This window comes from Oryza glaberrima, chromosome 8 (genome assembly GCF_000147395.1).
Source record: "Oryza glaberrima chromosome 8, OglaRS2, whole genome shotgun sequence".
Classification (NCBI taxonomy): domain Eukaryota; kingdom Viridiplantae; phylum Streptophyta; class Magnoliopsida; order Poales; family Poaceae; genus Oryza; species Oryza glaberrima.
Genome location: NC_068333.1, coordinates 9362854 through 9434942, shown reverse-complemented (window position 1 = coordinate 9434942; position 72089 = coordinate 9362854). Strand labels below are relative to the sequence as shown.

Genomic DNA, 72089 nt, shown 5'->3' with positions numbered 1-72089 from the left:
TGGTCAAAGTTTTTGGCGTATTTATGATTACGCCCATTTCACATTATGCAATACTTTTTTCTTTTTTCACCTATTCTTACTATGCAATTCGCCTTTTGCCCTTTTTGCACTGTCTACTAGGGTGTTCGCCGAAAGTTGTGCATTCGGCCCCCTTCTGGGAGTTGGCGAAACCAAAACGAGAAATTTGTGCCATTAAAGGATTTGCCGAAGGTGCGATGCCCATTTCGGCCTATTTATCGTGAAATGGTGATAAACGGACGCAGCTATAAGGTTTTTTAGGTTGCCGGGTGGCTTCGGGTGCACCCTGGGCGAACCTTAGAAGACTACGATCTTGTTCATTCAAGACGTTCGGAGGACATGGCTCGCTTTTGGCGAAACCATCAGAAGACTGATCGGCGGGAGGCGATCTCCCAGCGTCGTTACAGTCTAGTCTGTATTTCGCCCCCTTCTCCTCTTAGGGTTGTGTATGATATTAGTAGTAATGACAAACCTAGTTCGCCCGATCACTCCTTAGAGAGAGAGAGAGAGATCGCAGGGCGAAGATGTAATTTATCTGTAAGCCGGGCTGTGACGTCATTGCTCCTTTCTCTTCACTTGTACCATTGTGATGTATTCTTCGATACATTTTTATTTAAAATCAATAAAGGTGCGTTTTATTTCCTTTTCACTATTTTTGCATTGTCACTTCGCGTGCTTTTCGTTGGGTCGAACGTGTCGGCCCCTTTGCATATATTAGTGAAATAGGTTTTGACTTTTTAGCTTTTGGCTTTCGTTTTTGATCCGTTTTGTTCTACGTTGTAGGAAGCACTCGTGCTTTCCTTTCGATCGAGTGTAACGGTGTTCGGCTAATTGTTCTCCGAAACAAGCTGTTGCGGTTTCAATCGTTCGGCGAGCAATGCTTCGGCCGATTCGTTTCGCCCCCTGGCCTTTTTCGCTGATCTGGCGTTTGCTTTGGGGTTTTTTTCGCAAATTATCAATCGCACAAACATATAAAAAGAAGGCAGAGGACACAAAGATTTTATACTGGTTCGGGCCTCCATGGTGGATAATAGCTCTACATCCAGTTTTTTTGTCTTTTTTCATTTTCCTCTTTTTTTTGGCGAAAGGCTTACATAGTGCCGAAGGGCTTACATAACGATATATACATTTTTACAAGTTGACGATTTGGGTGCCACCCGTTCTAGACATAGAAACGCTTGAGAAAGGCAGCGTTCCAGGAATGGTCGAACTCTTCGCCTTCCAGTGTCGCCAGTCGAAAGGATCCTATCCTGGACTTGTGCTTGATGAGGTACGGTCCTTCCCACTTCAATTCAAGCTTGCCAACGGCTATCGGGTTCACCTTTTTCCTTAGGACAAGATGACCAGGCAACAGCTCCGTCGGTCGATCTTTTTTGTTGTAAGTTGCCGAAGTGCCTGTGGCATACTTTCGCATGTGCTCGAGTGCTTCGACTCTTACCCCCTCCAAGAGTTCGAGTGACAACTCGCGCCCCTCTTCGCCCCCAGAGAATGTCATCCTTGGTGAGTTAGCCCCTAGCTCTGTTGTGGTGATTGCCTCATCGCCATAGAGAAGTATGAACGGGCTGAACTTAGTTGGTCTTGTGGGGGTCGTCCGAAGGGCCCAGAGAACAGATAGCATTTCCTCTGGCCATTTGCCCTTCGCTGCCCCCCTCAAGCCTTTTCTTTAGTGCTTCTAGGATTTTACCATTTGTACGTTCGGCCGCTCCGTTTGACTGCGGGTGCGCGACCGATGCGATACAATGACCTAAGAGGCTAAGGACATACAATTGGGTTTTAATATAGCATATCCATCAAATAAAGGTAAGATGGGTGTGTCATCTTTTTCACTTAATCTTCATGTGTGAACAATGCGTAGCTTTAACAGAGAACCATTAGAAAAGATCCATATGAGTGCCCAAAAATAAGTACTGCCAGTAATAGGTCATGACAGAAGAAAAGGGATCTTGAATAGATGCATAGCATGTAAGTATCTGACATTGTATGAAAATGCTACCTGGCAGATGCGCTAAACTTTTATTATGTACTCCCTCCGTTTCACAATGTAATTCATTCTAGCATTTCCCACATTCATACAATGTAATTCATTCTAGCATTTCCCACATTCATATTGATGTTAATGAACTTCATTAACATCAATATGAATGTGGGAAATGCTAGAATGAATTACATTGTGAAACGGAGGAAGTAATCTATTATAGGCAATTAGCTATATTGCTTCCGAGAACAGAACAAAGGTAGTGGCACCGTAAAATCACAGGAAATAATAAATTGAATAGCATATCACCTGCTGGAGAGAATGACAAACGCTAAGTACTTGTTGCTTTTTCCATCACCTGCACAAGCAACACTTGCATTTAATCAGGAGCAAAGAACAGTGACCACCTCATGGTAGCTCATAGCCACCTACTAACGTGAGAGCTTATTTTAAGAAAACGCAATACTATGGTCACCAACAAAAACTATTAAACCCAAATCAAAAGCAGACATAATATGTTGGAAAAATAAAAAGAACCACCTTAGGTTCTTCTTGCTAGGTTGTTGCCAACTATCATTTCAGTGGGTTTCCTTGGTATCTCATTCTGAATGGATAAATTAACGGATGCTTTGTGCGGTCTCCTTTCCCTGCATGGACAAACGAAGCAACATGATGGAATCGCTATGGATGCAGATGTGTTATTGAACTGGCAACCATCTTAAACATAAAAGAGGATAGTAAAATAGTAGGCGCAGCTTATGTTAAGAAGGTGTTACTGATGCTATGCATGTCAGCCCCCAAAACAAGCAGGCCAAAAAAAAAAATCAGAAATAGCTTCTATGGGTTGAGATGAGAAGGCAGCCACACAACTCAGGTTCTAGCAGGAACACATAAAAAAACAGACGGGATTCTCAAGCATACTCACGAGAGAATGAACAACAGACTGGTTTCTCAAGCATACTCACGAGAGAACGAACAACTCTGAACTAAAGGGGCAAAATGCAATCAGGGCAACAAACTCGATGGAGAAAATCCTAGATCCTTTGCATTCTGAGAGTTTTTTCTAGATGATCTGTGAGGTTTTCCATGTGGTTCTGATGCCTAACGTGATCAGCAACAGGCCCTTGATCATTCCTGGCCTTTGTTTCCTGCTGGAAGAAGTAGGAGAAGAATTAGTTGGATTCGATTTCAGCAGTGTGAGCAGCAGATTGCTTGCTCCCTTTTTTCAAACAAAAATTTTACTAAGAAAAAAATCCTATCTTTCTGTCATGGGAGGACTCCAAAGAACAGAAATTACCATCAAATAAGCTGGTAGAAGGATTCATTACCTGAAAGCTCGCCATATCCAGATTCTTAGTCGAAGAGCAAAACACTGAACAAGAACTCCAGGTCAGCTCAATGATTTCCCAGAATCTGGGTTTTCGCCAACAAATCAAGAACCGCATCTTAGCTGAATTAATGCGGTTGCCGGCGGCATGACCACAGGTCTGAAGCACACCCCCAACAATCAAAGAAATGAATAGTCTTTATTACCTGGAAGCAAGACATAATGGGAGGAGCCATGTAAGCTATGCAACAGGTCCAGCGAGCAAGTTGCTTCATGAGCATGAAGAAAAACCATGTAAATGGAATCTGCGGGAATAAAAACAGAAGGAACTCTGTAGAGCTGACCCACAACAGAATAGAGTTATCTTTTAGAACATTATTCTTTTATTTAGAGGCAACAACAAAAATTATATTGAACTATCTTTCTGAATTTCGTCACACATCTTACCATACTCCCCATATTAAGCATCTAGGATGCTCATCTAGCCAACATAACAAGATAATAGAATTTGCCCAAAGCATTGCATGTGGATGTTCTTAAAGAAAGTAATAGCATTGCATAGTTGTTTCACTGGGGGAACAAAAGCTATCACTGCTGTTGAACAGCCAAGAAGATTGAATGTAAAAAGGAATTTTACCGCCAACGGTTGAATATCAACTAATCAGGTTCAATTCATACGACAACAACCCAAAGGTTATGCAAGCAGAGCAGTGACGGGCCAAAGGTTATGCTGAATGACAGCATAAATCATTTCATTAAACACCACGTTTTCTCAATACTGTAACAATACTTTTTTGTACAGAAACATGCATGTCCGGTGGTCTTTTCACAGCTTCTTACTTTAACAGCTATAATTGGCTTTGTTTCCCCAAATCTCCAAAAATGTAAAATGTAAAGTAACAACCATACATTTGTAAGGCCTACTGTGGCAAGCAAATATAATCCCATGGCATGTAAGTTTCTGGACATTGTATGTCTAGCAACCTCATAAACCAGTGCCGCCACCCCTCAAAAAAAATTTAGTCTAGCAGTTGCAATTCTCTCTGCTGGAAGTAACACTGCAATCTCGCTATATTCAGCAAAGAAATAAACTCAGATAAATTGGTTGTGCTGATCAATAGCATGTTCTATACAAAACAGTTCTCTTGTTTCATGTTGGACTTCATAGTGCTCAGAAGTGAGAACATAAGAGGCAGCTAGCAGCATCCCATACCTTAGAGTAGCAATCAAGCTCAACATAAGAGACCATATATAATGCGTGGTCCTATGTAAGAACTATCTGCTGCGCTACTTGATCCCCTAAAACCTACTTTTATTGGTAGAAAATACTCAAATCTGGATACTACACAGAGTAAACTGTGGTTGAAGTACAAAATTTATAGGAAACCCATACAACATCCACATCGCTAGTCGCAATAATCCTTCACCATGTCATCCATAGTCAACTATCGAAATTTACTTTCTTTCGCATCGCACTGTAATAGTCCATACATATATAAACATGTATCGTATAAATCAAGCAAATTTGACAGAACCAAATTTAGCGGATAATGTTGTGTATGATACCTCATAATTGTCTTGTCCAGCTGCTTTTCGCAACAACTTTCGCAGAGGAAACACTGGAACCTCTTTCTCAGATTAGTCCCAAATGTTATTCAAACCGCTTACATCCCTGCAATCCTCCAACCAAAATATATCTTCCTTCGCCTAATCAACCACACTTCAATGTCATGCTAACAGTGGGAATGTTGTATTGCCTCCGGCCGCATCGCCACCGAGATCCTCGTCTCCACCCAGAGGCCTCGTCATTGTTCCTGTAGACAATCATCGGCGGCGAGATCAGTGAGAGACAGAGGACGGCGGGAGGAGGATAAGGGCGAGGGATAGAGGAGTTGAGTAAGGAGTGACAAGGGGGGACGCTGACCTTTGGTGTCGACGATGGTGCCGAGGACGAGGGGACTGCCTGGCGCTGAGACGAAGAAGAGGACGAGGTGCCTCCATATCTAGCGGAGTGGGCGACGCGGGAGCTACTGTGCGTCATCGCCGTCACCGATGAAGCCAGCAGTGGGGGATTTTTTGGGAGGAGGATGGGGAGGCCAGGACAAAGGGGAGGACGTTGCCGCTACCGCTGAGCAAGGAGAGACCAGATCCAGCCATGACGATGGCCTTCCCCTCCTCCTCTCTTCTTGAAAACAAACAAACAAAAATACACTCAAACCACCAGAAACCGCAGTGAAATTAACCTCCGCGAGACCCCTAATCGATCTACCGAACAAGCCAACCATGGGTTCCGCCTCGGCATCGTCGTCGAACTCGTCGGCGTTGAGGCCGCACCGCTCTAGGAAGCGAGGGCGCTCCGTCGCCGACGCCGCCGCGCCCGAAGGAGCCGCGGAGGACGCCACGGGGAGATGGCGAGTGGGGAGGCGGAGGGAGGGAGACGGCCTGAGGGTTTGGTGGAGAGGGGCGGGAGAAAGGGGAAGGAAGCAAGCGGTCGGGGAGAGGGGGAGTCGGGGGGAGCGAGCGGCGTGAGGATGAGGAAGGGGAAGAGATGAGCGGGCGACGTGGAGGGCTCGGCGCCAAGCGATCCCACGACGTGGTAAGCACGGGCGATAGGGAAAAACGGATGGATAGATGTGGCCCATGTGCAGGATCGAACGGTCCACAGGAAAGGCATCTAAAACACAACCATAATCAATCCATATTAGCGAGGTGTTTCAAGCGGATTAGTCAATAGGAGCCAAATCGCTCTGGTAGCGGCAAACACATGCACTTTAAGATATCTAGTACTAGTATTGGAAGAAGCGACAGAAGTTTGATCTTTTACTTTCACTACTACGCAAATGATTTTCCTGGACAGAGTTGCGTGCGGACGGTAACTCGTTCCGCACAGAAAAATCGGTTCATTTTCCTGTGCGGTCCATTTAAGAGGATCGCACGGAAAAATCGATTTTCCATGCGGTCCTCTTAAGTGAACTGCACGTAAAAATAAGTTTATTTTCGCAGGCGGACGTCTTAATTGAACCGCACACAAAAAAGGCCATTCCCTCCCACACACTTCAAAATTTTCACCTACTCTCTCTACCTTTTTCCTTTTAATATTCACTCCTCACTCTCTCTCTCAGTGAAACTTCTCTCTCTGCCTTTCAACCCTCCTCTCCACTCCTTTCTCTGAGCGCGCAGGCGGGAGGCGGCCGGCTCGCCGCCGCCGCTGCCGATGAGGCGGTGGCCGAGCTGCTGGCGGCCGAGGCACGGGAGGCTGGTGCGGCTGCTTCCGGAGGCATCGCGGTGGCGGCCGCCATCGCCGACGACGAGGAGGAGGAAGCGGCGGTCAGGAGCGGCACCGCCGCCGCGCGCCGACGAGGAGGCGCCCATCGTGGCTGCTGGCGGAGGTGACGCGGCGGCCGCCGCCGACGTCGAGGAGGAGGAGGCGGCAGCCGGGAGCGGCGCTGCCACCAACGAAGAGGAGGAGGAGGAGGCTCCCGGGAGCGGCACCACCCTCCCCTCCTCATGCGGCCGCCAACGACGAGGAAGAGAAGACGGCTGGGAGCGGCGCCATCCTCCCCACCTCATGTGGCCGACGCCGACAACGAGGACGAGATGGTCAGGATCTAGCGGCCGGGAGCGGCGCCTCGCTCCCCACGCCAGGATCCAGCGGTGGCGGCTGCCCTCCGCTCAGATCTGGCGGCTGCGCAGTCCCCCGCCCGGATCCGGCAGCAGTGGTGGCGGCGGGGAGTGGCAGATCTAGGGTTAGGGTTCGGTACTTTGTGAATATTATTTTTTTTGGATTATTATTTTTCCGTACGGGCGACATAAGCAACCGCACGGAAAAATCTGATTTTCGCGTGCGAAGGCGCCACCCGCACGCAAAATTCATGATTTTCGCAGACGAAGTGTTGAGTGCGGGCCATTCATCCGCATGTGAAAATTTTGTTGACCGTACGGAAAAACCAATCCCGTACTAGTGTTTTCTTGTATAACAATCATATATAATTTTGCTAGTGGCTACACATATGGAGAAATTTTCCTAACCCAACCATGGGCCAGGCCTAGACTTGTTGAGATATGGGCCTGTTTGAGACACAGCCCTAAGCTACTGATATATATTATTAGTTTACTTAAAACGCCGTGGGAATACTTAAACGTCGTGGGAATGGATGAGGATTAGCGCGCCACGTCATCGATTTTTGCAAAAAAATCCCTGCTCTTTCGGTTAATTACGGGGCGGTTCCTGCTAACGTACTCCGTCCGATCTCACGATAGGCTCGATCTGACCGTCCACGTGCCCCGCGCTGTCGGCCCTTCCGCACCCGTGGCATCGTTGGATCCGTAACGGACGGTGTAGATTTCACTAGCCCTCACCAAACCCTAGCCGCCTCACCCAGCCCCTCCTCCGCGACCCTCCCCCTCCTCACCTCCCCTCGCGCGTGTCGGCGCCGCCGCCGCCGCCGTCGCATCTGCCAGCGGCGGCCCTAGCCTCCTCCCCGACGGATCTGCCGACTCGAAGGAGAGAGAAGCGAGTCACCGCCGCCTCTTCTTCTCTTTCATAGTTTTATCTCCGCCTCACCACCGCCTCACCGCCTCTTCCCTCACGCATGCCGCCGTCGCAATCTCACACTCCTCCAACCCTCAACGAAGCGCTTCCGCCACAGCCCTCAATTTTCGTCGCCGCATCTGCTAGCAAAGATCCAGGCGCCTGGAGAAGAGGAACACGAGCTACCACCACCTTCTTCCCTTCATCTGCCAGTGAGGATGGTCGCATCTTGGTGAGGATGGCGGCAACGCGCCGGCGCGTGAGTCCCCCACAGCGTCCTCCAACTTTTTTTCTCTATAGCGGTGCGCTCCCTCCCCCTCGCATCAGTAATTTTCTTTTTCTATGGCAATGTATGCATGGAAAATCTCATCACATTTACAACAGGTAACTTTCCCCATCTAATTTTCTCTCATCTTGCTGGATTTTATTTTTTTGGATCGATCCCCCTATTTTTGTTGCAGCAATACTGGTTCGAAGCAAGCTCAACTATTTAATGGCAATATATTTGTCGGTACTCCACTATATAGGTTGCTTCGATTTTATTTCTACAAGATGCAGGTAATAAGTGCGTGTGTTTCTGCTTTTGTTAGTTCAGGCGTACTGCCCATGTTCATCCGATTGTTGTCCTAATCGTTCGTGCATTCATTATAGTAATCAAACAGTTGGAGTTAGCATGTATGTGTTAATCTGCTCAAGAAACTTCTTGCAACCCCCAAGTTTTCCCCCAAATCGAAGTCTGCAGTTGACTGCATACAATTTAGATTCTCTATTTCTATTTCATCGACTTATACATCCATCAACATTTTGTTTGTTAGAATGCCCTCTTGAAGTACTGCCCATGTTCATCCGATTGATGTCCTAATCGTTCGTGCATTCATTATAGTAATCAAATAGTTGGAGTTAGCATGTATGTCTTAATCTGCTCAAGAAACTTCTTGCAACCCCCAAGTTTTCCCCCAAATCAAAGTCTGCAGTTGACTGCATACAATTCAGATTCTCTATTTCTATTTCATGGACTTATACATCCATCAACATTTTGTTTGTTAGAATGCCCTCTTGATGTTTTGATATGGAGGAGTTTTCAGACGGAGAAGAACAAGCTGCTTGGCAGCCCATACGCATGTGTGGCTGTGCAAATGCAGCCTGCGATGGAGTGCCACAACGAGCTCCGCTAAGTTACTTTGCTAGGCCATCCTTGCGATGGCAGCTTGGCGCGGCCAGGGATTCCAGCAGCCCATGGTACAGAGTACTTCTCATTATAACTAGCCATATGATTATCTCACTGTATCTTATTTGACTTCGCATAATTATTAAGAGTTTAGCTTCTAATATATTGAAGGTCCCTTGCCTACACCTTTGATACAATGTAAAACCCATCAAGTTCTCATGTTATTGTTTACTGAGTCTAATGTGAATTCTTTTCTACTAATTTGCCTCTGCAGCCATGCTGTAAGAGATGAGCATACCTTAGGTACCTAGGTCCTACCTGTTCTTGAGAGCAATCCTTACCTGAATTAGCTCCACAAACCAATTGTTCTTGCTGCTATAAAATTTTCTCCAAGTTAGAGCTTCCTTTGTTTTTGCAAGACAATTCTTGGTGCTAGAAGATTTGCTCCATGTTAGAGCATCCTTCCACGTTAGAGCAAACCAATTGTTTTTACATGTCCAAATTACAAGTATGAAGCAAGTTGTGTTCAGTTTTTCTTCTTAATTTTATGGGGAAAGTCTAGATGTGCCTCTTTGTTCTTTGCTCGGTAGTCTATATAGGTTAGTTTTACCTGTTTACACATGAATGCTTGCAGTACTAAGTTGAACCGTTCCCATCGACTCCCCATATTCTCATTGTATGGCGCACAGATTATGTCACCAGAATAACCTAATCTCTAAACATACAAATTTTATATCCAACTGTAATAGCAATTATTCAGTTTTTACTTTTTCGAGAGGAAGTTACTAAAATTGTTCTTTGATAATATAACATGGCAGGACTATTTTGAATAATCCAGAAGTTCTCTAGACCTCTAGGGCCATGGCCTCCTAAGTCATGCTTTCTATAAATACTTTTACGTAACTTTCCAAACCATTAGGAAATTGTTATTCTGAAACTATAACGGGATTGTCGTATTGTTTAGTTCATGAACTGTATAGTACATCTTAATGCATAGAAAGTCTAAATTTAATCTTTACATCCAACTCTAGGAGATAAATTTACCATGTTTGTGAGAATATGTTAAAGTTCAGCAATATATCTATTCATCATTAGTAAAACTTAAAACATTAATTTAAGAGTTATTGGATTAGGTTTTTCTTGGTTGCATGACCAATTAGCTGAGGAGTAGTTCCATTTTCAATATTGGATCATCAATAGTTTGGTAATATTTGATGAGCAGAATGTTTGTATTTTGCTGCCCCTTAAGTTGATACTAGAATAATTAGTACGCTTCTTTTCAGCTCATTCTTTGTGGTTTACATGAGAACTTTAGTTTACTCATTTTGATTTATACTAACACACGTACTATCCAATCTTTATTATGATGTTTTATGTGGTCCTTTTGACCTTCTATTGTGGACATTGTCTTAGTTGTGTCATGGATTGCTTCTTTTTGTTGTAGGTGGTGTTCAAAATGAGCAGATGGTTCATCTCTACCACTTGCAGTCTGATTCTACAGTATTTCCTAACCATGGCTATGAATGTTTTTTTATGAAGAAAAAATCCCATGTCAAACATACCTCAAATCTCAAGTTACATATGATCAGTGTTGATGTCATACTGACTCTCAAGTCGATTTTGACACATCTTGAATTGAATCAATCCAAACAAATAGATTTATTTTTACCTTTCTGCTTTGTCATGATTTGGTCGACATATTCAGTCCAGATATTACAGTGATATCTCTGTTCTTCAGCAAAGCGAGAGAAATCTGCAGCATGTCTGAATTGTAATAATTGTATGTACATGAAAGATGCAAGTTTAAATTTATTTAGTTTTTATATAAGGCGGTCATTTTAGATCAATGTTCTTAGATTGCAGTAGCATCTTCTAGGTCATTTGGTCAACATATATGCATTTGCTACATTCGCAGTGAAATATTTTGACTATGCACTGCTCTGTGCATCTTTGCACATAAAAGCGTAACAGAATACTTTGCATTGGCGTATGGTTTTTACAATCATCATCGCACGCAGCGTAGCGCGTGTTTCTTTCTAGTTAAATTTAAAGGGGACCGATATTTTACTCGGGTGGTTAGCGTCGCGGTGGGCACACTGTCTGCGAGCATCGAACTCTCATGCTCACCCAGGGGTTTTTTTTCCTCTCTTTCCCATGTATAAAGGACACACATGCGCGTTGAGTGGTATATGTTAGGGACGTGGACATGTGTGTGTACATGTGTTGTGGTGTGAGTGTGGTGTCTGTTTGTGCGTGTCCTTAATTGTACCCTTAAAAAAGAAGATATTAAATTTAAAGAATAATATATATGTCTGCTAAATAATTATTTCATTCGACGTCTGTTATTGCTCTCTTCTGTGGTTAATACTACAAGCTTAGGTGGAAAAACATCGAACTGGTTGAGTGTAGTGATACAAGAATTCTAAGGTTTGAGGTGTGTTTGATCCAGATCCGCATGCACTTCTTAATAGGTAGCATGACAAATTTCTTCTTTGAAAACACAATACTGATACAAGTGCTCACATACACGCTTAAACTCCTCTTATCCACACGCAAATCCTACCGCTATATATAAGCACCTTAGAAGACTGAGTTGACATGTTTTGAGATAGATGAAGTCACCACAATCATCTTATTATTATCGATATCACTTAAAAATAACTAGCCATAAATACGACCAACTGTATTAAGTTTAGGACTTGAAATTGGGTGGGCAAGTTCCACCACAAGAGAAAGACACATTTATGCGCTCAGATTGCATTTATCTCTACTATTATAAAAATTGAAGATGTTTTTGTCGGTATTTTGGTACGTCATCCGTGTTTGAGTAGGTTTTTAATTTCGTTTGCTTTTGGAAATACCTATCCGTATTTGAGTCGGTTTTTAAGTTATTTGCTTTTGGAAATCCATAAGAAGTCATATAAGAAATCTCTTTATAAAAAAAACATGCATGCTAACTTGAGACGATCATGAAGCTCATGGTTTTTTTTAAAAAATATATATATCCAAGCGAATTCTCATATTGAATTTTACTTTAACTAAATCATATAACACTAATAAGATTAAATAGCCTTCACCTGTTCCAACGTATGTGTATTTTTTTTCTAGTAAAAAAAAAAAAAGGAACTGTCATGACAAATGCCTGTGTTTCTGGAGGATGCGTTGGTACCGGCCGGATTGGTGCTTGCATGATCTGCTGGCAGATGGGCCGGAGATGACGTACGGTTGCTGATCAAGGAATTGCAGCTGATCACCAGGTTAATTTGTCCTCATCCCCCTTAGAAAGACAGAAGATCTATTGTCACGACCGGAAATAACCCAACGGGCGTTCCTTACGTGCGTGTATTATTCCTTGTCCCAGGAGGCAAGGTACACCAGGAGTTGATACAATTCAGAATTTAATAAGCGGAAGCGTAAATAGTTAATTATTACATGGGCAGCGACGGCCCAGCACACTCAAAGACAACGAAAAACAGCGGAAGACTAAGGCGACGACCACAGGCGCTTGACGGCAGGCACGAGCTAGACACCAAAGCCTTCATCATCCAGGGGCTCCTCTTCTGGGTTTGGGAAAAATTGAGCAAGACTGAGTACAACCACCGTACTCAACAAGACACACCCACAAGTGCAGCATAAATGCAAAGGAGTACAATGGAGTTATAGTATAGGGGTTAGGTTTTGCAATAAACAGCATTTAAAAGACCCTTAGTTGCTCAAAGCTAAATTTAAAACATGATCCTAGAACTATTTAATATTATTAAACAAGGCCGTGAACCCACACGAACCTGCCTTAACCCAAGGCCTATGATGATTCAGACCGAACTGGCAACCCGACCCTGGGTCCCAGCTCGTCCCAAGCCAACCCAGGCCAACCATTCCACATTTTAGTTATTAAGCAGGTTTTAAGAATTAAAAACACTAACTTGGGTACATTGCTAGGCTTGCCCATAACCGAGGGCGCGGCTATTCGAATAGGTTTTACTCTGATCAGAGGTGTACATCTTTACCCACAAGACACGTCTTCCTCACGTGCAACCACGTGCCACATACCACCACGGCATATGGACGGAAGACATGACATAGTTTCCAACCCATCATAGCCATAGACAAGAGTACCGACCCAACCCACCTACGGCCGGAACCCCCGGACAGGCAGGCAGAATTGAGCCCCTAGCAGCAGGACACCCACCCTGTGCTATGACATCTCGACTACCGGGCCGTAGCCCGTGTAGCCTTCATTTGTCCTAGAGATGTCCATCGACCCCCGACTTCGTCCATCTCCATCCGTGTACTTTTGTTTATAACCAGACTGAGCCACAAATTAAGCCTTACCCACTAGACATGTGGAAGTACGGTAGTGCTTTGCAACAGAGGCCCGAAGACCGGTCCTTATGTGGCCGAGGTGCTACTATCAAAACCATGCACCCCGAGCCCAGCCTAAAACCATTTTGGGGGTTTTGAATAGAGGGGGAGGTGTGCATCCAATTCCACAATAATCCAACCATTCCATTATGTCCAGGTGATATGAATATTCCCAAAGTCTAAGTTATAAAACCACCTAATGTTGCCTAATTAATTAGCGAAGCATCTACCTAAATTCTTACTAGTGGAACCATGAATATTGTGCCCACTAGTTGGGGTTTTGTTTATTCTATGGTGAACAAGGTAATAATAACAATAACAACAATAATAAGGTCATAACAAAGGTAAATAGGCATGGCTAAATAAAACAGTGATAACGCGGGAATTTAAATAAAGCGATAATGCAATAATTTAAATCAAAGTAATTTCACAAAGTGGGATCCAATATGTTCAAAGAATGATGTGACTTGCCTTGCTCGCTTTCCTAAACGTCGGCTTCAACCTCCACGAAGAGCGGATCTTCCGAAGCTGCAGCGTCTACACGACCAACGGAAAAGAAAAGGGCTTTTACTCTAATAAACTCCATATAACAAGCAGAAAAAAAGCACAAAAATGGGTTCTTGACTTCTTAAGGAAAAATTAGAGACTTGAACGGTCCAATTCCGAGTTCCAATGGCCAAGTTATGGCCATTTGAAGTTTATATGCTCTTTAAATGAATATTTACGAATTTCTTCATTTAAATTTTAATTTAAAAATATATTTATTGCGTCAGCCGGGAGAGAAGGCGCGCGGACCGGGTCCACGGGAGTGGGACCCACGCGGCAGCCTCACGGTCCACGGTGGACCGGGTGCACCCGGCTCACACCGGCCGGCGCCGTGGGCCCCACGCGTCAGCCGCACCCGAGGGCGCGGGCGGCTGACGGCCGGGCCCCACGCGGCAGCCGCTAGGCGCGCCCGGAGGCGGCCACGTCGGCGCGGCCGGCGGGAGGCGGCGCGCCCGCGCCCCTATGGTCGCCGTCGGCTGCCATAGGCACGGCGGAGCGGCGGCCGAGAGAGGGGAGGGAAAGGGGGAAACGAAGCAGCGGTCCATGGCTCACCCCGGGTCGACGGCGACGACGGAAACGGCGACCGGAGCGGAGGGAGGCGGCGGCGCGGCTCGGGTGGACGGGGTCGACGGCGCTCCGGCGGTCGGCGAGCGAAACGGAGGGGTGGACGAGGTCGGCGAGGATGTGGCGAAGTCGAAGGAGGCGGCGCCGAGGTGGGAGGTGGTCCGGGGCGACGACGGCGGCGGACCGGAGCTCGGCGGCGACGGCGGAGAGAGAGAGCGATGGCGCGAGCTCGATTCCGGCGAGGAGAGAGGGCGGTGAGTGGCGGAAACGGTGGTGGGGAGCTCGGGGAGGGTTTATATAGGGTTGGGAGTGAGAGAGGGCGGCCGGAGGAGGGGGAAATGGGCGCGGGAGACCCGGCCACCATTAATGGCGCCGGCGAGGTTAGGGGAGAGGTTTCCAAACGAATCCGAGGGAGAGAGGGAGGGAAAAATGGGGGAAAAGGGGGAGGGGATCCCGGGGAATAATCCCCCCCCCCACTTTAATGCACGCGGGGATGGCGGGATACGGCGGAATCGGCGGCGGCGGCGGCGCTTGGCGCAGGCGGGGCGGCGGGAGCGGCGGGAGGAAGGGGATGACGGGTGGGCCCCACCCGTCAGCGAGGGTGGCGGGCGGGCCCGCCCGTCAGCGGCGCGCGCGCGGGGAGGGCCGAGTGGGCCGCGGGGGAGAGGAGAGAGGGGGAGGGAGATGGGCCGAATTCGGCCCATTAGAGGGGAGAGGGTGATTTTTAGGGTTTTCTTTTTATAAAACCTTTTTAACTTTGTTTATTTCTTAATAATTATTATTTGTGCTCTGAAAATTCCACTAAAATTTATTTACACATTTTAGGCTTTTAGGAAATATACAAAAATCCTCCAAGCCCTATTTGACTTTTAACTTTGCACATTTTAATTTTTGAAGGCTTTCACAAGCATTTTAATTATTCTAGGCATAATTTAGAGGATGTATTTTAGGGTCGATTTGGGACGCGACATCTATCGATGCTATCTTAGCCTTCTCTGGATTAAAGTTGGCTGGCGTTTGGGACCTCTTTTTTATGTTTTTATGCAACGGTAACCATACTGGGTTCATCGTTCAGGTTTAGCGTAGACTGTCCGTGCAATCCTGTGAAACAGGATTGCAGTCACTGCTTCTTAGATTTGATAACGAGCTTCTTAGATTTGATAACGAGCTCCATAAAAATCAATTGTTGAGTCAGGTGAAGCTTACACCAAAATTAAAATCTATGAGTCAACAACAAACCTTCATCTTGTGCTATTCCGTAGAGGCAAACTAAGGGTATTACAGGGTTATCAAGCGGAGTACACGTCAATAAAGGTCCATGGATATTTTTGTCACGGCATCGCCGCTACTCCGCGAGTCCGTGTTGATCTCATCTATTACTGTTGTATAGCTACATCTTAAATTTGTTGTTCTTACTTCAGTTGGTCTTATCTCTTGAAATGATTGTTATGTATTGTATGACCGATCTGTACTGGGGATTATTTCCCTAATCTCTATCTTTGCTATATAATGAAATGAGTAATTTTCAAAAACAAAAAACGTAAAGAGTTCAGGTGTTAGGTGTATATATAATAAGAAGTGGAGCGAGGATTTTACGATTGTTACGCTGTTAGGGTTCCTTTTGTTATCCAGCCCTATTTTCACGTTTTTTTTAAGCAGCAACTAAACAAGTCTATCGAAAATTAGTCGAAACAAAAAACTTTAAAAAATTTAAATCGCTCTGTATCATGGTCCTCAATGGAACCAATCGAGCAGATACCATGTACACCCTCCATCCCAAAATAAGTTTAGGTTTGTGTCTAACATAAGACTGTACTTCTTGTTTGAATTTTTTTTATAATTAGTATTTTTGTCATTATTACTTATTATATAATAAAACATGAATAGCATTTTACACATGACTTATTTTTTTCATAAAATTTTCAAATAAGGCAAACGGGCAAACGTTGGAGACAGATGGTGTAATATATTAACAACTATTACATCAAACAATATTACACTACTACTATACCATTTTCGCATACACCCGCGGTCCCTTCTTTTTTATAAGCGGCCTAAAATAAGGTCTTCCAGTACATAATTCCCCATTTAAGGCCTAACCTTAAAAGGCTCGTCAATAAAAATACAGGTTTTTTCATAGACGGTCTTCTTATGGGTCCGTTGGTGAATACGATGATTTTTACTAGTAAATACCTGTGAAGACCAGTCTATAAAAATACCCATGTTTTACACAGAGTTCTCCTAGTGGTGACTGCCTTTGGTATAATAAAAAAATCAGTAGAGAGAAGCAGCAAGCACTACTCCATAGTCTCCACTCTTCTGGCTCTCCCTCACCAAGCGCCCCCCTCCGATACCTCTCCTATCGTAGCTGCCCTAACTCCTTGCCCCCTGCCTGCCACTGCCTTCAACCCTCCCTCCCCAGTGCTGTGGCACGGCGACGATGGTCGGGCCTTGCGGGAGCACCAAATCTGGAAGATTCACGGCTCGGGAGCACCGGATCTGGCTGTTGTAGGCTGTGTACAAGGTTGGTGACAAGGCGCTCAACGACCACAACGGCAACGGGCAGATCTAGGCGAAGTGAGGCAAGGTCATCCGTGGCACTGGTGTGCAGAATGGAGGTCGTCCATGTGCCGACATGTGGATCTAGGCAAGCCAAGGATGTCCACGGCCTTGGATTCGGCAACGGCAATGGTGCAGCAGGGAGAGCCTTAATGCAGCAATAATATCGAAGCACGTTTTCATCGGCCTCAACTTTGGTGGTGGAGCTAGGGAGGCCGGACCAGTCCCCATCATCAGACATGGAGGTCGGTGCTGCACGTGGCCCATTCCCCCTTCATCAACGATGGGCTAGTTTTCCTTCCCCTTCCCGATGATGGCATCTAGGGCCGATGAATCGGGCTTTGTTGGGAAAATTTTTTGAATGTGAATTTTGGTGTGTATTCAAGCTGATTGGAGATGTTTTTCTTTTCAAAAATATCTTTGCCCAAAAACTACCAAAATTTTGATAATTTGAGCCTTTTGAAAAACTTATTTAAAGAATAGACCACGCCAAAAACTTATTATAAAAATGAACCAAAACCTCAACGCCATGGGCTCTGATGCTGAGGCCCAACATCGCCTTGGCGCTGACTCCCACCCTCATCACCAATGCGCATGGCGCTGAGTTATATGCTCTTTAAAAATGTTCAGAGTTCTTCTTTTCCATAAGTACTGCGTGGCCTAGTGGTAAATTGACTTTCCTTGAGACTTGGTGATTATGTTTTCCACTCCCTCCCCCCTTCATCATTTAATTTTTTTTCCTTTTCATGTCGTAGCGAATAAAAAATTAGAAAGGCACGATTTTTTCCCTTAGCCATTTTTTTGGGGCAAATAATTTTTTTTGGGTGAAGTCGAATAACAAAATAGGAACAATTTTTTTCTAGGGTGAATAAAAATAGAAAGTAATAAAAAGTTGCAATTGATGGGTTTCGAACCCAAATCACTGGGTGGTTCCAACGGGTGAGCCCCCTACTCCTACTAACCTTATCCTCTTCTCCACACCTCGTTTTATGTGTCCACATCGGTGGCCGGGCGATGGGAGGGGGAGTTTGACATGCTGGTGATGGGAGCAATGACCAGCCTCTCCGGCGAACTCCCCCTGCTCCTCCTCCCGCAAAATCCAAACACAGGTTAGATTCAATTTCCCACCTTCTCCACCGCCACCACCAAACTGTGCCAGCATAAAAAAGGAGTCAACATGTTAGCTGGGCCTCGCCTAGCTAGCATCCGTCCCATCTCCTTCGCTGACCTTTACCCCCACTAGCAATCGACCCTGAGTCTCCGGCAGCAGCACCGCTGCGTTGCTTCCCGCCCTTGTCCGCCACCTCGCAGGCCATCACTCTAAGCCCAATATGCCACTACCACCTCCCCAGCTACCCCCTCTGGCCCTCCCCCTTCCACCCCTTAACCCTAACCCAAACCCTAACATCTTGTCGTTATGCATCAGAAAGTGTTCGTGAGAAGCCGGTGGTGGGAGTTCCCAATTGTCACACCCTAAAAATTTCAAATATATAAATTGTTGTTTAATTGGAATTATTAGAATTGATTTTAAAAGCCTAGAAGAGAAGATCTAATTTTAAATAATAAATTCCAATATAAAATGGGGCTAGATAAAATTTTATTAAATACTTTGCTTAATTCTATAATTCCTAGATTTTTCTGGGATTTATTTGAGCTAAGGAAGTATTTTTAATAAATGGAATTGCATTTCATGAATAATTTAAATGGAAAAAGGTTTTTAAAAGTCTCTTTTGGCTTTGGGCCGAAAGTCGGCCCAAAACCTTTTCTCTCTCCTCCTCGGCCCAAGTTGGCCCAGTCCGCAGCCGCAGCCGTCGCTCGCGCGCGCGTCCGCCCGCTGACAGGTGGGGCCCGCCTGTCAGACTCGTCGTCTTCCTCGCGCCGCCGCCGCCCGAAACCCTAGCGCCGCGCCGCCGCCGTCTCTTTCCAAATCTGGCCGATCCTTTCCGTTTCCGGTGAAATCAATAGAGGGGAAATGATCTTCTCGATCTCCTCTACCTTTTCCCTTTTGGAACTTCGGCTAAAATCGTTTGGAAAGCGGAGGATTCGATCTCGAATCGGATCGGTCTCTCTCCTCCGAACCCTAGACTTTCCTTCTCGTCGCCGGCCGCCGTGGGCCTTCGCCGCCGTGTTCTTGCCCCTATAAAAGGATCCCCGGTGTCTCCGCTACCCGTCGCCACCCTCGCCTTCGCCTCTCGTCGTCCGTAGAGCCCTAGCGCCGTGAGTCCTCGCGCCGCCGTCGTCGCCGCCGCTCCAGCCGTGCGCCGCCGTCGCTCCAGTCGTCGCCGTCGCTCGGGAAGGCCGCCGTCGTGGTCGCCGTCGCGTCGCCGTCCTCGTCCGCCCCTCCGTCGTCGCTGTCGACCGCCGGAACTCTGTCGCCGTCGTCAAGCTGAAGGTTGCCGCCGCTTCTTCCTCGTCGCCGACGTCGTCCGGTCATCGTCCGCCGTCGCTTTGGTCGTCGGTGAGTTCGCCGTGCCGTCCGCAACCCGTAGAGGCTTTCCGTTCGCGCCGCCGCGCCGTCGTTCGCCGGCGAGCTCGCGCGGTTCGGTCGCCGCCGGAGATGACGTCATCGCCGACGTCATCGATGCCGTCCGCCGTGGTCCGGCCGTGGACCGGTCGATCTCGGCCGTTCGTTTTGGATGGATCGATCTCGGCCGTCCGTTCCCGTGAACCGTCGCCGTGCACCCGGTCCACCGCTAACCCTAGCCGCTGACGCAATAAATCCTCTTTTCCTTTTCAAAAATAATTCATTATTGCGTCATAATTCAATTAAAATCCATATAAGTGTTTTAATCCGATTTAATCTTTAAAAATTCATAACTAATTCATCTTAGCTCGGATTTAGTTGTTTCAAGTCTCTAAATTTTTCTAAAATTGAGATCTACATGTTAAAAATATCCACATGTACTGTTCATGCTTGTTTATATGCTGTTTTGGTGTTTTGCTCTTTTCTGTTTAGATTCCGACGTTTCCGGAGAGTCCGTTTTCGCAGGAGAAGAATTTGAAGAGTTCCAAGGCCAGCAAGGCAAGTCACACAGATCCCAAACAACCCCTTTGAGCATGTTGATCCCGTTTAAAGCTATTGTTTCTATTCAACTATTACATTTATTTTCGAATGTCATTGGGTGGAATTAACCTATTGTTTGTTATAGCCCTTTTGTTCTTGATTACTTTATTCCTTGATACCTTGGGTTCTTATAAATTGACTAGTTGAGCTTTATATATTGGTTCAGCTAGATATTAGATGTGATTGCTTAGCCATGCTTAGAAACATTAGCACACTATTGGGATAACTTATGACTCCCTATTATTCAATGATGGCTTAATGATAACTCATGATGGTTAATCATGATTGGTTAATTAATTAATTTGCCTACTAAAACCTGTTAATGGTGGGTTGTGAGCACATGGTTTTGATGGTCGTGCTCATGACAATTAAGGACCGGTTCACGAGTTTTGGTTGTGAAACATTAACCATGCCAACCACAAGCCAGCGTGGGCAACGGCTTTACCTTTTGTATAGCATAGTTCATTGCGGGGCACCAGACTGAGAAGTGGCGGAGATAAGCCCACGGGGGTCGCTGGGGAGTCCATGCCTTGTTTATAAGGGGGTGATTATGATCCAGGAACGGTGCGCTGTGCTGGATTGTGTTGTGCGAGGGGTACTGTCACAGCTCCTTTCTGAGGTACCGTGGTGGTATCAAGGCGCATGGTGACATGTCGTGGGGCTGTGTCTTGTGGGTACAGTGGTACACCTCTGGTCAGAGTAAAACTATTCGAATAGCCGTGCCCGCGGTTATGGGCGGGTTTAACAATGTCTTTCGTGATTAGTCTCATACCTCTCATCATAATAAAAGATACTATGACTGGTAATAATTTGATTAGCTCCTGGTTTGGAATGGTTTATTCCTGGTTTGGAGATAGAACTGTGCAGCCGGGATTGGTTGTTCAGAATGGTTGGGCCTATGCAACAGGGTATGTTGTATAGCGTTGGAATAATATTGTTTAATTATTACTCAACTGTTTTACTAAATTCTGAAATGTTTATTAAATGCTGTTTATGCAAATGAAACCCTATTATGCCATCCTTTGTTATCCTGTGCACTTGCATATTTGCTGCGTGGCTTGCTGAGTATGTCATATACTCACCTTGCAATCATTCATCAGAGGAGGAGTTCTACAGTGATGCTGATGGTGTGGAGGATTAGGTGTAGCCCTGGTCAAGCTGCCTGTGGAGTGGAATCGTCTGCGCCGTTTATCTTATTTTCCGCTGCTTAGATCTTTATTGATTGAGAGGAACTATCTACCTCTGTAATGACATTTTATTCGCTTATTAATTAGAGTAATAATTGTACTCTATTATCAATTTGTTATTGTGTGCCTCGGCTGATTCCTGGACGAGGGTTCGCGCACATGTAAGCGTTTGGAATTTTGGATAGAAATTCCGGGCGTGACACCAATGCACACGCATTGAGCTAACCGGATCAGGCCATGGCGACGGGGTCGGGCTGGGTGCTTGTTTCTGGGCCGATTTGTTTTTATGAGCAAAAGCGTAACCGATGGGAATCAATGGTGACGTTGCTCCGGTAACGGACGAGACCATAATGCACCATCAATCCTTGAATGTTCCTCTCGCGTGCAACGTTATGTTCCACCTGCGGGATAACATCATCAACTTTGGTGGTTTATTACCTGCATCTAAATATACACCAACATGTGTGGAAATCATTAGAATTAAGCCCTACCAGTACGTTGGATGTTTTGTAATTTCTGATTTATGCAAGTATTGGCGGCATAAAAATGGCATTTAACGGCGGCCAACAGTGTCCACTAACTTATCAATTATTCTCCTAACCCCTGTTTAGACTATGGTGAATTAATTATAAATTGATTAAGAGATATAAAAGAAAGAATATCTTTTATATCATTGGTGGTATTTCTTAACGACATTACTAGAAATATAATTCCCAGCAATGGCGCAGAAATACTTCTAGTATATTATGGTTACAGAGTTCATCCGCAAGCACATGGATATACCATTGTAGCATTTCATCCGAGAGTATTCTAAGGGTATTGTATTTATTTAATCCTGTGGGAAGATTATAATAGAGAGAACCGTACTAATAATTTATATATTACTTGTAATAACCAAAGTCTAAGCAGGGGTTAATATAATGCAAGGGTAGAGTGACACTAAGCAGAAGCATTTGTACTCTCATTCATAATTATCTACGCTAAGTGGAAAGAATATAGAAAGATCTATTCCTATACCTCTAGTATACATACATATTATACATGCATCCTAGTTATATCATTACTTAGCTAATACCCTCTTTCCGATGCCTTCCTGGTGCTTCGAGAAGCCACCCCAGATTGCCGTGTTCCTTACGACAATCTGTCATGACCATTCAATCGGGGCTAAATACGGAGGAGTACCCTCCCCAGGAAATTAACTTAGGACTATATACACGCGCGGAGGAATATCCGTACTGAGCTATCACCATCAACGGCCCACCTCGCTTCCACAGCATATAACCCCAAATAATGATATCCCATAATCTAAACACCACGCTTAATTACCAAATACTACTCTAACATCATCGTCATGACATAGAGTCATCGTATACATGATCATTATACCCACACCATTGCATCTCCCTGATAAGCTAGCATTATAATAAATGTAACCTGGACATATAATAAAGTTGGTATTCATATACTCGGAAAGTAATACAATACCAAAGTAGTATAAAGAAGAATATTCTAATAAAAGTACAAGTCTTACAAAAGAAGGAAAAGCTACTAGAGCCATACCCGAATTCTTCCGAAGACTCCGAGAACTGAAGATTCTATTCTTTTTCTATTCCACTATACTCTAGAGACTATACTAAACTTGAGAGATGAAATGAACTTCTTGCTTGAGGTGCGTCTTGAAATGGAGAGAGTGAGAGCCTTTTATAGCTTGAGTATGACGGTTATGACGGTTGGAAAGGTTGGTAATACCCTCCAACCGTCATTGGGGATCAATCCCAGCTGTCCATCAGAACCCTGCATTGAATGGAGCCGCAGTGGGTTCGGCCGAACCATGGGCAGGGCCGGCCTGGCCCAATTTCGGCAAGTGGCTTCCTCTTTTACTCCCATATGCAGACTTGTGAACTTTGGCCCAATTGGTCGTGTCATTTTTACATTCTTGGCCCATTCGTTGATAAGTCTAATTCTCAACATCATTCGATTGATTGATCATCTGTTTTGATGTCGATTCTTCTCCATTTTGTGTTTATTCTCTGCAAGAGGTTAGTAATCCTAGTGCTAGTGGAATATTTATTATTTGAACACAAATATGCATTGCAAGCATAACTAGCTCTCCTTTATTTTGGTAGTATTGATGGGTGAAACTGATCGCTAACGACCGACAACAAAACCCCCCAAGCTTGAAGCTTTGCTCGTCCTGAGTAAAGGACGAAAGGAAATAAAGACTTGGTTGTTGACCAGGAGTTGCTACTATGCTGTATATCTCAAATGTACAGGTGCAAGGTATGTGTACTCTCTATCAAATCAAATAACCTTTGGCACAGTGGCTTACCCTTATCCCTGATTCCCACGAGACACTGCCTTTCCTTGTCTTGAGCGGTTGAGAGACTGAACAGTAATTAGAGCAGTAATTACCCACTCTTTATTCAACTTTTACTCTGGAAGTTTTCAAATGATTTTGCAAAAGAAATCCAAGTTCCTCAAATTATTCACTTGATCTCTCCAAGTGTATCAAAAAGAATTCCTCACCATTTTGCCCTTTTGATACCTACTCTAAGGTTTGATATGTGGAGCTTGGTAGGGATCAAACATGGCATACTTGCATTCACATTTATTACTAAGTCAAAAACTTAGACTAAAATAGATGACTAAACATACTCAAGATAAAGATCGTGCAAAGTGTGTGTGTGGTATATGGTGGAAATGAAATGTGGAAAAATAAAGAAAATGCTTCTCCTTTGTGTTTACTTCCTTCTCCAAAATCCTTCTTTTATAAATAAGGAGAGGGCATGGCTATACATATTATATATTTATTATTATTATTATTATTATTATTATTATTTCAACATCATGCTCAAGATTGAGAGAGCATAACTTTATTACTTTCATTACCATCATTTCCCTCCCTCTTTTCTCTCTTTTTTTTTCAGAAAGGATTTTTTTTCTCTCTTTTTTTTCAGAAAGGATTTTGTTTTTAGGAGAAGGAAGCCCATAAAAGCATGGAGAATTTATTTTGATGGTGGTATGGAAATGGAATGGATATATGCTAGCTTCCAATGTAGGAGTTTAGCATGTGCATATATGTGGGTGTATGATCTTGATCATAGAGCATGAAAAGTATCTATACAAGTCACAAAGATTTGACAAAGTTCAATGGAACTGCAAGTAACCAAAATATATATGGCTTAATCAATATGGACATTTTTGGCTTTGGTAGGAATTTATATCAAATGAGGAACTTCATAAGTTTGTCATAAATAAAACATCCGGAATTCAAGTCAAACTTAGACTAGGATTATAGCAACTCTTATTTACTATCACATATCTCGCAACAACTTAGACTCAGATTAGCAAATGCAGTTTATTTACCTTAGGTTCCCGGATAATTGTTGGCTACTCATATTCAATTTTTGAGAGAGCACTTAACCATGAATGAGAGATATAAAACAGGGCAACTATTCATCATTTCACCAAAGAGAACTAAGTTGTCTTATCTAGCATAATAAAATCTAACCTATCTTTTTGGTATTTTCTATTTTGTAAATCTTTATGTTGTTTTTAGGTTTATGAAATGCAATTGGAAAAACAAACATGCATTTGAAAAGGGAAATATGCAATGATACAAGTTACGTTAGTGTGGGGGGTGGGGGGGGGGGGGGAGAGACGTCTCCCCCCAAGCTTGGCTTTCACTCAGGATCCTTGATAAGGATTGAATCCCTGGAAGCGGAAGTACGCTTGAAGGTCTTCGTACTGTTGCTGCATCAAATTGTTGATGTTGGTGAACTGAGCATCAGCATTTTGTTGTCATTCTTGCGTCTATGCTATGTGTTCCTCGAGGTTGTATTGGATCTCTCCCGTCTGCATATCAAGGGTATCCATTCTCTTGGTGATTTCACCCAAGTCCCAACGAGAGGAACTTGAGTGCCATTCACCGGGAGATGGAGGCATACCGCTTGATCTGGGGGACTGATTGTTCAAGCCTCCCCATTGTATGTCATGAGGCGCCCGCCATCGGCTCTCACTGGCACATTCCCAGCCCGAACCTCCAATGCTATGGCGTGGAGCTTGGGTACATCCGGGCACATCCCCAGTTGGCTCTCAACTGGCCTCATACTTCTGCACGGGTGTTGAGGATGTTGAACCTTCGCGTTCATTTCTTGCCATGTTGCATGTCTCCCTGTATGTTCCACCTGCACGAGATTCTTCTATGGTCTACAGGGGAATGGTTAGCTCATGACAGTTGTACAAATTATATCCCGCGTTAGTAACGGAATTTCATTTGTACAACCGGGAAAAAGTATATCAAAGATCCATCTACTCCATGTTTAAGAATATGCCCTTGCTAGATAATTCTCATCAACACAGGGATGAGGGGTTGAAATATAAGCAATAGGAGCAGTAAATCTTATACTCTCTAACCATTGCCTTATCATGCATTTCACAGGAGAAACTTTAATCTTACTAACCGTGGCAAACATGATAATCAATTCATCCTCTCTTATAGGTCTAAGATCACCTCTAGGAAAAAGATTCATAGCAATCCGTTTGTGCATAAGCCTAAATGTAGGATTATGGATGTAAATATCTTCCCAAAATATGTTTTTCTCAAACCTGGAAATTCCATTCCGAAGATTGATTTTATAGGAATCGTGAAAACCAAGAAGTGTACTTAATCCTTTCCATGTAAGTGTGTATTCATTATGAAAAAAGCGAAAGGAAATTCCATCTTGTATTTCTTTCAAAGTGCACAGGAATTGCAAAGTAAGCAAACGAGAACCAGGCTTATCCACTACAACAAATCAATGCCATCCAACAGCTTTCCAAATAGCACGAAAGTCAGTGTCCATACCTATTTTTTTCAGCAGCTCCAGATCGTATGCCCGCGTGTGAGCAAATACCCAGTCTTTCAGCACTAAGTAGGCTTGCCTTTCCCGATCACCGACAAAGTCGAGGTCGGCGTCGTTCTAGAGACGTTGCGGAATGTTAGCATCCTCCATTTGGACGTCAGCGGATGAACGAGTGCTAGACTCGTCATGACGACTTGATGGAGAGCCGGGTCCCTTCTTGAACAAACGGGACAGACGTCTCTTCGTTCTGAACAATTGAGCAATAACGGACTAACTCGGCGGGGGTTAGAATAACAAGAGTTTCACCTGCCAGTTAGCTTCACCAAAGTTTGGAGACTATCAAAGCTTGAATGAATTTGAGGGCAAAGTTTAGAGAGGGAATGAAAATGTGTTGAAATGGGGTGGATGTCCCTCTCTCGGCCGGTTGGCTTATATAGTGCACCCACAACGGTCAAAACTGACCTGTGGGGCCCACTAGCTTTTGCCTCAAAGAAAGAGGCCTGATCGTTGGCCTGGCTCGGCTGAACCCCTAGTGGGCCCAACTGGCCCCACTTTTGGCCGTTGGGTTCCAACGGCCAGTGTGGTCGTGGTACAATAAATTTATATTAACAATTTTATTTTAGTTTGCTCTGAAAAATTCATTTGAAAGAATTTCCTCAAAATTCAAAATCCTAAATGCAAATTTTGAAATTCAAACGTGTGTTGATGCAAAAATTGAAATTGATGAAAATAAATATGTGGATACATACCAATTTACCTGTTGGCGAAGGTCGCGTCATTTTGGGTCCGACATGCAAGTCGTACTTCCTTCCAGTTCAGTTTGCAGATTTTCCACCTGTCTCCGTAGGTGATGGAGTGGGCGTCTTTGGTTTTTCCTTCCACATCCTCTTTGGTTTCGGTGAGGGAGATGGCTTCCTCTGAGCCAGCTGCTCTAGCTTCTTGGCCGGTGTACTAGATTTTACCGGCGTCTTCCAATAACGGTTCCTGGGAAACGTTGTTTACTTTTCTAGGAAATTCCGCATGAACTTCACCAGGCTGTCCGTCTTGGGTGGCTCCACTTCGACCATTTGAATATTCTGTGGGTTTGGCCCGTACTTGATCCTGACCATCGAGCATTGTTTGGTCCTTGGCTGAAACTCAAACTTCTCTTGCTTCCCGTTGATATGGAAACGGATACTCCCCATTCCCACGTCATTGTTTTCTTCTGCAGTGCTAAGGAACGGACGCCCCAAGATGAGCGGTGTTTCCTTCTCCATGTCCATGTCCAGCATTACGAAATCGACCAGGAAGAAGAAATCCCGAATCTTGACCGGCACATCCTCCGCTATCCTGGCTGGGTAACGGACTGACGAGTCGGCTAGTTGCAGGCGCATCGGTGTTGCTGCCAACACCGTGAAGTTGAGCTTGTCAAAGACGTCCTTTGGCATGATGCTGACACTCGCTCCAAGATCACAAAGGGCTTGGTCGAATTGCTGTGTCCCGATCGAGCAGGTGATCGTAGGACACCCCGGATCCTTCTTCTTTTCTAGGAACTTGTGAAGTATGACGTTGCTGCAATGCTCCGTCAGCTTGACCACCTCCGTTGTTGGGAACGGTCTCTTGTTGTTGAGGATATCCTTGAGATAACGTGCATATGTTGGCACTTGCATAGCGTCCAACAATGGCACGTTGATGTGGATTTTCTGGATTACTTCAACAAAACAAGCAAACTGCTCGTCCACTGACGGTTTCTTGTTCCTTTGAGGAAACGGCAGCAAACGGGTGTCGCGGTACTCCTGCGGCACAGTCTTCTCTGGCTGAACCTCTTCATCAGCCGAATTACTAGATGGCGCTTCCTTGGTGATACTGCTAGTCCCTACAGGGTTAGGATATGGCGGATCCTGAGTGGACTTACGTCCCCTCGTTGTGATTGCCTTTACATTTTCAACGGAGGATTCGGGCTGCCCTGGGATCCTCCCAGATTCATTTGTAGGTACTAATGTAGCTAATTGAGCCAGCTGTGTTTCAATCATCTTATTAAAGCTCAGCTGGTTTTGAAATGCAGAAGCGAAGCCATCTAACTTGATATTTATGTTTTCTTAGATCTTGTCATCAGCAGCTAGTCTTTTGCTAAGAGCATATGTGGTTTTAGCTTGCGCAAAGACGAGATCTTTCAAGGAGGGATGGTTAGAGAAGTTACTGTTGTTGTTACCTCCTTGATAGTATGGGCGTGGCTGGTTCCAACCCTGACCTCCTTGTGGACGATACTCGTTGTTATTGTTGTTGCCCATGTACATCACCTCTTCACGGGTTTCCGGGCAATCATTCCCAGAGTGACCCATGCTGCCGCAGACTTCACACGTGATGTGTGAGTCCAAGGCTTTGATGGTACCTTGTGGCCTTTTTTCGTGGTCGTCCAACCGCTTCATGAAGAGGTCCAGCTTGGCAACAAGTATTTCTGTTTCCTTGACGGTGTGTGTACCTCGCTGACGAGTTTGGAGTCATTCCTCGCTCCAACTCATATTGGAGACCATCTTCTCTATGAAATCAACGTCTCCTCGAACCGTCTTTGAGAAGAAGGCTCCTCCAGCTGCCGCGTCCAGGTGGTCACGAGACATGGGAGTGAGTCCACTGTAGAAGTTCTGCAAGATAAGCCAGTCGTCCATCCCATGATGAGGACAGGCGGCCACATATTCCTGAAGTTGTTCCCACGCCTCAGGAATGGACTCATCCCTTGTGTGCTGGAAACTCGAAATCCTTCCGCGAAGGGCGTTGGTTTTGCCCATCAAGAAAAACTTCGATAGGAATGTCGTAGAACACTTGTCCCAGGTGTTGATTATAGGACGGTTGGCATAGAACCACAGTTTCGCTTCCCCAAGGAGAGAAAACGGAAACAGCCGCAGCCTGACGGCGTCTGGACTGACTCCCTTCATGGTGTACATGCTGCAAATCTCCAGGAACTATTGCAGATGAGCATTGGCATCCTCATTAGGCTTGCTGCAGAACGGGCTAGCCTGCGCCATCATGATGAGGCTGGACTTCGGATCGAAATCCACGTCTCCCATGTTGATCTGCGGCCCAATGGCCACATTGTCAGCGGAGAGAGCAACGAATTCACGGACGGTCTTGTCAGCCATAGTCTTGAAACTCGGTGGCGCTGGTATGGCTGGTTTCTTTGTCGGTAGAGTTTTTTGCGGAGCGACGACTCGCGGCTTGATGCTCCGAACGAAAGCTTCTGGATTTTCTTTAATGTTTTCCGGCAAGTTGAAACCAGTCGTGCACTACCCTATTTCCACACAAAAGTGAAAATGACCAAGGTTAGCCTAAAGAGTACAGTGATTATACAGAGGTAAATATAAAGTATTAGTTTTGGTAATCTCTATTATAAATATTCCCTGGCAACGGCGCCAGAAATGTTTGTTGGTATTTCTTAACGAGATTACTAGAAATATAATTACCAGCAATGGCGCCAGAAATACTCCTGGTATATTATGGTTACAGAGTTCATCCGCAAGCGCATGGATGTACCGTTGTAACATTTCACCCGAGAGTATTCCAAGGGTATCATATTTATTTAATCCCGTGGGAAGATCATAGTAGCGAGAACCGGACTAATAATTTATATGTTACTTGTAATAATCATAGTCTAAGCAGGGGTTAAGATAAATCAAAAGGTAGATTGACACACAAGTTGGGAGCTACTAATTCTCATACTAAAATATCTAAGCTAAGTGGAAAGAAAATAGAAAGAGAATCTATTCCTATACTTCTAATATACATAGTATACATACATTCTAGTTATACGATTAACTAACTAATACTCTCTTTCCGATGCCCTCCTGGTACTTCGAGAAGCCACCCCTGACTGCCGAGTTCCTTACAATAGCCCGTCATGATTATACAACCGAGGATAAATACGGAGGAGTACCCTCCCCAGAAAATTAACTTAGGATTATATACACGCGCGGAGGAATACCCGAACTGATCTGTCACCATCATCGGCCCACCTCTCATCCGCAGCATATAACCTCAAATAATGATATCCCGTAATCTAGACACCACGCCTAAACTACTAGATACTACTCTAATATCATCATCATGAGATAGAGTAATTGCATAAGCAAACATTATACCTGTACCTATGCATCCCCCAGATAAGCTAGCAGTATAATCAGTATAATATGAACATAATGTAAAGTTGGCATTCATATACTCAGAAAGTATTTCAATACCATAAATGTATAAAGAAGAGTATTCTAATAAAAGTACAAAGTTTATAAAGACGAAAGGAAAGCTAGTAGAGCCATACCCGAACTCTTTCGAAGGCTTTCGGACTCCGATTTCTTTTCTATTCCTACTCCACTAGCTTAAGAACATGAAACTAAATTTGAGAGAATATGAGAGTGCTTTGCTTGGAGTGTGTGAGTGAAGTGAGAAGAGGAGCTCCTTAAATGACGGTTGTAGCAGTTGGAATGGTCGGAATTGCCCTCCAACCGTCATTAGGGAGTGATCCACGCCGTCTAGAAGAAACCCTACATCCAACGGTGCCCCGGGGGGGGGGGGGGGAGGGGGGGGGGGGGGTTCGGCCGAACCAGGGGTCGGCCCAACTAGCCCAGGTTTTGGCTGGCGGCATCCTGTGTTGCTTCTCTTCGCAGACCTGTGAATTTTGGCCCAATTTATCGTGTCAATTCTGAGTTCTTGGCCCATTCATACATAAGTCTGATTCTCAACATCGTCCGATTGATTTATCGTTTGATTTGATGTCGATTCTCCTCCACTTTATGGTTATTCTCTGCAAAAGATTAGTGAACCAAACACTAGTAGAATATTATTATTCTAACATGAATATGCATTGCAAGCATAACTAGTTCTCCTTTATTTTGGTAATATTGACGGTCGAAACTGATCGCTAACGACCGTCAACAGTCGGCCTGGCAAAATTTCGGCAGGTGGCCTCCTCTTTTGCTCCCATATGCAGACTTGTGAATTTTGGCCCAATTGGTTGTGTCATTTCTGCATTCTTGGCCCATTCATTGATAAGTCTGATTCTCGATATCGTTCGATTGATTGATTGCTTGTTTTGATGTCGATTCTCCTTCATTTTGTGTTTATTTTCTGCAAGAGGTTAGTAATTCTAGTGCTAGTGTAATATTTATTATTTGAACACAAATATGCATTGCAAGCATAACTAGTTCTTCTTTATTTTGGTAGTATTGACGGGCGAAACTGATCGCTAACAACCATCAACAATCATCGCCTTCCTTGCGGAAATATAAATATGATACCCTTGGGAATACTCATGGGTGAAATGCTACACCGGTATTCGTGCGCTTACGGATTTATCTGTGATCATAAGAAATATGAACACAATGTTTCATTGTTTTAGGGGCACGCCAACTGAATGACTTCTCTCTCCTGAGGAGGAGGCTAAGTTCGAGTATGCAGATTGCTTTTTCCATGGAGCATTTATAAGTGTATTGGATGAAAACATATTGGACGTGTGCACGCACATGCCTTCAGGTAAGGATATGTGGGATGCACTTGAAGCCAAGTTCAGAGTTTCCGATGCTGCCAATCAGTTGTATGTCATGGAACAGTTCTATGACTATAAGATGGTCGATGACCGTTCGGTAGTAGAGCAAGCTCATAAGATTTAGGCACTAGCAAAGGAACTTGAGAATAAAGCTGCAAGTTACCGGGCCAGTTTGTGGTGGGAGGCATTATTTTCAAATTGCCACCTTCTTTGATGTGGACTAGGGTTCCCGATCTTCCGAAAGGTTCTGATAATCAACGATTTAGGCGGAGTCGTGACACAAATCGATCCGGCTTCTTGAATAAACATGCTCTTGAGCCCCGCAATCGCAGCACCACGTCTCTTTAGTTATCACCCGTGTCGGAACGCGGATGACCTCACCGAGAAGGCTAATCCCTGTTTGCGAATCAATGAACACAAACAAGAACAAAGAGGGATACAACCAAAATTGCAGATGAATGATTAAGCTCACAAGTTGGGGTTTTACAAACCGATCTAGTGGCGAAACTGTTCTTGACAGAATAATCTAAGCAAAACCCAAACCCTAAAGGTGACGGTGGGTACTGATATATAGAGTTTAGGGTAGTGCAACCAACCCTTGACGCAACCCTAATGGGTTCCAACACAATACACGGCCTAAAGGCCCAAATACGGTGATGCAGCACCAAAACAGATTCTGGACAACAACTTGTTCGGTTGATTCCCATTGACGCGGAAAGAATTTGGACGTGGGACCAAACCATTGGAAATGTTATCTTCTTAGCTTTCCATCCATATAAAGAACGCTCTAATCCGAGCACGTATGCGACCTGGGCGCCCATTTTAGTGCAGACTGGTCCTGGACTCCGAATTGCGCTCGAAGTTGAGTTGGTTTGGGCCTCCACCTTAACTTGGACGTCCTCGATGATCCTTGATGACTCTAATTCCTTCTCCAAGCATCTCCTTGTCCTCTCCATTGTTCCTAATCACAATATAATCATTAGGTAGCAATCTATTCTCAAATTCGTACAAAGAAGAACATAAGAATGAGCTCACATCTAAATTCAATTGTCGCGCACGAGCTCTTGTTATCAGTCCTTGAATGACCAGTGGAGGATTGTTGTGTGTATCCGAAGGAGTGATGTCCACATCATTCTTGGTTAGACTTTACCACTTCTCTAAAACACAACATGAAAGAGTTCAATGTTACTAATCTTAGTGACTCTTTGGGTGTTGCAGAGAAGGTGAGGGCAAAGGTCAACTGTAGCAAAAAGATTGAGGGAGGTTCTAGCACCAATCTGGTGTAGAAGAAGAACCCTCAAGTCTCCCACAACAAGAAGAAGGTCAAACCTGATGTCAAACCAAAGGTTACTAGAAATCAAGGAAAAAAAAGGCAAGGGAAAGACAAATGACAACTACTTTGTGTGCAGCGAGCCTAGTCATTTGGCCAAAGAATATCCTAATTACAAGGATAAAAAGTCTGCAAACATGGTTATTAGCGATGGAGGAGGAACATTTAGGTATGGTAAATTTTTACCTACAGTTCTTTTTGTTTTTCATTCACATGAGTAGTGGTTGATACATATTCTAATATTCATGTGTGTGTTGATATTTCCCTGTTTTCTTCTTATCAGGTTAGAAGAGGTTTCTCCTTGCTGATAGAGAACGATTCGCATGCAGTTGTTCATAGTGTTGGTACGGTCGATCTGAAGTTTATTTCGGAAAAAAGACTGTGCAGCTGAAAAATGAGCAGCATGTCCCCTCAATAAAAAAGAATCTTGTTAGCGGCTCTCTATTTTGTATAGATGGTTAACTTGTGTTTAAGTCCAATAAGTATGTCGTATCCAAATATGGAACATTTGTTGGTAAAGGTTATGACAACGGAGGTTTGTTCTGCTTTTCTTTGGATGATGCATGTAATAATGTTGTGAACTAGGTGAAATACTCGTTGGCATTTGTTACACACAAAGATAACCTCGCAAGTGCACGAATACTGATGCAACACTTCACCTCAGTGTATTCCAAGGGTAACAAATCACAAGAAACGTGTGTATAATCTAATAACATGATTCATCCGAGGACAACAACTAAATGGTAGGCTTGGGATAGAGATGATTCATATGGGTTAATAATCTTTTTTTAAGTTAAGGTAAAACTCTATCAATTGCTTCGGACATTGGCTCTCCCCCTAGTCTGCCAAGTTGAGTCTCGCTTGTAGCTCTACGATGTACTTGAACGTGAAGGAATACTCTACTTGAGCTCAAGTTGTGTGTGTTGCAAGTGTGAAGGCCTCCTCCTTTTATAGTGTGGTAATTGTTGACGTTACTTATGTACCAAATCCGAACGTCAATTCCTGCATAAAAGCAAATGAAAGAACATAAAATGGAATACCAAACTTAGAGGTTGTGGTTATTAATAACCATTTCCAGAAGTCTTGGTGAATAGTTGTATGCAGGTGAATTGTGGACGAAAATCACCTACCATACGATAAAATACACCTCCGGACATTAGACACGTTTATACGGATTGGAGGCCCCACACATCAATCAAAACCATCTAGAATTGAGCTCAACCAAAGTACAACATGTTGGGGACCCACCAGGCAGCCTCCCAGCCAAAGTAGTGGCCGGGAGCTGGCACAGAAGTTCGGTTGAACTGGGAGTTTGGCCAAACCGACTCTGGCACCCCTCGCCATCTGTTGACACGTGTATGCTCCTCATGAACTCCCATTGGCAGCTATGCGTGATTCCTGGCCTAGATATTTGTCACAACCGCCATACGATGGCTATAAAAGGAGGAGCTCACTTCACTTTCAAAACACACAACTCAAGTGGAGTACGACTCACTTTGATATTTAGGCAACTCTCTAGTAGAGTTAGAAATGGGAAGAGAGTGAGGGGAAGCTCCGAAAGGAGTGCCCCAAAGTTCGGAGTTCTCTTCGAGGATGTCCTGGAGGAGTGCCGGAGTTGGTGGCACTCCCTCCATTGGAGTCCCGGAGGAGTGCTGGAGTGTCGGCACTATATCCGATCTTGTACCTTGGTGGATGCTTTTTATATAAAGTAAGTATTCGAGATTTTTTTTATGTTATTTAATTAGTTTACTTAAGTGAGATATATTTTCATCGGTGCGGGTTCGTTGCTTAGTATTTATACTGAGTGCTCTGGTACTAAGACTAATGAGGACATCAACACCATCAATACATCCACGTCTCGACAAGTACAACTTCATGGTCCTATTACTCACGCTCGTGCACGTCAACTCAATTATCAAGTGAGTTCATTCTTGAGTTCATATTCCGCTTGTTTATACCCCGGAGATGCGTGCACTCTTGTTTTACTCCGGAATGATGGAGAGGATCCAATGGGGAGAGGATTCGCGCGGGGTGGATTCGGACTGCAGGACTGTGCCAACTTCTGACGACCGCCACGACTTCAAGCGAAGTCTGATTTGGGCGTGCAAGTACTTCATGAAAATTTTATCAAGTGTACTTTCAAATGGATCCAGCCCCATGTCCATATCTGTTTTGGAATGGCCACAATCATGGTTTTACTACCAAGTACTTTTGTCCACTGTGCCGTGTCACCTCATTTGGGCCCAATGGGTTGTGTATCAAGTTGGGCCCATTAGGAGCATGTCCTACAGTAACAGCACGACGCTAGCACCCCTGTGGTCATTCTCCCCCTCTTCTTATACCTTCATCCGCCGCCAAGAACAATGGGGTTTTGTTTAGATCAAAGTCAAGCGTCGCTACTTTGCCGAGTAATCCCGTGATCGGTTTGATCGCCGGTTTGCTTGTTACGGAACCCCACTTGTGATACTTTTGTTGATTCAATCCATCATCTTTGATTTGCAAATTGAGTTGCTTGTTCATCTTGTTCTTGCTAGTTCTCAATTGCTTGCAGGAACAAATACCCTCGTGGTTGGGCTGATCGTGCATCCGTCGAGATTGACGACCGTTTCTGGAGTTGGTGTAACGATTGCTAAGGCGCAACATCCCTGGATAGTTGTAGTCAAATCACCAACGTTGATCCATCCAATAGACTTATCCTCTCATCGAAAGATCGGGCACCCTCATCCACACATCAAAGACTGTGGATAAATAATGAAGTTCTTGGCCGAGGCTAGAGTAGTAATCGATAACATATACGTGGTGTCCAGGTTAGAGGGTATATTGTCACGACCGGAAATAACCCAACGGGCGTTCCTTACGTGCGTGTATTATTCCTTGTCCCAGGAGGCAAGGTACACCAGAAGTTGATACAATTCAGAGTTTAATAAGCGGAAGCGTAAATAGTTAATTATTACATGGGCAGCGACGGCCCAGCGTCAGCCGTGGGCCCCACGCGTCAGCCGCACCCGAGGGCGCGGGCGGCTGACGGCCGGGCCCCACGCGGCAGCCGCTAGGCGCGCCCGGAGGCGGCCACGTCGGCGCGGCCGGCGGGAGGCGGCGCGCCCGCGCCCCTATGGTCGCCGGCGGCGGCCATAGGCACGGCGGAGCGGCGGCCAAGAGAGGGGAGAGAAAGGGGGAAACGAAGCGGCGGTCCATGGCTCACCCCGGGTCGACGGCGACGACGGAAACGGCGACCGGAGCGGAGGGAGGCGGCGGCGCGGCTCGGGTGGACGGGGTCGACGGCGCTCCGGCGGTCGGCGAGCGAAACGGAGGGGTGGACGAGGTCGGCGAGGATGCGGCGAAGCCGAAGGAAGCGGCGCCGAGGTGGGAGGTGGTCCGGGGCGACGACGGCGGCGGACTGGAGCTCGGCGGCGACGGCGGAGAGAGAGAGCGATGGCGCGAGCTCGATTCCAGCGAGGAGAGAGGGCGGTGAGTGGCGGAAACGGTGGTGGGGAGCTCGGGGAGGGTTTATATAGGGTTGGGAGTGAGAGAGGGCGGCCGGAGGAGGGGGAAATGGGCGCGGGAGACCCGGCAGCCATTAATGGCGCCGGCGAGGTTAGGGGAGAGGTTTCCAAACGAATCCGAGGGAGAGAGGGAGGGAAAAATGGGGGAAAAGGGGGAGGGGATCCCGGGGAATAATCCCCCCCCCCCCACTTTAATGCATGCGGGGGCGGCGGGATACGGCGGAATCGGCGACGGCGGCGGCGCTTGGCGCGGGCGGGGCGGCGGGAGGAAGGGGATGACGGGTGGGCCCCACCCGTCAGCGAGGGTGGCGGGCGGGCCTGCCCGTCAGCGGCGCGCGCGCGGGGAGGGCCGAGTGGGCCGCGGGGGAGAGGAGAGAGGGGGAGGGAGATGGGCCGAATTCGGCCCATTAGAGGGGAGAGGGTGATTTTTAGGGTTTTCTTTTTATAAAACCTTTTTAACTTTGTTTATTTCTTAATAATTATTATTTGTGCTCTGAAAATTCCACTAAAATTTATTTACACATTTTAGGCTTTTAGGAAACATACAAAAATCCTCCAAGCCCTATTTGACTTTTAACTTTGCACATTTTAATTTTTGAAAGCTTTCACAAGCATTTTAATTATTCTAGGCATAATTTAGAGGATGTATTTTAGGGTCGATTTGGGACGCGACATACATCATAGAGCTCAAAGACGGACTCAGCCTTGCAGACCAAGGAAGGGCCGGTGCCCGAAGCATTCGATAGAGTTTTACCTTTAACTTAAATTTGCTAGTTGAAGCCATAGCAATCCTATCTATCCTAAGCCTACCATTTAGTTGTTGTCCTTGGTTGAATCCTGTTCCTAGATATACACACACGTTCCTTGTGTTCGATGCCCTTGGAATACTCTAAAGAAAAGTGCTACAGCGGTATCCGTGCGCTTGCGGATTTATCTGTGTGCGCAACAAATACCAAAAGTATTGACAATTGTAGCAGTTGGAATCGTAGTAATACCCTTTAACCGTCATTGAGAACAAATTGGGAGCTGCTACATGGAAGATGGTGGTTAGAGGCGCAAGGAGTGGTTCGGCCGAACAACCTCCACCGCCTCTGGCCACCGACTTTCTTCGGTCTCTGACAGGTGGGCCCCTATGGCGGTTGAGGATGGTTTAGCCCCACTTTAGGTCAGTTTTGACTGTCAAGTGGGCCCTCCAATTTTGTACTCGCACTTGATTGGTTAGAGATTCATTTTGTCACATGGCAGGTGCATTTTCTCCTTAAATGACCTGCATACATATTTCTACCAAAGCTAGTGGAAATGATTAGTAGTAAACCTGTACCGCTAAGTTTTGATATAATATTTTAGTTCTTATATATATGCAGGAGTTGATAGTTAAATTTCGTATTTATCGACTGTCAACAGCAGCGCCGGATCCACCCGCAGCGATGCCGGCAACGTCGGCTTAAGCCTGAGCAGCTGTTCCCATCGCTGCCCCTCTGGTCATCGCGGGCGTTCAAGTCACCGCCATCACCACGGCCACTCCTATCATCAGCTGGTGGAAGATGGGCGTGAGGAAGAGGGAGCAAAGGACAGGTGATGAGGGAGGAGTGAGGAGTTACATGTTTTTTAAGAGAGGAGAGAAGAAAGATTTACTGTGTGCACCTCAAAAATCTTTTTACATATTGGTCTTCTTTTAAAGCATGATGATGTAAGCGAAAAAGGTTTTGCACGGTGCTTTTTTTTTTTTTTTTTGCAAAACAGTGCGTACAGCAAGTCACGTGGGCGGCACATTGACGTTGGTATCCCGGTCCAGAAGGTGTCAGTGACTGGAGAAGCGGTCGGGCCCAATGGGCGCAGCTGGCTACCGAGCCCACCACGCATCTCTATCTCATCTTCTTTTTGTTGGTCTCCAAATAGCCGGCCTTTCAGACCCACAGAAGAGAGGGACAGGAAGGTAAATTTGCACTTCTAGGGTTTCTGCTATTTAATGGGACCGTACCTTCTCCGTCCATGGCAGCGGCATCGCTGCGTGCGAGCTTAGCTAGATCTGTTGCTCTCTACAAAGCACGCACGTAGGTATAGCTAATTAAACCTTATTATTAGCTACTAAGGTTATGTATGTAGGGGCTCATGATCTCTGTCTCTTCTTTGGATATTTTGTGTTGTTTAATTCCACAGGCTCAGATCGATCATGCATGCTTGCTTCTTTCCTTTCATGGCGGATTGGTTCATCAGAGAGGGGTGATGTCGTCGGACGCACACGCCGTGGCACAACCTGTGCGAGCTCTCTCTGTGTCGATCTGTATGAGTGTGGGGTACATGCATATACTACACACGGACGAAGAGAGAGATTGGTCGTGCCACGCTGTGTGCGTTCGATGCACCCTCTCTATAGCTATAGCTTTTCGCATGAGTGATATGAGCATGCAAGCATGCATGATTTGCTTTATGTTTCTCCTGGCAAGGAATCAACGAAGGTATAATTAATATAGCTCATGTGCACACACCATATCTAATCTGTAAATCACAGGTCATCTCGATCTCTAGATATCGTCAGTTTTTTATCTGTGCATAAGAATTTTGTCGCTGCTTCCTATAGCTTCTGAATACCTATATCGCATGCAGATTCCAGCCCGCTGCAGTTTGGAGACCGAGTATTGCCAATTGGAGAGTATACGAATATACGATCTATCGATCGGTGACAATTCAAGCTTCCGACGATCGAGCTATAGATAGAAAGATTAATTATGGACACTAGCTTAGGTAGAGAGATCAAGTATGGCAACGACGCAAGCAAGGCAGCAGGCACCAAGGTAAATTAAGTTGACAGATGATGATTTGCTAGCTATATATATCATTTCTTAGGGTGTGTGCATAGTTAGCTAACTATTGTCGGTTTCAATCGACCTCTGCCATATATTTTCATACTAATCTATATTGGATACAATTAATTGTCCTTCAGTTTACATCATGCACAGAAGTTATAGTTATAGCTAGGTTGCATATGCACATATTGGAATATATTTCCTGATCATGAATAAACTCATCAAAAATTACCACATATCGATCTCTGGAAGATTTTCTCTACGTACGCATGCATGTTGGTTTTGATGGAGCTTTCTCTCGTCGGCAAATACCCCTTTCAAATCGAGACGTACTTCCATTAATTGTGAGGCTAGTCAGGGGATCTTCAAGCTGTGATCGATCGATCGATTGATCAATTCCATTGAATAAGACTACAAAAGTATGTTTTTTTTTCTGATCAGTTTTTTTTTTCATGCTCTTATATACGTACTATACACATATGATATATGGAGGAAATATATCCTAGTATATGCCAAGTTGCCAACCCAGTTGTGGGCCAGGCCTGGATATGTTTGTTGGTATATATTTGGGCCGGTCTGGGGCGCAGCAGTATTGTAGTCTTTTTTCTTAAAAATGAAAATGGGAAATATACTATGTATAATCTTGTTTTACCTTGCTCTGGTTCTCAAAATGATACTTGTGCTTATTACGTAGCTCGGGCGATTTTTCAGATTATGTTTTTCCTATATAGCTTCGAGCATATACTAGTACTTAAATTAGAGTATCTGCAGTAAGTTCCTTTTATGTACCACTTAGCCAGGATCTGCAAGTCTGCACATGTAGTTGACCGCTAGTACTATGTAAGTCTGCAGTTATTTTAGTCTCCGTCTAGGTCTTCTACTCAAAAAATATTCTATGTAGGTCCCAGCGATCTCCCTGATCGATCTAACTAGAGACTACTACATAACTAGGATTAAATGCTTGATTTAAATCTCTACATGCAATCATCTCCCTGATCGATCTAACTAGAGACTACTACATAACTAGGATTAAATGCTTGATTTAAATCTCTACATGCAATCAATATAAGGACTTAAAAATGTTGTATAATAATGAAATTAATTTAAACGATTAATAAATGAAGCTAATTCGCATGACTAATATAATTATGTTACTTTCACAATGGCAAATCTATATAATATGCATTAGCAGTACAAAAGGTGTGACGCATTTGCTAAAAGCAAAATATGGAAGTTTGGCCGTACATATTGCTCTTATATATATAGGCAACCATATATTTCTTAATGATGATAAATAACTACTACGTATCATCTTTTCATAAATATCAATGTTATCCGATCGAAGTGATCGGTGCAGGGTTTATCATCTTATGGCTAATAGTTTTGGGTTTTTAAGATTTCTCGTTTAGGCTTCACGTACGTAGAACGTACTACTGCTACTCTCTCTCTCTCTCTCTCTCTCGTCTGGATCTCGATCTGAGAAGAATATGCATGCTCAACTTTTCCTTTAGAGAAACTTTTCTTCATTCGTGCTACTCCATATTGTAATTTCAGTGTTGTTTCCAGCTGCAAGATCCTCATAGCGCACCGAGGGAATTTCAATGGTTTTGCCTTGAAATAATTTTGACGAAAATATATATATCAACAACAAAAAAAATGTTGAATATGTTCATCATCGTTCATGGAGCAGTAGTGTAACCTCGAGCATCGGAACATAAGCATTTTGCGAACAAAAAACGATCGTTTGCATCACATACATATGAAACTGCAGCTAGCTTGCTAGCGCACTACTTGATTCAAGTCATTCAACTCATCAACTACATGCATGGCAAATTAAGGGCCAAGTGCATGCACCTGTTAATATCCATTAATCAGAAAAAACAAATTAAGTTTATAGTTAATTATTATATACTATCTTAATTTCCTTTCCACAGCAAAAAAAAATGATTTTCCAAAATTATGATCCGTGCAACCAGCAAAAAGGAATAATTCAGTGCTGATTTGGGATATATAACTATCACCGGGCGATTTGCTTCGATATTAGATTAATTGTACTACTGCAATATGATCAGATCCACACACATCGGCCCTGTATATATTATTATATATATAATTGTTTGCATTGCGCCGTATATGAGTGCTAGCTTTAGGTATATGAGTAGTAGATTAATAGATTTGCCCATTTTGCGTGCACCTGTAAACTTGTCCACGCACGTCAAATATTTTGCGCCGATATAAATGTATAGACGGAGACGGAGTTATCAGAAAAAAGAGGAAGACATATGTATAGAAGGCATACGTGATCGATCTCTGCATAGCACCGATATTTAGGTAATGTTTGTTTCAGCTTAATATTATTGTAATCTAGATTATTAAATCAGATTACTATAATCTAGATTATAATAAGTTGATATAGAATAAGCTGTGAGTTTGTTTGTTTATCTGGATTTTAAGAGGCATCTAAGGATGGTGGGTCTTTAACCACTTAATAATCTTAAGAAAAGCTCGTCTAGAGAGATTATTGAATTATACTAATCTAGCTTATAGATTATAATAATCTAGCATAATAATCTACTTATTTGTTTTAACTTACTACTAATAATCTAGATTATAATAATTCTAAGCTAAATCAAACATGGCCTAATTACGTTGGGAGTTAATTAAACTGTACTAGTAGCAATTTGCAGATAGGAACGCGTTTGCTCTTGACAATGATGATTTTGCAGATATATGCGCTGCCACAGATAGAGAGAGAGAGAGAGAGCGCGCGTCCACGCTAGGAGGCGACAGGTACGGCAACGACGACGATGCGTGTCAGATCAGGCCATCGATGTGTGGAGTACATGTGTGTGGTGGAGACAGCTGCGACACAGACAGACGGCACGTACAGGGAGAGGCTGCGGATAGGGCACGCATGCGCTTCGACGTGTGTCACCTACGACCTGAAATAGACAAGGGATAGTATTTGATTTGATGTAGCTAGCGGCCGCCTGCGGCGCCGATCGAGGCCACTTGCACGCAATGCAAGCAGCACTCACATCATCGTCGTCTTCCCTGGCGCGCGGGGTGTATTATTTGCTGCCGATGGTTTCTTTCTTTCTTTCTTTCTTTCTGAACCTGGTCTGTACGAATATTAGCCAAGAGATCTTCAGAGCATTATATAGTACAGTACTACTACAAATTAACAACACGAATACACGATACATGCAGGCAGGAGCGGTTCCTTTTTTTATTCACTAAAATGTTTTGTAATCTTAATGACGATGACATGGGAAAAACAAATGCGAATGAATTTTATCTATTAAGAAAACGAATTTGTTACATATGCATGCTAGCTTGTAATTTGCAAAAAAGAAAAATGTGTTTTTGCTAGGACACATATAATATATGTTTGGCCTAAAGATGATATGTATGGTCCACCGTCTTGTGTAGCGGCGGCATCCGGTTTTGAACCACATCCCACGTTAATAATGCGTGCGGATACATGTCTGAAAAAAATAAAGAGGATAGTCGATTGTTAGTTAATTTGTTACTATATATTAAAAAGTAAGTGAAGAAGTAGTGTACGATCGAATATGCTTTGAGACAATGAGAAGATCTTGCATGCATGTCGCTTTCTCTGCACTGTGAAGTGCATACAGCTGGTTAATATGACATTTATCCTGCAAAAAAAAAAATCAGATCGAGTGTTAACACTTAGCACATACATATATACAAGGCGCCGTGCCGCGCTGAAAATCAAGGAAAAGAAGAACATCAAAACAATACAACATGCAAATCAGGAAAAAAAATGGCAGTATCATTGACAGCTTGACAAGCATGTACATCACAAGAACCTTCCATGGTATATAGCGGCATAAATTATACTACTACTAAGTTTAAATTTCCATCAGCTTGAAAAACATGCAAATTAGAACCCTTCACACCGGCGTAAATGACAAGTAATTTAGATTTCCTGACAAATTAAGAGCAAATAAAACATACCCCAGGTGAAAAACAAATACTTCATCACGACGATTTCTCCCCTAGCTCCTAGCTGGCAGCTAAATCCGCAGTATATCTCGATTTTTCGCACCCCAAAACAAAGCTATATATAATTAACTACACGTGGTTCATATAAAAGTGCACACACATACATACTTTCTATATGATCTATTGTTATAATTCATAACTCATCAACGTCGTAAAAAATTAAGAAACATATGAAATATATATGATCAGACGTATCACACATCTAACAAACAAGCATGTGCCGTGCAAATGAAACAATAAATTGAACTTACTTAACGATCAAACTCGATGGAGCCTAATTGACGCACGAGCCAATGCATCGTCGCTATCCATCTTCACACGTACGTACGGAGTAATACATGATGTGTTTAAATCTCCTAGCGATATCGAAGTATCGCTCATCAGGGAGGGAAGGAAGGGAAAGCATCCTTCGCAACCTGCACAATTTATATATGCGTGTGGGAGAGACGGATATGCATATGGACGCAGCGGACGTGTTGGGCTTTATATCACATGCATGCATACAAACGTACAAGTTCAGACTTCAGAGGCCGGTGCAGTGGCCGCCTGCAGTTTCCATCTTTTGTCGTTTTGATGCAAATTAAATTAATCGTTTTCAGCTCCTTCCTGAAGAGGATGAGCTGGAGAGTGTATAAAGAGATATCTGTGGCAGTGCATCTAGAAGGCAGTCGCGCTTGCATATATATATATATATATATACACACACACACCTGGCAACACTTGTCCAACGACTTGTTGATCTCTATCACTAGGATGCATGAGAAATTTAATGGAAGCTACCCATACCTGATGACAGTGGTAAAATTCAGGATAGAAATAGAGGATAGGCTTAACCTCAAAGTACTAATAAGTTAATAAAAACTATCTTTGAACTAGTTATTCAACATATACAGTACATGATTAAAAAAATAAACCATAAAGAAGAAGTACCTTGCCAATAAAAAGTAAGTGATTGCATATTTGTATCAACCAGACCTTGCCATCTAATGTCTTTGGAATAGCCAAGCTAGTAGCGCTCTATTTGGAGCCTTCAACAAATATGCCCTCCTTCATCTATGATTTGAGAACTATTTATTTGTATTCTTTGTGCAGATCAAGAAAATATATCATTCTTTTGGTTGATTTACGCTCTCATCAGTTGGAAGGGTGTTACTTAAATCACTTGCAAGATAATTTAACAATGTTGTCTCTTCTTCATATCGCTAATCTATGAGTAAATCAAAACTACAAAAAATGAGCTCAATTCTTGTAAATCCCATCATCTAGCTAACTGTTGCTGAAATAAAAAAAGAATGGAACATGAAGTGAGGACTCACTGCTTCGCACTTGCCGCTTACGCTGCTAGTTGATGCTGCTCGATCTGCTAGCAGCTAGCTGCGCGCGCGGCGCGTCGCCGCCGGCCCACGCCACACCGCGCCGCCACTTGCGGCCTTGCGCATTTCTGCTCGTCTGCTCGCCGTTACCGCCGCACCACGCTGCCGCAAACACCACCGCAACACCTCTGCCGGTCGCGCCGCTCTAGGTTTGGTGGCTAGCGTGATTGAGTCAGGGAGATGGAGGAGGAGATGGGCCATGAACTGAAGTGATGAATTGGACTGTGCCACGATTGGGCGTTTGGGCCTTGTTTTTGTTTTTGGAATAACTCTATTCTTCCTCCCTCATCTCTTGTGCTCGCGTGAATAACATCCCTCAACTCGAAAACTGGGTATAACGCATCCTTCATCTCTATAAAACAGAGCAAATGACCACCTTCGGTGGTTTGACTGGCGGTTTCGTCCGACGTGGCATTGTTGACCTAGTTGACGAGCTGACTTAGCGTGGTGGTTGGAGATAAATACTCGTGTGTTCAGGCGAGCCAAATCCCCAACTACCCAACGGAACCCTAGCTCCATAAACAGCGGCGATGGCGAGGGCACAATCCACGGAGACGGCGAAGGTAGGAGTGGATTCGCGAACAGAGGTGGCGTGACGATGGCTAGTTTGCAGAGCGACGGGTCGTATCGACCTATTCCCAGCATTCATCGAGCACTCCCATCCCATCTAGGGTTGGTCCTCTTGATTACCAGTCGGCCGTGATGTGCAACTGCCGCGTTAAGGCTGCATGGTGGATCTCGTGGAGTGCGGACAACCCCAGCCGTTGGTACTTGAAATGTCGCAATGCCCGGGTAAGTATTTTTGTTTGGTTGGGTAGGGTGGGTTGATTTTGGATTGGGATTGAAATTTATGGCTAGGGATTGTAGGATGGTGGATGTGGTTTTTTTTGCTTGGTATGATGGGCCGACGACCACCTTTTTGAGAGAAGTGTTGAATGATTTGCGAGATGCAGTTTGGTCAGCGAGGAGGGAGAAGGAAGAACTTGTTTTGGCTATCCAAGAAGAGAGGTTGAGGAGAAGAGAACAGAGGATGATGCTGCTCGGAAAGAGTTGGAGGCAGCAGGAAAGCTGTCATGTGACAATGCAGAAAGAATTGTTGTGCTGAAGGACTGAACTAATAGGCTAGAGAAGGAGAGATGCTATCTGTTAGTTGTTGTTATGGCTTGTGTATTTCTCATGTTTGCACTGGTGTTGACAAGGAGAAATGTGGGGTGAAGTATTTCCAGCAAGATGTGTGTTGTGGTGTAATGTAATGCAGCTTGTCTTAATGAAAGAAATATTCATGTTAAAATCTTTGCATGGTAGTTGTGGATACATATTTTCTGTGTTCACTACCACACTTGAGAGCTACCCTGTGGGCTGATATATTTTCTATGGGTTCCGCAACCAACTCATAGGAATATGTATTTTTGTGACGGTTCTACTTAGACCTACAGAATAATTCATTTTTCTGGCGGTGCGGCCCTACAGGTAAATGAGACTAAGGATAAGAGAGAGGTAACCCTAAAATTCGCCCATCCCCAGAAGACTTCGGCATTTTCTTCGCCACCGCCACCACTCTCCCATCCTCCGCCCCCTCACTGGATCTCCCCACGACGGCCTCCGCTCGCTGACTCAAGGGATCATCCACCTCCGCCGCGCCTCCTCGCCCTAACGCTGGGGAGCAGCGTCGGCCACCTCCCTGCGCTTCCTCGCCCCGACGTAAGGAAGAAGCGCCGCCACCTCTCTTGACCTTGTCAGGTGAGGAGCACCATCCCCCGCGTCCCTCATCGTCCGACTTTGGCCGGATCCCCTCTCCCTTCATCTTACGTCTGTTCGGGAGGGCGGGCGTGAACCTACCGAGTATGTGGCGCAGCTCGGACGCTTCAGATCTGGCAGCCCCTGGCACCGGCGGCGCCAGATCCGTCTGCGAGGGCCGAGGAGAGCGGGCGACGCCTCCTTCCCCCTCCTTGATGTCCACTGCCTCATCCTCATCTTGAAAGATAAGCTTTTTTTCTCCACATTTTTGTTATCCTGCCATGGCTTCAGATCCGTGCTCCCCACCGTAGTGGCTATAGATTGGGTTATTGGCTTTCCGATCTAGTGACTAGAGATATTGGGTTAGACTTGCTAAGATCCACTGATGCCTTTGCTTTATTATAGATGATTTTGGTAGTCAAAGCTTTGTCATTAAAATTTTGCATTAGTTCCTATATCTCCTTATTTCTCATCTTATTTTTCATGGCTAATTTAGTCTGTAGCTAGTTGCACAAATTGCTTATTTTCCAACGTTGGATACATTTGACATTAACATGAATTAACCCATGAACTATAATTGGGTAATTTGAGCACACAAAATAGATCACATAATATTATCTGACATTAACATGAAGGTTTAATGTCATATGGCAATGCTGTGAAGGATTAACGTCAAACATTAACATGAATTAATCCATGAACTATAATTGGGTCATTTGAGCACACAAAATAGATCACATAATTGCTAACGTAGCACACATAAACTGCTCCAGTACACAGGACATAAATATAAGTTGGCATAGCACACATAATAGTTCACATGATATTGCATTCAGATAGCTCAATAAGTCACATAAGTTCACATGAATGGCCATAGTGTGTAGCAATATAGACCTACACATAGCAAATAGTCCACATCAGACATCACACACAGGAAATGGTTCACACACTGCAGCAAATGGCCCGAGTGTGTGGCAATATAGGCCTACACACAGGGATTGGTCCATTACAAAACCATCAGATATCATAGCTCTCAGACACAAAAGTCATTACAACACATTAACAGTGTTCTAATATTAGATAAATTTAGATATCACAAATTCAAAGCTTTGCAAACTCCCATGGTCAAAGAAGGAGTAGTGGCCCAGGTGTGGCTTTCTTTGGCTTCATCCTCCCTGGTTCTTGAGCTGAAACATTGACAACTGCTTTGCCAGAATTTAACCAGCACTGGAAGAAGCCTGTGAGTATGGCACAATTTGCATGCAAGTCTATAGTTGCTGAACCACCTTCATTTGTGAAAACTTTTGCTGTGGTAGTCAACTTTACCATCTGGATTGACTGCATTGGTACCTGCATTAATAAAAATAGTGTTAGCAGCAAGTGAGTTTGATTGAATGAATGGATTATAAAATATGTTGCACTACTACAGAAACCCTTAAGGGTGCTGGTTGGGAAACCTCGTAGGTGCCGGTTTTCTCAACCGGTACCCAGGAAGCGACACTGATTACCTAGGGTCAAAGGCGGTACCCAGGAAGCGACACTGATTACCCAGGGTCAAAGGTGCCGGTTCCAAGACCGGCACCTTTGAGGCGTCCATGAGCCAAAAAAAAAATCGGCTCGATGCATCGAGCCAATGCATTGATCCATTAAGCCGATCCCTCTAATACCCAAATATACTAAAAATTTCCTCAAATCCATGAACACAAACTAGTCAATAATCCTCAAAAAACAACACATCAACATCACAATCATCAAGAACACATTCAAGAACACTTCATCAATAACAGAACAAGAATCAGATGAAGGAGGAGGGCGCCATTGCCGCCACTGACGTCTCCACCGCCGCCGCCATCATCAGATGGAGAGGACGGCGCCACCTCTCGGGCCATCGGACCCCCGCCACCGAGTTACCGCCGGGCCATCGCCTCCACCTCCCCTCCCGCCAGATCTGGCAGAGGAGAGGGCACCACTGCCACGCCGCTTCCCCTCCCGCCACCTCGCCGCTTCCCCTCCCACTGCCACGCCACCGTCACCGCACGTGAGAGAGAGAGAGAGAGAGCCAGGTGAAAGAGAGAGGGAGAGAGAGCTGAGAGAGAGAAAGGGGGAAGGGAATGGATAAGGATAGGATGGGAGGAGAGGATAAGATGTGGTCTGTGGAGGCTGGTTCGGCTCGACTCAAATTAAGGGGTGTCGGTTTTTTAAAAAACCGACACCTATGTCGGTTTTTAATTAACTGACACATATAACATATTAAATGTGCCTGTTTTTTATGATTTTAACCCGCGGCGGTGGGGAAGGCCTATAGGTGCTTGTTTTAGCACAACCGGCACCTATAGTGCTGACACCTATTTCATGTTTAATTTTGTAGTAGTGTCACTACCTTTCTCTTAGAAGGAGCAGTTCTCTCTGACTGATTTGCAAAACTAGTGCTGGTACTTGTTCCTACCTTGTGTATAGTTTGACAGTACTAAACCCTCTTCTGGGCCGCCTGTAGGGTGAGAAGCAGCTGTGATAGGCCCCCTTTTACTATGTTTGTGACAAGTAGAATTGTTATGGCCAAACTGTTTGCATCGCCTACATCTGATTTTCGTGCCCATCTTGGACATTCTGGTTGCCTTTGGGGCTTAAGTGGGTTCTCTTCTCCTCTCAGTCCTTGGCCTACCTGCATCTTGATATACCCAGGTGCATTTAGAGGTTGTCAGTCATCATGTGGCCAGTTGTTCATGCTCTCTAATGGTTCCAGGCAGTGGCTATAAGTTTTCTTGAATTCATTCACAGAGTACCAATCACTAATGTATCCATCTAGTGAGTTTGTCTTGAAGAAGATACATGAGATTGCATGAGGGCATGGGAGTCATGACAACTGCCAACATCTACAAGAACACTCCCTTTTGTCTAGTTGCACTGTGAACCTATTGTCATGGTGCTTAACTTCATAGCTAGATGGACCATTGCATATGGCATGGCAAAAGGCTGACTCACTGATATATGCATTCAACATTTTAAGAATACCAAGGCAAATAGCAGTGTTCCATCTAGCTGAGATAGTAATCTGATCATGGATCCTGACGGTCGTTATAGACCAATTTCGACCGTCAATATAACTAAGATAAATGAGAGCTAGCTATGCTTACTGTTGGTATTTCTTACGACCACAGATAAATCCGCAAGTGCGTGGAATATACTGATGTAGCACTTCACCTGGGAGTATGCTCAGGTATCGATTTCCATAGGGAACGTGTGTGCCAACTCCGGTTCAGATTCAACCAAGGACACGATGCTATAGATAGGCAAGGGATAGAGAGGTTTCACCGGTGAAGAAGAGTGTCTACGGAAAGCTTAATTTTAATCCTAATGAGGTACTTCAGGCATTGGCCAGCTCGCTACTCCCAGATATCGCTCTACTGAGCACCCGGACAGGTAGGACTTTAGTGTCTTGAGGGCTGTCACCACCTCTACACCCACCTCACACCTACTGTGGGATGTGAAGCAAACACCGGAAATCAACTACCTAGACACCGCGTCTAAGCAATTAATAACTACTCTATTGTTTATAACTCACTAAAGCAATCACTATATTTTAGTTGATTATAGTGAACGATGATCCCATACTCTGAATAGGAACTAACCAAGAGATAATTCTCACCAAGCAAAACTAAATTACTCAAAAGATATTTCGATTATAATCAGAGTAATAAACAGAGAAGAATGAAATAGGAAGAGGATTACCGACAACTTCGGAATTCCTTTGACTTCTTCTACTCTACTCTCTTCCTATTCTAATATACAATAAAGTAGACTAGAGCCTCTTATAATTCAGCTCATGCTTCAAGTGTGTGTGAATGAGGGAGAGGAGAGGGGTATTTATAGTGTGGAGGTGACTTGAGAGAGTGGAGATGCTAAGGAATATTCTCCGTAGAATCCAAAGAGCATCTTCATCCTCCTCTTGCCATGTGTCTCTTCTGATGACGGTTTCTACCGGTATTAACGCTCGTAACCGTCATACGATGAGGAGCACAACTGTCATACTGAAGTTGGGCTGGATTGGGCCAGCTGCTGGTTCGCCCTGGCTAGCCCATCCAGCCCAACCTTTTCTCCTAGAGTATGATATGTGGGCCCCATTGTATATTCTTCTAAAGTTTGGCTCAAATGATTGTATCTTATTAGGTTTGTGGGCTCAAGACTCCATGGGCATGGAGATGGAAGTTATATTCTCATCCTTCATGTATATTTTCCCTCAACTTTGGTAGCTTGTCACCTGCATACAAATATACACCAACACACGTGGAAATTGTTAGAAATAGACCCTACCACTATGTTGGATGTTTTACATTTATGGTTTTATGCAGTATTGATGGCGAGAATTTTGTACTTAACAGCCGTCAACACTTACAATGCATATTTATTTTAGAATAATCTATTTCCACTTGTACTTGGACTTTATTTGAGTGCAGGAATTGAGCAAATAAAATAAAGATAAAATGAGAACACCTCACTCCTAACCAAGCTTATGGATAAGATGGGCCCACATGTTAGGTGTAACCGTCCTAGAAACCGTCGTAACTCTCACAACCATCATAGGGACCCACCTGACAGTGACCCAGGAGAGTTTGGAGGCCTGTTGGGCCGGCCCAGGCTCGGCCGAACCCTGGCAGCGCCGGCTCAGGCTGGCCTTACACGCGGAGGAATTTCGGTATGACTTTAGTAGTTTTCCTTCTATCTTTTGTAAGACTTTCGAAATTAATCAAATACTATTCTCTATATGCTCTTGATACTTTAGTTTATCTAAGTATTGCCTTTACTTTATATCTGTATCGATACAGTCGTATAGTTAGCCTACCAAAGAGGTGCAGTGATGTGGATTTAACGCCTGATTACTCGGTTACTCTATGTCATCTCGAGGGATGTAGAGTAGTATGTAGACGTGATGTCTAGACTATTAAGTATCATTATCTGGGCATATATGCTACGGGTCAGTCGAGGTGGGCCACTAATGGTGACAGCTCAGTACGGGTATTCCTCCATGATGGTATATATTCCTAAGAAACTTTCCTGGGGAGGGAACTCCGTATTTAGCCCGGTTGAATGCCCATGATAGATGTCGTAAGAAACTCGGCAACCCGGGGTGGTCTCGCGAAGCAGCAGGAGGGCACTGTTAGGGGGTATTAGCTATATGGTTGTATACTAGCAAGTGTAAACTAAAGTTGAGTGTATACTAGAATTATAGGAATTGATTGTTCTTCTATTACTTCTTCCACTTAGTTTAGGAATGATTAAATAAATATATGTGTGCTTTTCTTCGTGTCACTCTACCCATATAAATATCTTAACCCTTGCTTGATTATACAAGTGGCACGTATACATTATTAGCATAGTTCTCTCTTACAATCTTTCCTTGGGATTAAATCAATACGATACCTTAGAATACTCCCGGGTGAAATGCTACAATGGTATATCCGTGTGCTTGTGGATTCTTTTTGTAAACCATATATATACCAAGACCATTTCTAGCGCCATTGCTGGGAATTTATATTTCTAGTAATTTCGTTAAGAAATACTAACAAGCATTTATGGTGCCGTTGATGGGGAAGATTAATAAAGAAATTACTATAAGCTAATAATTTATACGCACCACCTCTGTATAGATCATTGTCCTTTGCAGGCTAACCTTGGTTTTTTTCACTTTTCGTGTGAAAATAGGGTAGTGTATGTCTGGTTTCAACTTGCTATAAAACTTTAAAGACATTCCAGAGTCTTTCTTCCGGAGCGTTAAGCCGTGAGTTGTTGCTCCGCAGAAAACTCTTCTGACCAAGAGACCAGCCATCCCCGCGGCACCGAGCTTCAAGAGTATGGTCGAGAAGATACTAATCGAGTTCTCTGTCCCCTCAGCTGACAACGTGCCCATTGGGCCGCAAGTCAACTTGGGAGATGCGGATTTTGATCTGAAGACCAGCCTTATCATGATGGCGTAGGCTAGCCTATTCTGTGGCAAGCCTAACCAGGATACCAGTGCTCACTTGCAACAGTTCCTGGAAATCTGCAGCACGTACACTATGAAAGGAGTCAACCCGGATGCCATCAGGCTCAAACTGTTACCGTTTTCCCTTCTTGGGAAAGCGAAGCAATGGTTCTATGCCAACTGTGCTACAATCAACACCTGGGACAGATGCTCAATGACATTCCTGTCTAAATTCTTCCCAATGGGCAAGACAACGCCCTTCGCAGAAGAATCTCAAGCTTCCAGCAGACGATGGACGAGTCAATTCCTGAAGCATGGGAGCGACTGTAGGAATATGTGGCCACTTGTCCTCACCCTGTGATGGACGACTAGCAAATTCTATAGAGCTTTTACAATGGGCTCACACCTGCGTCCCGCGACCATTTGGACAATGCTGCTGGAGGGGCCTTTTTCTCCAATACGGTCAGAGGAGTAGTCAAGCTGATTGAGAAGATGGTCTCCAACATGGGCTAGAGCGAAGAAAGACTCCGGACCCGTCAGCGAGGCATGTACACCGTCAAGGATAGGAAATGCTCGCTGCAAAACTAGATCTCCTCAGAAACGTCTGGACGACTAGGAGAAGAAACCTCAAGACGCCGACAAGGCCTCGGACTCGCATATCACGTGTGAGGTCTACGGCAGCACAGGCCACTTGGGGAATGATTGCCCCAAGACTCTGTGATGACGTGATGTTCATGGGGAATAACAACGGGTTTCGTTCACAAGGAGGTCAAGGATAGAACCAACTCCGCCCATTCTATCAAGGAGGCCACAATAGCAACAATGGTAACTTCAGTAGTAACCTTCCTTGAAGGATCTTGTTTTTGTGCAAGCTAATACTACTAATGCTCTTAGCAAGAAGCTAGCCACCAATCACAAGATCCTAGAAAATATTAGTGTTAAGCTAGAAGGCTTTGCTTCTGCATTCCAAAACCAGCTGAGCTTCAACAAAATGCTAGAAACCCAGCTGGCGCAACTAGTTGCCTTAATACCCCCTAAGGAGTAGGGAAGGATTCCGGGACAACCTGAACATTCCGTTGAGAATGTTAAGTCGATTACCACGAGGGGAGGAAAAATCCACTTGGGATCTGCCATATCCTAACAATGCAGGAGTTAAGCAAGCTAGCAAGGAATCACGTCCTTCTAAAATTGAAGAAGAGGAGGCACAGCCCGAGAAGTCTATGCCGCAGGAATATTGTGACACCACGCTGCTGCCGTTCCCTCAATGACAGAGGAAGCCCTCCGTGGAAGAGCAATTTGCTCGTTTCATCGATGGCATCTAAAAGATCCATATCAACATTCCACTGATGGATGTGATGCAAGTACCCACGCACGCTCGCTATTTGAAGGACATCCTGAATAACAAGAGGCCATTGCCTATCACGGAGATGGTAAAACTCATGGAGGAGTGTAGTAATGCTATACTCCATCGACTCCCGGAGAAGAAGAAAGATCCGAGATGTCCCACAATCACATGCTCGATTGGGACACAACACTTCGACCAGGTCCTCTACGGCCTTGGAGCCAGTGTCAACATCATGCCTAAGGACGTCCTTGACAAGCTGAACTACACAGTGTTAGTACCAACACCAATGCGGCTGTAGCTAGCTGACTCATCGGTCCGCTACCCAGCGGGAATGGCGAAGATGTGCCAGTAAAAATCCGAAATTTCTTCATCCCGGTGGATTTTGTGGTGGTTGACATGCAATCGGACAAGGAAACACCTTTCATTCTTGGACGTCCATTCCTGAGCACCGTCGAGGCCAGCATCATTCTTGGACATCCATTCCTGAGCACCGTCGAGGCCAGCATTGATGCAGACGGATCAATGGGAAGGAGGAGAAATTCGACTTCAGTCCGAGGATGGAGCAATGCTCGATGGTCAAGATCAAGTATGGACCAAATCCGCAGAACATCAGAGAGGTCGAAGTGAAGCTTCCAAAGATGGACAACCTCATTGCCTTGATGAAGAACTTATTAGAGAAGGAAGCATCAATGAGTAGACCCCGTCCAAAGAAGGCACCACTTAAAACTGGTGCGCAGGCCAAGCAGCCTGTGAATCCGACTCGCAAGAAGCTGCCGCCCACACCCAAGACCAAGAAGATGTGGCAGATCAAAAAAACGACATCCACTCCACCACCTTCGGAGACAGGTGGAAAATCAATGATCTAATCTGATGGAGGTACGGTCTTGCTCGTCGGACTCAAAACGACGTCGCCCTTGCCAATAGGTAAATTGGTATATATCCCATATTTATTTCCATCAATTTGCTTTTTGCACCAAATCATGTTTGAATTTCCAAAGGAATTTTACGTAAGGGTTTAAAATTTGAGGTAAATTGGCAAAATGAAATTTCTGAGCAAAATAAAATAAAGTTTTCGGCCATCATCAGCGTGGCCCCCACACATGTGACAATTGGAGTCCAACGGCCAAATGTGGGGCCAGCTGGGCCCAACAGGAGTTCGGTCGAACCGGCCAAGCAACGGCTACCTATCCCCTTTTGTGTGCCAACAGCTAGTGGGGCCCAATTCACATTTATAGCCGTTATGGGTGCACTATATAAGTGGCTAGTCTAGGAGAGGGAATTCATCACCAATTCAACTCATTTTCACTTCCTCTCAAACTCTTTTTTGCTCCCAAATTCATTTTGAGCTTGTCTCAAATTTTAGTTCTAGCATTTAGATTTCCCTCTTGCATATACAAGTTTTCTTGGTGAGAAAATTCGGCGGGTAGAAGTCTTGCTAGCTTTAACCCCCGTTCGAGTCTGTTCTTCTGCTTTGCTTATTTGTGCAGAAATCAAGAGTCGGCTTTCCCATCTGTTCAAGAAGGGATCAGGCTCTCAATCGAGCCATCACCAAGACGAGTCGAGTGCTCACTCGACCGTGGACATCGCAATGGAGGATGCAAACACTGCTCCAAGATTGTTGAGCGACTCCGACCACGACCGCGTTGGTGACCGGGAGATGGAAGCCTACCGGATGCTCAAGGACCGGACATTTGCTCACACCCGAGCATATGATCCACAACTTCTGCAAAAGATAGGTATGGATGCTGATTTTAGAACTGTGTGGAAAGCTGTTGGTTGGCAGAAATTTGCTGAAGTAGATGAGCTAGGCTCTCGTTTGCTTACTTTGCAATTTCTTTGCACTTTGCGGGAAGTGGAAGATGGAATTTCTTTTCGTCTTTTCCGTAATGAACTTGAGCTTACATGGAGAGGCTTAAATACACTTCTCGGTTTTCACGATATCTATATATCTAATTTTTGGAAGGCAACTTCCGGTTTTGAGAAAGACAGATTTTGAGAAGACATTTCTGATGCACCAATTTGCAAGAAACCCAAAACTAATGACATTTATAATCCCACACTTAGGCTCATGCATAAATGGATTTCCATGACTTTGTTCCCTAGAGGAGATGTTAGACCTATTAGGGAGGATGAGTTGATTATTCTTTATGCCATGGTTAGAAAGATTAAGGTTGCTCCTGTGTAATGCATGATTAGGCAATGGTTAGAAAATGTGAAGTTCACTACTCCAATTGAATGCACTTCTTTGATTACTCTTATAGCGAAGGGGTTAGGAGTTCTTTCTCATGATCAGATAGCTTACATTTTAACCCCTCGTACCTATCTTGATGAATCATACTTAGTGCAAGGTCACATACTTAAGCATGGAGTACACGGCTCTCTCATATTCTTCTTTCCAGGTTGTACTAATGAAATCCCGTTACCTAATCTGGGGTATCATTTGTACAGCTGTCTTGAGCTAACCATTCCCCTGTAGACAATAGAGGAATTTCGTGCAGGTACAATGCATAGGGAGCCCCGTAACATGGTAAGAGATGAGCATGAAGGATCAACGTCCTCACCACCAGCGCATATGTACGAGGCTGACTGGGAACCAACTGGGGATGCCCCCTGGATGGACCCAAGTGCCACACTACAGCACTGGAGGTTCAACCTGGCAGAGTGCCGGTGAACACCAGTGGCAAGTGCCTCAAGAAACATCACATGGGAATTCCCATTCCTCCAACACTAGTGGCATGCCGCCAATCTCCAAGATGTGGAGCTCCAGTTCCTCTCGAGGGGACTTGGGAGAGCTCACTAGGAGAATGGACACACTGGAGCTGCAAGCGGAAGAGATCCAGCACAACCTCGAAGGATACATGGCCCCGACGCAAGAATGGCGGCGAAATGCTGATGCTCAATTCGCCAACATCAACAAGCTGATGCAGCAACAGCAAGCTGACCTACAGGCATATTTTCTCTTCCAGGGATTAAACCCCTACCAGGGGCCCTGAGCGAAAAGCAAGCTTGGGGGGATTTGCCTCTCCCCCACTGAGGTAACTTGTATCATATTGCACATTTGCCTTTCACATTGCATGTTTCTTTTCTGCAATGCATTTATAAAATTGAAAACAATATAAAAATTTACAAAATAGAAAATACCAAAAAGATAGGTTAGATTTCTATGCTAGATAAGATAACCTAGTTCCCCTTTCAAAAAAAAAATGTACTTTAAAATAATTAATGACCTCTTAAATTTGCACCATCGCCTCATGCGCATAGGAGTTATCTAAGAAAACAATCATTGCACGGGCATAAAAATCATGATTGTGAAAAAAGGTTATAAAAGTTTCACAAAAAATTTTCATTTCAAATAATTAATGACCAGGGGCGGAGACAGCATGGAGCGGGGGGGGGGGGGGTCTTTAGACCCCCTACCCCCTAATAAACATTTAGAGCCCCCATAATACCCCCTAAAATTCTAATCCATATATTTGTAGATGAGGGGCTAATATAGACTTTGTTTGAGGTTGTTAGAAGGCCCAAAAGGCTAAGAAGGCTCAAAAAAATCCTAACCAACCCTAAATCTCTCTTAGATTCTCTTGGTCATTTTGGTTTAGCCCCCGCTATAATTTTATCCTGGCTCCAACACTGTTAATGACCTCTTAAATTTGCACCATCGCCCTCCTTCGCACAGGAGCATTGTTTGGTAGTCCATTCCTCCATGCTACAATCATCAGGCCCATGCATCAGGAGCATCATCCACATCCTACCCGTGTAGGTCGGACTAATTTTTCAAGCACAACTATGCCTTTCTATAACGGTACATGTTGCAAGTGCTTATGATCATGCGTGGGTGCTTCAAACGTTGAGACCAAACTCCATCCCTCTCGTCATTACCCAATGCAACACATGGATATTTTTCTAGTAGAATGAAAAAAAAAGAAACAACACTACAAACGGCTACATTGGCACTGTCCATTGAACCTACCTTTATCGTCTTCGACAATGACTCACTAATTGCCACCCGCTCCTCTCCATCAGCACCTCCTCTCCATCACAACCCTATTCTCTCCTGCTACACCTCCCTGCCTCCACCTCCTGCCCCTTTGTTGCCCGCGGAAGAGGTAGTGACACTAACCATGGGAAGGTATAAGACATCGTTAGGGAAATAGAGGAGACCACCAGCCGGGGTATTTTGGAGCCTTCTGGATCTTAGCGCCGCCATTTCTCGGTCTAGCAAGTCATCAGCGTGCAATGGCCGCCCCTCACAACCCTCGCCTTCATACCAAGATACGCTGGCCCGAGCTCCTATTGCCACCCAGAGCAGCTACTGAGAGCAATGGAGATTAAAGAGAGGCCGAACTTGAGGGAACTCGACACGTTGATTTTGGTAAGCAGCACCTACAAAGTAGTGATCAAATGTGTTGTTGGTAATTCTTACGGTCACAGATAGAAATCCACAAACGCGCAGATATACCGATGTAGCACTTCCCCTACGGAGTATTCCAAGGGTATCGAATCCAAGAGAGTGTGTGTGGTCAGATCTTTCTCCGGTTCATCCAAGGATAGGCTAGGATACAGAGGATTTACTTGTGAGAAACAGTGTCTAGGGAAAGCTTAAGTTTAATCCAAACGCAATACTTCAGGCACTGGCAACCCGCAGTTCCCAGATGTCGCTCTACTACGTACCCGGACAGGGAGGACTTAAGTGAACTCGAGGGCTGTCACCACCTCTACACCTACCTCAAACGTACTGTGGGATACGCAACAATTATTGGATAACAATTACCTAAACACCATGTCTAAGCAATTAATATCTACTTTAGTGTTTATAACTCACCAAATCAATCACTATATTTTAGTTGATTATAGTGAACAATCATCTCGTCTGCTATTAAGGAACTAACCAAGAGATAATTCTCACAAGATAAATCTAAATTACTCAGGAAGAATATTATATTGAAATCAAAGTAATAAATAGAATAAAAGAAATGAGAGAAGATTACCGACAACCCCGGAATTCTTCCGACTTCTTCTACTTTACTATCTTTGTATTCTAGTATACAATGTAGTACAATAGAGCCTCTTAAAATTCAACTCAAACTTGGAAGTGTGTGTTGAAGTGAGTGAAGTGAGGTCTATTTATAGGACAGGTATGACGGTTATGGGAAGGGGAATTGTCTGAAGTGCCCCTTAACCGCCATCAGGAAATGATCTGGAGCGTCCACACCAAACCCCACATCCAACGGTGGAGAGCCGAACATGGGCTGGGCCCCCAAGGCCTGGCTTTTGGCCCATCTCCTCTCCTTGTCCTCCTTTATCTATTTCTCATAATTTTAGGATGATTCTCTGGTACTTTGATCAAGTTCACAACCCATCCTTGTATGGATACATTGTCACGCCCAGAAATTTAGCCCAAATTTCCAGACTATTTTGTGTATTAAATCCCTGTCCAGGACCAGCCAAGGTACACAAAACGACCAGTTCCAAACGTAAATAAAGCGTAAAATACTTATAGAAGAGGCACTTAGTCCTCACACCGAAACAAAAGCAGCAGCAGCGGAAAAAGGCGATCCTAGCGGGGCTTCAGCTCCACTCCATAGGCAAAACTCAACTGGGGTCTGAGTCTTGGTCTTCTAACCTCGTCTTCAGCTCAGAAGCACTACACTTTTGAAAAGGGGGAATAATAGCAAGACTGAGTACAACCACCGTACTCAGCAAGCCACACCAATGATGCAGACGTGCAAGGGGAACACAAGGATGGTTTGTGGCTATTTGCATAAAGGCGGTTGTAAAACATCTTATTGAGCAAAATAGTAAAATTATGGAGTAATTAAAGTAACATTAAATCTCCACTGATCAACGCTACACCACATTGAACAGGCCCAACCAACCCACGTGAACTACAGTGCATTGGGTCGATTTATTAAGGTGGGACTAATCACGGTGAATCTGGTCGACCGCCCATAACCGCGGGCACGGCTATTCGAATAGTTTTACTCTGATCAGAGGTGTACAACTGTACCCACAAGACACAGCCCCACGACACGTTTCCGTGCGCCGACATGCCACCACGACATACCGGAAAGAGGCCGTGACAGGACCCTTCGGATAACCCCCTCTAACCAAGCACACCACACCTCAGGTTTCACCCCCACTCCTCGCAAGGCAGCGGGCAGTCCCCTCTCGTGCCTAGGTGAATCCGGAAGCGACAGAGACCGTCGCAGGGCCCGCCCTGCTCCATCACGCCCACCCTTGCCTGGATGCGTCGGCTAAAGGAAAGCTACACTACAACCCCAGCCGTTGCCCACGCTGGCTTGTGGTAAGTACGAGAAATTCTTCCAGGGTTTCCCGTGAACCGGTCCTTAATTGCCATGGGTGCGACTAGCAAAACCATGCACCCACAGCCCACGCTTCAGTCGCATTTTAGTTGGATAATTACGACCATGAAGCATGGCCAGATGTCTCGAGCACGCAGCTCATTCTGATACTAGAAGGTCTAATACTGTAATTATCCCATCAACTGAGCTAATGGTTATTAAGCATGGCTAAGCATATAGTTCTAGCTAGGTCACATAAGTAACATGAGCTAGTCGATTTATTACCCAATGTTGACAAAGGACATATATCAAGTAAATATGGCACAAGCAAGCAGATAGGTAAACCCTGATCCCATGTAATTAGCAAAACATGCATATTTATTTGCAAACTGTAAAACATTTTTAAATTGGGATCAACATGCTCAAGGGGAATGTGTGACTTGCCTTGCTTCTTCACTTTGATCTTCCGAACTCTTTTCCTCGCGACCGCAGACTTCCGAAACGACGGGAACTACACGCTTGCACGCAATACAAGGAAAAACTCTAATAAAAACCATGAAAATAGTACATAAAAAGTAAACAAACATGTAGAGCTCAATTTTAGATGAATTTTGCAAGTTGAATGGCCCAATTTGGAGTTCGTATGAATTAGATATGAATTTTAGAAGTTTTGAGCCATTTAAATGAATTTCTACAATTAAACTCGATTTATGGCGCAATTATTATTTATTTTTACAAAGGAAATGGACCTCGCTGACGTCAGCAAGGGGCGGCCGGCGCCGACACGTGGGCCCCACACGTCAGCGAGTCAAAGGGGGAGGGCACACGGTGGACATGGTCCACACGTGGCCTCGGGTGCGCGTCCACCACGTAGAAGGCCCAGATCGGCCTGAGCCGATCGGGCGGCCGAGGGGAGCGGCAGCCAGGGGCACAGGCGCGGCACAAAGCCGGCCCGGCCGAGCCAAGGCGCGGCGGCGGCATGCGGCCACTGGCGGCAGCAGCCGGCGACGTGGAACGGCGGCGGGCAGCCGGAGGACAGCGGCGCGCACGGGGACGGCGACGCACCCCAAGAGGCGGCGGTCGGCAAGAAAGGGGGACGAGAAAAAAGGGGAAGGGAGGAGAGGTCCTCACCGGAAGCGGCGGCCGGCGCGGAGGAAGATGACGGCGAAGACGATTGCCCGATGGTGGCTTGTGAGGACGGAGGGCGGACGGGGTCGCCCTTGACCTGCAGAAGGAGAAGAGGGAGTTAGGGAGGGGAGGACCGATGCGGGGTGACTGGAAATGAAGGCCGATGGCGACGACAAGTGTCACGCCCGGAATTTCTATCCAAAATTCCAAACGCTTACATGTGTGTTAAATCCTCGTCCAGGAATCAGGCGAGGCACACAATAACAAATTTATAATAGAGTACTCTTAAACAACTAATTAATATTCGCAAAATAGCAAATTATTATAGAGGTGGATAGTTCCTCTCAAAAAAATAAAATTCTACGCAGCGAAAAATAAAACAAACTACGGAACAGCTATGGCGACTCCACTCCACAGGCAACTTAACCCGGACCAAGCCTAGTCCTCCAGATCATCACCTTCACTGAAGTACTCCTCCTCTGATGAATGAATATTGCAAGAATGAGCATATGACATACTGAACAAGCCACACAGCAAATATGCAAGTGCACAGGATAACAAAGGATGGCATAATATAGCTCATTTGCATAAACAACATTTAATAAATATTTAAGAGAGTAGTAAAACAGTTGAATAATTAATCAGTATTAAGTAAACACTATACAACACACCCGTGTTGCATAGGCCCAACCCCATCTGAACAACCAACCCCAGTTGTACAAATCAAACCTCCATACCAGGAATATACCATTCCAAACCAGGAGTCAAATTAATTATCACAATTACCAACAATGAATAATGTGAGACTAATCACGAAAAACATTGTTAGACCCGCCCATAACCGCGGGCACGGCTATTCGAATAGTTTTACTCTGGCCAGAGATGTACCACTGTACCCACAACACACAGTTCCACAACATGTTACCATGCGCCTCAATACCACCACGGTACCTCGGAAAGGAACTGTGACAATACCCCTCGCACAACACAACTCACCACAGTGCACCATACCTGGATCATAATCACCCCCTCTACAACCGGAGGCATGGACTCCCCAGCGACCCCCACGGACTTCTCGCCGCTTCTCAGTTTGGCACCCCATAATGAATCATGCTATACAAAAGGTAAAGCCGTTGCCCACGCTGGCTTGTGGTTGGCACGGTAAATGTTTCACAACAGTAGCTCGTGAACCGGTCCTTAATTGTCATGAGCACGACCATCAAAACCATGCGCTCACAACCCACCATTGACAGGTTTTAATTATCAATTAATTATCATAACACGATTAACCATCGTGAGCTACATTTAAATCTAACCATAAGTAATAATGTAATATGATTCACCCCATTAATAAGCTAATGTTTCTAAGCATGGCTAAGCAATTATATATATAGCATTTAGCTGAACCAAACCAATATATAAGGTTCTAGCTAATCAAATTATAACCCATAGGAAAATATAGTCATCTTCGGCCATAATTAAATGGGAAAAGGCTCACCACCCGATGACATTCGAAAATAATGCATAAGTTGAAATAAATCATTAGCTTTAAACGGGTTCAACGTGCTCAAAGGTTTGTTCGGGATCTGTGTGACATGCCTTGGGCTTCCACAAAAACCTCTGAACCTTCCTCAGCGGAAACGCTCTCCTCCGGAACGTCGGAAACTAAAGCAAATAAACAAAAATCAACAAAACAGTACAAAAACAAGCATAAACAGTACATGTGGATATTTTTAACATGTATATCTTGATTTTAGAAAAATTTAGCAACTTGAACCACCTGAAACGGATCTACGGTTATTTAGTTATGATTTTCCGAGGATTTAATCTATTGGAAAAACGAGAAAAAGAAAAACGATGATGACGTCATGATGACATCATCAATGGCCGGACCAAGATGGCGACCTCGCCGGAGATTGGATGGTCGGCTGCGAATTTGGAGGGCATGTACACGTAGAGGACGACGAGGCGAACCCAACGGTACTCACCCTCGTGCCAAACGACGACCGACGACGGCCGGGGACGAAGGGGCGACGGCGGCGGCTCGGGATAACCGGCGACGGCGAGCTACGGCGGTCGGCGACGAAGAGGGAGGTGCGGCCGGGCTAGCCCTCGGTCACGCGCACCCGACGGCGGCGAGAGGAGGTAGTGGTGACGGCTAGGGCGACGGCGCGGCGCGGCTGGTGGTTGGCCGGCGACGGCGGTGGCTAAAGCGACGCGGCGGCTACTCTACGGCGCACTAGAGAGCTCGGGAAAGGGGGCAAACGAAAGAGGAGGACTAGGGGGTCCTATTTATAGCCTTGGATTGAAGAGATCGGACTCCTCCCGCAAGAAATCGCTCCGGGAAAATCTAAACTCGGTTTTTGGGGATAAATTCGAAACGAACTCGATTCAGAGAGATTACTCAACGGTTTGCTCCGATTCTTGAGGGGATACGAAAGAGGGAGATAAGGGAAATATTTCCCCTCAACAAATTTTAGGAAAACACAAGAGAAAAGATTGGATTTGGAGGAGAAAAACCGAGCCAATTCGGTCTCAGTTCGGCTGCTAGAGGTAGAAGATGAACAGTGCCGAGGGAGGCAAATTAGACTTTCGGCTGGGCTGAGAAGGGGAAGAGCAGCTCGGCTTGGGCCGGCTTTGGCTGCACAGCACGCACACGAGCGGGAGAGATGTTGGGCTGAAATCAGCCCAACGGCTTAGGAGAGGATTTTAAATACTTTTCCAATTAAAATAATTCGTGAAATGATGTTTCATTATTTAAAAATACTTTCCTTGCTCAAATAATTCGCAGAAAAATCTAGAAAATAGATAAACAAGCAAAGTATTTAACGAGATTTTATCTAACTCAGTTTTATGTTACAATTTCTCCTAGATTATTAGAGTTTAACTTGAAGGCCTTTTTTTTAAAAATAATTTCTAGAATTGATTTAAAATATGGATTATTAATTTAGGCGATTTTTAGGGCGTGACAACAAGAGGTAGAGGTCACCGGCGAACTTAGAAGATGGGTTGGAGCGGCGGAAGACGACGGCCGAGCAGCGGACGAGGCGCGGCTAGCCTGGGCGCTGCAGCAAGAGGCGGCCGGAGGCGGCAAAAGCGGCGGCGGCTCGGGTTGCGCACGGACACGGCATCACGGCGGTGGTTCGGGGAAATAAAGTGGATGCCGGGGTGGAGCTCGGGACAACGAGGCTAACGGTGGTGGCGGCGCAGCGCGGCGGCGTCTGGAGCGGCGGCGGCGCGCGGGAGCAGCGTGGGGAGGGCGAGAGAGAGCGCGGCGGGCTCGGTTGAGGAGGGGAAAATAGAGAGGATGCTCCGGGGATCGTTTTTATAGGATTGGGGAGGAGAAATCGTGGCCGGACGTGGCGGATTTGAGGCGGCAACGGCCGGTGACGTGGGCGACATCGTGGGTGAAGTGGGGGCTCGATTTGGCGCCAAAAATTGGGGAAAAGTGAGGGATTTGGTGGAGGAGGTGGTGAGGAACCGATTTTACTTTGTTTGGGCGTGAAGGCGCGAGCGGGAGGGCACCGGATTTGGCGGGACGTGGCCGGCATCCGCCGGCCATGGCGGCTTCGGCCTGGGAAGCCGAAGGTAGGAGGAGGGCCTGACGGGTGGGGTCGCCGGGCCCACCTGTCGGGGAGGGAGAGAGGGAGGAGAACCCAGGGGGTTATTTAGACTTTGCGCGAGGGGAATGGGAAACGGGCCGACGGCCCAAGAGAGGAGAGGGGAGGCCGGCCGGGAGAGAGAGGGCGCGGGCCGCGGGAGGGGAAGGGAATTGGGCCGGGGCAGCCCAAAGACAAAGAAGGTGATATGAATATTCCCAAAGTCTAGATTTGTAAAACCACCTTATGTTGCCTAATTAACCAGCGAAGCATCTACGTAAATTCATACTAGTGGTACCATAAATCGAGTACCCACTACTTGGGGTTTTGTTTATTCTAGGGTGAACAAGGTATTAATAACAATAACAACAATAATAAGGTCATAACAGAGGTAAATAGGCATGGCTAAATAAAACAGTGATAACGCGGGAATTTAAATAAAGCGATAATGCAATAATTTAAATCAAAATAATTTTATAAACTGGGATTCAATATGTTCAAGGATGATGTGACTTGCCTTGCTCGCTTTCCCAAACGTCGGCTTCAACCTCCACGAAGAGCGGATCTTCCGAAGCTGCAGCGTCTACACGACCAACAGAAAAGAAAAAGGCGTTTACTCTAATAAACTCCACATAACAAGCAGGAACAAAGCACAAAAATGGGTTCTTGACTTCTTAAGGAAAAATTAGAGACTTGAACGGTCCAATTCCGAGTTCAAATGGCCAAGTTATGGCCATTCGAAGTTTATATGCTCTTTAAATGAACATTTACGAATTTCTTCATTTAAATTTTAATTTAAAAGGGATTTATTGCGTCAGCCGAGGGGGAGGGGCGCGCGGACCGGGTCCACGGGAGTGGGGCCCACGCGGCAGCCTCACGGTCCACGGTGGACCGGGTGCACCCGGGCTCACACCGGCCGGTGCCGTGGGCCCCACGCGTCAGCCGCAACCGAGGGCAAGGGCAGCTGATGGCCGGGCCCCACGCGGCAGCCACTCGGCGCGCCCGAGGACGGCCATGCCGGTGCGGTCGGCGGGAGGCGGCGCCCCCGTGCCCCGATGGTCGCTGCCGGCGACCACCGGCGCGGCGGAGTGGCGGCCGAGAGAGGGGAGGGAAGGGGGAAAGGAGGCGGCGGTCCACGGCTCACCCCGGGGCGACGGCGGCGACGGAGGAGGCGGCCGGAGCAGAGGGAGGCGGCGGCGCGGCTCGGGTCGACGGGGACGGCGGCGCTCCGGCGGTCGGCGACCGAAACGGAGGGGTGGACGAGGTCGGCGAGGATGCGGCGAAGCCGAAGGAGGCGGCGCCGAGGTGGGAGGCGGTCCAGGGCGACGACGGCGGCGAACCGGAGCTCGGCGGCGACGGCGGAGAGAGAGAGCGACGTCGCGAGCTCGAATCCGGCGAGGAGGAAGGGCGGCGAGAGGCGGAAACGGACGGAGGAGGTGCGGGGAGGGTTTAAATAGGGTTGGAAGGGGGAGAGAGCGGCCGGAGAGGAAGGAAACCGGCGCGGGAGGTCGGCCGCCATCAATGGCGCCGGTGAGATTTGCGGGGGCAAATCCACCCGTTTGAACGCAAGAGAGAGAGGGAAAAATGGGGGGAAAGGGAGAGGGGGTCACGGGAAGTGATTTCCCCCACTTTATTGCACGCGGCGACGGCGGGATGCGGCGGATTTGGCGGCGGCGGCGGCGCTTGGCGCGGGCGGGGCGACAGGAGTGGCGGGAGGTCGGGGATGACGGGTGGGCCCCACCCGTCAGCGAGGGTGGCGGGCGGGCCCGCCGGTCAGCGGTACGCGCGCGGGGAGGGGCCGAGTGGGCCGCGGGGAGAGGAGAGAGAGAGAGGGGGGGAAGAGGGATGGGCCGGGCCGGCCCAAGGGAGGGAAGGGGGACTTTTAGGGTTTTTCTTTTTATAAAACTTTTTCAACTTTGTTTATTTCTTCTTAATTATTATTTGTGCTCTGAAAATTCCACTAAAATTTATTTACACATTTTAGGCTTTTAGGAAATATACAAAAATCCTCTAAGCCTTGTTTGACTTTTACTTTGCACATTTTAATTTTTGGAGGCTTTCACAAGGATTTTAATTATTCTAGGCATAATTTTAAAGGATATATTTTAGGGTCGTTTTGGGACGTGACAATGGGTGTATTGATGCAGGAGATGCAAAGCTTGATGCAAGGTCAGATGTAGCGGAAGTAACTCCATCCGCAGTGTGTTGAGGTCAGAGTCAGTGGATCAGTCCGAGACAACAAGCTACCAGCTGAGTCAGAGCACCTCGCTCTGGTCAGATTATGGTTAGCCAAGGTCAGATGATGGATGTGTCAGATGTTGATGCAGCAACCACAGAGTCCGATGCAGCAGATGCAACGACAGTGTCTCCAACAACAAGTACAAGCTCAGATGCAAGCCGGAATCAGGATCAGAGCCAAAGCCAGTTTGTTTTCCAAGAGCAAGCACCCGCAACCTCAAACAGTAGACCACCAAGCCCTTAGCAGACCAGCATAGCCAAGCGGCCACTAATCCTAGGAGCAACAAGTGATACCTACAGAAGGTATGGGTTTCAAGGGCACCGATAAAGATTCTATTGTTTCGCTAGCAACTGCTTCAAGGCTACAGAATCAGCATTAGTAGGGCAATCAATGTCAGGGAATCAGTGATCTACTTTAACTACAGAGAGACAGCTCAATTCTTCAGCAGCGACTGCAGTCAATGTCTCAAGCATCAGACTTCAATGTGGTTATCAACATCAGCCATGCACCTCATGCTGCTCCAACTCAGTGGTCTGGCAAGAAATTAATAGAAGAGTTGCACCAACAGTGAGAAGGTCTCGTTCCTTTCAGCTACCATGAGGATTGATGGTTGTCTTAGGAACGTCATCAGTCAAAGTTTTGTTCTTATGGGAGCTTCAGCTCGTAACCAACGAAAGGACAAGTCAACCATGTCAGAATCACAATGGGTAAATGTGCTACCGATTAGCAGTTCTGTAAGCAAGAGTCAACAATTGTGCACAGGCCTTTGGTGTTCAAATACCGTCCTTGTGCATAGAAGTTCCAATCCAGTGATATAGTTGGAAAGGGAATATTGAATAGAGTAGGAGTCAAGCGGTTCTTTCCTTTTCACCTTTGAGTATGCAAAAGCAGGTTAACATATGTATCTGCAAGTTACAAGAAACCAAGAGTTTCCCTTGTAACTCATCGCACTTTTGTTGTGCTCCAAAACCTGTTTGCGAGCCGGTAAAGAAAGGATTAACCAATGAAGTGACAATGGTTGGATCCATAGCGCTCGACACTATGAAATCTCTCTAAAGGCAGTATCAAGGGTATTCAAGTGTAAGGAGTAATGAAAAAAAAAATTTCAGAAGTAACATCATACAAGGAATCTTGGGAACTCTCTACCCGTGGAAACCGTTAGAGAATGGTAAGCGGAAATTACACCTTAGTGGTACGATTATGAATCATGGATGGTTCTCCATAAGTTCGAAGCAACCACTATGAATTCCAGAAATCCTCATGATGTTTCCCGGAAGTTGGCAGAAATTGTTCCATACATGGGCGAGAAATATACAAGAATCAGGTTCAGAAATGTGTAGTCAACAGGGTGTGTGGCAGAGAACCTCTTTTCTACATATCAGCTTTACCGAAGATATGAATGTGAAGTTGTTATCATCAGAGAGTAGAAACTCTCGGCGGCATCAGAGTCAGTTTTCGGCAGACGCCTAGATTGCAGTATTTTGGGGAAAGCAGTTGCAGGGCTTATAGTACGTCAACCCTGGAAGAGTCAACAAAGGAGGATCGACGAAGTGTAATGTCGTGTCAAGAGAAGGACTCTTGAGTTTGATCTGCTAAGTGATCAGTGCTTGTTTCACAGAGTGACAGCTATGCAATCTGTTCAAGCATACGGTACCGAAGTCAGGCTAGAAGCATGCTAGTTATGCCAGCAGTAGAACTGACGGGGAAGTAGTCAAGAGTTAGTAAAATCAGGAACTAAATGAGAATTTCTTTATGAGGAGTTTCCTATCAACAACTTAGGGTTAAGTTCCAAGTCTTGTCCTGGATGAAAGTGCATCGTCATTGCTTTATTTTGATTGATCGATGAAGTTTTCTATTTTCAAAGTCAGGGCCATTCGTAAATCTGAGAAGTGTCGATTTTTCTTCAAGGACAATAGTTCAATTATTCCCGGTCACGCGAAAGTATGACTACTCTCTGTAAGGGGGGTAGGTCGCAGAGATGAGTTTTGGTTCACCTCGTTGCCGTTTCCCTTAAAGATTCAACCCAGTGCAGCAAGTTGGTTAGTACTTGAAAGAGCCAGCTGCAAGGCGTCAGCAGAGTAACACTGATCCCAAGTTGTCTAATTGAATTCGAAGGTACGCCGGTGAGGCCAGGTCAACCGTTCGGCTTAAGGAAGTAGCATCAGGAACAGCCGCAATCCAGACAAGGACAGACCAAGCCAGTTTCTTGAAAATACTTGTGGTTTGAATCAAGAGCAAGTCGAGCAAAGTCATTGTCTGTGGGTTACGGAAGTCAGTTTCAAGGTTTCGGAAAAACTACACCGATCCCCGGTCAGCAAAGTGAATCCTCAGTTTATCTAATTGCCAGCATTAGCAATTCAGTCCAAAAAGAAATAGAAGTTCTATGAGCACCAGCAGTTCTGGTCAAGGTCAGACTAATCAGAGTCGGTCCGTCAGTTTATGGGAAGCAACAGAACAGCAAGCTTATGCAGGTTTGGTTCATCGAGCAATCGGTCACTTAAATCAGAAAGAGGCAGCATGTCTAAGCAGATCAATCAGACCGCCCGCCAGCACCAGCTTTCTTTCTAGCCATCCCAGAATCTCGGGACGAGATTCCTGTAAGGGGGGTAGATTTGTAATGCCCCGATTTTCGTTCGGGATTAAAAATCATTAAATAATGCATTTTCTAGAAATTAAATAAAAGTTAAAGCAATTTAATCAAGTGAAATATTGAGGGAATTAAAAATTTCCTTTAAAAATCATTGGCCGAGAATATTTTGTAATATTCTTTGTGCCCTAAATATTCTCTGAAATTTTCCCGTGAATTTTCAGAGCTCAAGAAGTAATTATAATAATACAAAGTTCATTTAATCAATTCAAATAAAAAGAAAAGAAATTAAAATCTCCCTTTCTTTGTCTTTGGGCCGCCCCGGCCCAATTACCTTCCCCTCCCACGGCCCGCGCCCTCTCTCTCCCGGCCGGCCTCCCCTCTCCTCTCTTGGGCCGTTGGACCGTTTCCCCTTCCCCTCGCGCAAAGTCTAAATAACCACCTGGGTTCTCCTCCCTCTCTCCCTCCCCGACAGGTGGGCCCGGCGACACCACCCGTCAGGCCCTCCTCCTACCTTCGGCTTCCCAGGCCGAAGCCGCCATGGCCGGCGGTTGCCGGCCACGTCCCGCCAAATCCGGCGCCCTCCGGCTCGCGCCTTCACGCCCAAACCAAGTAAAATCGGTTCCTCACCACCTCCTCCACCAAATCCCTCAATTTTCCCCAATTTCGCCCACGATGTCGCCCACGTCGCCGGCCGTTGCCGCCTCAAATCCGCCACGTCCGGCCACGATTTCTCCTCCCCAATCCTATAAAATCGATCCCCGGAGCATCCTCTCTCTTTTCCCCTCCTCACCCGAGCCCACCGCGCTCTCTCTCGCCCTCCCCACGCTGCTCCCGCGCGCCGCCGCTCGCCGTCGACTTCCAGCCGCGCGCCGCTGCCGCTCCAGACGCCGCCGCGCTGCGCCGCCACCACCGTTAGCCTCGTTGTCCCGAGCTCCACCCCGGCATCCACTTTATTTCCCCGAACCACCGCCGTGATGCCGTGTCCGCAAGCAACCCGAGCCGCCGCCGCTTTTGCCGCCTCCGGCCGCCTCTTGCTGCAGCGCCCAGGCCAGCAGCGCCTCGTCCGCTGCTCGGTCGTCGTCTTCCGCCGCTCCAACCCATCCTCTAAGTTCGCCGGTGAGCTCTACCTCTTGTCGTCGCCATCGGCCTTCCTTTCCAGTCACCCCGCATCGGTCCTCCCCTCCCTAACTCCCTCTTCTCCTTCTGCAGGTCAAGGGCAACCCCGTCCGCCCTCCGTCCTCGCAAGCCGCCATCGGGCAATCGTCGTCGCCGTTATCTTCCTCCGCGCCGGCCGCCGCTTCCGGTGAGGACCACTCCTCCCTTCCCCTTTTTTCTCGTCCCCCTTTCTTGCCGACCGCCGCCTCTTGGGGTGCGTCACCGTCCCCGTGCGCGCCGCTGTCCTCCAGCCGCCCACCGCCGTTCCACGTCGCCGGCTGCTGCCGCTGGTGGCCGCATGCCGCCGCCGCGCCTTGGCTCGGCCGGGCCGGCTTTGTGCCGCGCCTGTTCCCCTGGCTGCTGCTCCCCTCGGCCGCCCGATCGGCTCAGGCTGATCTGGGCCGTCCACGTGGTGGACGTGCACCCGAGGCCACGTGTGGACCATGTCCACCGTGTGCCCTCCCCTTTGACTCGCTGATGTGTGGGGCCCACGTGTCGGCGCCGGCCGCCCCTTGCTGACGTTAGCGAGGTCCATTTCCTTTGTAAAAATAAATAATAATTGCGCCATAAACCGAGTTTAATTGTAGAAATTCATTTAAATGGCTCAAAACTTCTAAAATTCATATCTAATTCATACGAACTCAAAATTGGGCCATTCAACTTGCAAAATTCATCTAAAATTGAGCTCTAAATGTTTGTTTACTTTTTATGTACTGTTTTCTTGGTTTTTATTAGAGTTTTTCGTTGTTTTGCGTGCCAGCGTGTAGTTCCCGTCGTTTCGGAAGTCCGCGGTCGCGAGGAAAAGAGCTCGGAAGATCAAAGTGAAGAAGCAAGGCAAGTCACACATTCCCCTTGAGCATGTTGATCCCAATTTACAAATGTTTTACTGTTTGCAAATAAATATGCATGTTTTGCTAATTACATGGTATCGGGGTTTACCTATCTGCTTGCTTGTGCCATATTTACTTGATATATGTCCTTTGTCAACATTGGGTAATAAATCGACTAGCTCATGTTACTTATGTGACCTAGCTAGAACTATATGCTTAGCCATGCTTAATTACCATTAGCTCAGTTGATGGGATAATTACAGTATTAGACCTTTTAGTATCAGAATGAGCTGCGTGCTCGAGACATCTGGCCATGCTTCATGGTCGTAATTATCCAACTAAAATGCGACTGAAGGGTGGGCTGTGGGTGCATGGTTTTGCTAGTCGCACCCATGGCAATTAAGGACCGGTTCACGGGAAACCCTGGAAGAATTTCTCGTACTTACCACAAGCCAGCGTGGGCAACGGCTGGGGTTGTAGTGTAGCTTTCCTTTAGCCGACGC

At 45.6% G+C, this 72089-nt stretch overlaps 1 protein-coding gene, 2 long non-coding RNA genes, 2 other non-coding genes and 1 pseudogene across 7 annotated transcripts; 3 read left to right on the top strand and 3 right to left on the bottom strand.

Moving 5' to 3' along the window:
* Positions 1–1776: 1776 nt before the first annotated feature.
* LOC127782108 (uncharacterized) lies at positions 1777–5840 on the bottom strand. 2 transcript variants are annotated; one of them, XR_008019105.1, is made up of 6 exons: positions 5245–5840; positions 4887–5134; positions 3322–3526; positions 2919–3144; positions 2531–2640; positions 1777–2351 (listed from the first exon to the last, which is right to left on the bottom strand). It is a non-coding gene; the product is annotated as an uncharacterized LOC127782108 (long non-coding RNA). The 2 variants fall into 2 exon arrangements; XR_008019104.1 differs by having other exon boundaries at positions 2534–2640; positions 5245–5839.
* Positions 5841–7669: 1829 nt separating this feature from the next.
* LOC127782815 (uncharacterized) lies at positions 7670–10847 on the top strand. Of its 2 annotated transcripts, XR_008019230.1 has the most exons (3): positions 7693–8409; positions 8899–9090; positions 10464–10847. It is a non-coding gene; the product is annotated as an uncharacterized LOC127782815 (long non-coding RNA). The 2 variants fall into 2 exon arrangements; XR_008019229.1 differs by having other exon boundaries at positions 7670–9090.
* A 16296-nt stretch (positions 10848–27143) lies between these two features.
* Positions 27144–27572, bottom strand: LOC127783023 (uncharacterized). The gene has a single exon (XM_052310316.1). The coding sequence runs from the start codon at positions 27570–27572 to the stop codon at positions 27144–27146; it is 429 nt and encodes a 142-aa protein (XP_052166276.1).
* A 1216-nt stretch (positions 27573–28788) lies between these two features.
* Positions 28789–28895, top strand: LOC127783418 (small nucleolar RNA R71). Its single transcript, XR_008019322.1, has one exon. It is a non-coding gene; the product is annotated as a small nucleolar RNA R71 (small nucleolar RNA).
* Positions 28896–31634: 2739 nt separating this feature from the next.
* LOC127783022 (uncharacterized) lies at positions 31635–35451 on the top strand (annotated as a pseudogene).
* Positions 35452–52653: 17202 nt separating this feature from the next.
* Positions 52654–52760, bottom strand: LOC127783424 (small nucleolar RNA R71). Its single transcript, XR_008019327.1, has one exon. It is a non-coding gene; the product is annotated as a small nucleolar RNA R71 (small nucleolar RNA).
* Positions 52761–72089: the final 19329 nt, after the last annotated feature.

Excerpts from the sequence above, each read along its gene's own strand:
- LOC127783023 (XM_052310316.1), bottom strand. The coding sequence starts at position 27,572 with ATGCCAAAGGACGTCTTTGACAAGCTCAACTTCACGGTGTTGGCAGCA.